Genomic DNA, 72,089 nt, shown 5'->3' with positions numbered 1-72,089 from the left:
TAACTTTGAGCTGTCCTAACGTTGAGCTGTCCTAACTTTGAGCTGTCCTAACTTTGAGCTGTCCTAACTTTGAGCTGTCCAAACTTTGAGCTGTCCTAACTTTGAGCTGTCCAAACTTTGAGCTGTCCTAACTTTGAGCTGTCCTAACTTTGAGCCGTCCTAACTTTGAGCTGTCCTAACGTTAAGCTGTCCAAACTTTGAACTGTCCAAACTTTGAGCTGTCCTAACTTTGAGCTGTCCAAACTTTGAGCTGTCCTAACTTTGAGCTGTCCTAACTTTGAGCTGTCCAAACTTTGAGCTGTCCTAACTTTGAGCTGTCCAAACTTTGAGCTGTCCTAACTTTGAGCTGTCCTAACTTTGAGCTGTCCAAACTTTGAGCTGTCCAAACTTTGAGCTGTCCTAACTTTGAGCTGTCCTAACTTTGAGCTGTCCAAACTTTGAGCTGTCCAAACTTTGAGCTGTCCAAACTTTGAGCTGTCCAAACTTTGAGCTGTCCAAACTTTGAGCTGTCCTAACTTTGAGCTGTCCAAACTTTGAGCTGTCCTAACTTTGAGCTGTCCTAACTTTGAGCTGTCCAAACTTTGAGCTGTCCTAACTTTGAGCTGTCCAAACTTTGAGCTGTCCAAACTTTGAGCTGTCCAAACTTTGAGCTGTCCAAACTTTGAGCTGTCCAAACTTTGAGCTGTCCAAACTTTGAGCTGTCCAAACTTTGAGCTGTCCTAACTTTGAGCTGTCCTAACTTTGAGCTGTCCAAACTTTGAGCTGTCCAAACTTTGAGCTGTCCAAACTTTGAGCTGTCCTAACTTTGAGCTTCCAAACTTTGAGCTGTCCTAACTTTGAGCTGTCCAAACTTTGAGCTGTCCTAACTTTGAGCTGTCCTAACTTTGAGCTGTCCAAACTTTGAGCTGTCCTAACGTTGAGCTGTCCTAACTTTGAGCTGTCCTAACTTTGAGCTGTCCTAACTTTGAGCTGTCCAAACTTTGAGCTGTCCTAACTTTGAGCTGTCCAAACTTTGAGCTGTCCAAAGTTTGAGCTGTCCAAACTTTGAGCTGTCCTAACTTTGAGCTGTCCAAACTTTGAGCTGTCCAAAGTTTGAGCTGTCCTAACTTTGAGCTGTCCAAACTTTGAGCTGTCCTAACGTTGAGCTGTTCCTGTTGGCAGGGAGCGGGCAGGTACAGCTGTGGCAGTTCTTGCTGGAGCTGCTAGCTGAGAGCTGTAACGAGAGCTGTATCAAGTGGCTGGGCAACAAGGGCGAGTTCCGCATGGTTGACCCTGAGGAAGTGGCTAGGAGGTGGGGCATCAGGAAAAACAAGGTAAGACAGACTTTTGACACAAACTGCCTAACATTTTAGGCAGATCTTACTACGACATTTTAGAGCAAAGATGATAAAGATGACCTTGAATGTGTATAAAAATGACCGTGAATGTGTATAAAGATTACCTTGAATGTGTATAAAGATGACCTTGAATGTATAAAGCTGACCGTGAATGTGTATAAAGATGACCGTGAATGTGTATAAAGATGACCTTGAATGTGTATAAAGATGACCTTGAATGTATAAAGATGACCGTGAATGTGTATAAAGATTACCTTGAATGTGTATAAAGATGACCTTGAATGTATAAAGATGACCGTGAATGTGTATAAAGATGACCGTGAATGTGTATAAAGATGACCTTGAATGTGTATAAAGATGACCTTGAATGTGTATAAAGACGACCTTGAATGTGTATAAAGATGACCTTAAATGTGTATAAAGATGACTGAGGTCCTGTCATTTCCAGCCCAACATGAACTACGACAAAGTGAGCCGGGCCATGAGATACTACTACGATAAGGCCATCTTGTCCAAGGTCCATGGCAAGCGCTACACCTATCGTTTCAACTTCCACGTCATTGCCTCCACCCAGCACAAGGGCGTGGCCAACACATCGGACTTTGCCCAACTGCTGACTCAGATCACCAGCCCGCCATCTGCCCACAAGTGCACGTCACACCGCGAATGTCCAACAATACATCACACAACCTCAACCCGAGCCAACATTTACGACCGTCTAGACGGCAACTTCCCCAACTTCTGTCCAGATGTCAGTGACGTCATCAGCAACTTGACCTCTGAAGCTCCGAGTAAGAGACATCCAACACCCGATCTTATGACGGACCAAGAACTGAGTATACAATGTGATTATTTCAGTCAGACAAACGTGAAGGACACACATTTGACCAACACAAACATGACGGACACACATTTGACCAACACAAACATGACGGACATACACCGCATCCGTCACCAACCCATGTCCACACCAGCAGATTTGACACTCAGTCCTGACCCAGATTTCTCCATGACGGTTAATGCAGCGTCAGCCGACTCCAGACGCAGACAATGGGTTGTTGACTCCAGATGCAGGCAGCCAGTTGATGAGCAGAGAAGCCACTTGGGTGCTATCCGCTGCGCCAGTCCCTACCAGAGACACCGGTCCTACTCAGACTTCCTGCAGCGCCGTGTCTCCACAGAGAAGCGCCACAGTCTCCCAGCCAATCTCAGTTCCTCCATTGACCTTCAACTCTACCCAGGTCAAGGCTGCTCTAGCATCAGCATGGATCTTGTCGACAGCAACCATAACATAAAGTGGGGTCAGAGGTCAGCCAGTCAGCAGCTAGCAAGTCAGCAGCTAGCCAGCCAGCCTCTAGCTAGCCAGCAGCTAGCCAGTCAGCCTCTAGCCAGCCAGCAGCTAGCCAGCCAGCCTCTAGCTAGCCAGCAGCTAGCCAGCCACCAAAACAAACACTTGCCCGGCAGGTCATCGCGACCCCACAGCTCAGAAAACGGGTTCCACTTAAACAGCGACCCATCTGACACGGGCCCTGCAGCTAATGGTGCCCATCTGCCAACAGCCTGTTCTACTCCATACAGCCTTGCCTTCTGCTGTTTTACGCCGGTAAATTCTATGGCTGTCTCTGTGAACAACAGATGTACGGTGACGTCATCAAACTTATTCCATAATTCACATATAAGTGATTAATTAATTGATTACTGGTGTTTCAATGAAGAGTAAGTTTTAAAAAAAAAATATCGATCAACCTGTTATAATGTGATATTCTAATGCACAAACACAGAATACAAACATTAATACTAAAAGCATATTACTATGTAATATAATCAACGCAAATCTAAAACTGTGATTTATATCAAACACATCATTTCGTGTCATATCTTGTACCTAATTTATTTTTCATGTTTTTTTGGCTTTCAGTGTGGCACTTAGTAATTATGTAGGCAGTTTATCACTTGCGTTTTAACTGCAGTTTAAAAGTTTAGTCTTTTATTTAAAATATCGTCCATCGCCATACCGATTGTTGGGAAAAAATTCACTGGCAAAAAAAGTCACATAGGTATACATGCATGGAATTTGTTAATCCTTTTATCTCTTCAGAAAGTGTAAATAAAAATGTAAAGTAAACATTTTATATATAAATGCGTAGGTTGCATTTGTATGGTAATATTTATGACACACGTAAAACTATTTACTTTATTTAGTCTGAAGCATTTAGGTTTAAATTCCGTTAAAGAATTCAATTGAATGCAATGCTCCAACCTACTCAGTTTTCATCGTGTTTTAAAATACAAACATTAAATCGGCATGAAATGAGAAGAAGACACAGCTAATAAGATGTGCTGTCCTCTACTTATCTTAATGACAGGTCAGACACCTTTACTGCCCACATGTATCATTCTAGTTACATAACAAAGAAAAGACGATGTGGACGGACGAAGCCGAGATAGGAAAGGCCTACGGCAAAAACGCAATGATGTGCCTAAACTTGTGTAATTTTATTTTCCAACCAGGTATTCAAACATAAATGTAAAAAAAAGTTAAGGATGCTGTGTGAATTATCTTAAAGTATTTTTTACTTATTGTAAAGATAAAAGCCAGATTATTATTAAAAATCATAATGCTTTTACAGTTTATAAATATGTTACTAACTAAAAACAATATCCATTATTATAAACAGCAAAATATTTTCAATTCCATCACGTAAATCAAAATATTTCTTAACACACGTATGTGACTTTATTTCCGATAAAAAAAATTTGCTCTTTGACTTTTCTCTCTGTCAAAAACTGACTTTTTTCCTGTGACTTTTTTCCACTCACCCTTCATAACATATCCATACAATCTCTTACCATTCCTGTACCATCTAGATACCAACACCATAACATATCCATACAATCTCTTACCATTCCTGTACCATCTAGATACCAACACCATAACATATCCATACAATCTCTTACCATTCCTGTACCATCTATATACCAACGCCATAACATATCTACTACCATCCAAGTACAGTTTTTATATGACCCTTACACCATCCCCAATCCATCTCCAGACAATCTTCATACAATCTCCATACCATCTTATAATCTTTAATCTTCATACCATCCACTTACGCTTAATATACCATCCCCATGCCATGTTTAATACTTAACTTAAGTATTATACTTAAGTATAACTGAGTATAGCCGGAGTGATAGGATTCATTGACCTAAATCTTTGTATGCGCCTATTAAATCATCTTGTACATATCAAATCGCCCAGTGTTACCTTCAACTTTAGATATTCTACAAAATGTACATTTGTTGGTTTTGTACTTTTATAGGCCTATTGATTATGTAATTACTATTGTTTAGTATGTACAGTTATTAAATTATCTTTAAATTACCTTTGATTTTTAATAATACAAATTATTTTTATGTTATTCGGTTTTTATATTTTGTTATATTGCTATTTAGTACAAAACAAGTTAATAAAAAGTCTAGTGAGAATTTAAGCGCAATTTACTTAATTTATTTTTTGTGACCGAACGGAAGGATATTTTTGAAAACTTTTTTCGGCAATATTGTTCTAAATTATGGCAGGAATCGATTGGTAAATGTTTCAAGTCGCTAAGTGGTCTGGTTGCCGAGATATGGGCCAAAACTGCATTTTTTCGAGGTTTTTTGGCTTTTCCGGGAAATCCAGGAAAGAATTCCGGGAATTTTTTTGGCCCACAATCATCCTCGGAACTTGCTTAACATATTTGCTTTTGAAACTAGTCCTCGGTATTGCTTCGTTGAGGAGGAGATACGACTTAAAGCTGCGGACACACATCCATCCAGAAATAACGAATTAATAATCGCAATTGTCAGTATGGAAATTGCGCTAAAAATGTGAATGCAGGTTGCGCGGACGTCCATGAAAGCATAGTTGTTGGAATATCATTCTCATTAACACTGATTGATATAGTGCAATGTGGTAGGTAAAAAACGGATATTTTAAATACTGCCTTTCATTTATTTTATACACTGAACGTACTATTTACAAATTATTATTTTTAATCAATAACGGTTCAGAAGCCGCCCCTAAATGTCGTCTGTGTTTACTTCTATCTTTGGGTTTGCGGACAAGTTGGTGTATTATACTCTTTCACTAGATTGAATAAGGCTGGTCCGCCGGTGCCCCGGCAGGTTTCGATTTGGCGCCCTTTGCTATTATGTTAGCGCTATGGTGCATACTCTTGTTTTAAACAGTGCCATACGCTGTGGGTAAAAAGGGTTACTATAGTGCTTCACGAAATTAAAACCAGGGAGTTCTCCGGCGCGCCCGTCCTTCGCGTGATCGCTATGGCACCTACGTTCGTTTTATACAGTGCTATAGGCTACAGATAAGAAGGGTTACTGAAGTTCTTCACTAAATTGAATTCAGGGCGTCCTCCAGCGCACAAGAAGCAAGAGTGCTATATGGCGCCCCTGGCATCCGCGTGAGCACTATGGCGCCTACGTTCTTTTAAGTGAGGGCAATAAGCTATGGATAATTTGGGGTATCATAGTCATTTGCTAAGTGAATCGGACAGTTGCGCCGGCGTCCCGGCAGATGCGATTTGACGCTCCGGGCTAGATTGTGAGCAATCAGCGTTTATGTTTGCATTTAATTATGTGTTTTTGTTATGCGCTATTGTTTGCGCTTAGGTTTGTGTTTACAGTTGCGTTAGCTTTTTTGTTTGCGTTTGCGTTTTCTTTTGTGTTTGGGTTGTGTTTGGTTTTGTGTGTTTTCTGTTGGTATTTAGTTTTGTTCTGTTCCTTTAGTTGGTACATTTAAAAAAGATTCACTCTAAACCTAACGCTATCCACATTCAAAACATAAACCATCACCAGAACTATAAACATAGATATTAACCCTCTCCTCTTCCCTCATCAAATCGCACATTGTCGGGGCGCCAGATGACGCGGTTGATTCGATTACGTGAAAGTTTATGGTAGCCCATCGTATCCGTAATGTATCACATTCTTTGAAACGAACGTAGAAGCCATAGTGCTCCCTGCCCTTAAAAAAACAATTACTGAATTATATTCAGGAGAAGTAAAGAAAATACTACTATTTGGCATTACGGCTTTTCAATATTTTTTCTATGACTAACTGCCGAAATCGGCGTTTCTCTGCATAACTTCTCGATATCTGCATAGGTCGGATCCTCATCTATGTGCTTCAAAGGCCGACACCCAAAAGGATGAAATCGACAAAAGACCGACATTTAAAAAGCCGACGGGACATAAGGCCAAAATTTAAAAACAGCAGACAACCAAAAAGCCGACATACCATAGGGCCGACAAAGATGAAGATCCTAATATAGAAAATTATGGATTCCTATATATGAGCCATAAAGGCATACAGTTAAGTCTAATTTGATGTCACATTGCATTATAATCGTGTCTTGATCCAAGTACTAAGTTTTAAACGAGTCGGTCAGTTAGAAGTGCTCGAAATTTTGCTCGGCAGTTTCGATCTATGACGACAGACAGAGAAGCACTTAAATATAAGTTAAATATAACGTTTTAATAACAAGCTTTTATATAATTACTAGCCGGCCAGGCCCTGCACTGGGGGCATCTCTGAAAAACGTATCTGTAACGGATCAAAACTTGTATGTTTAGTAATCAGCATTTACCCGGCATTGCCCACCCTAACCACAACCAACGAAAACACACAAAAAACGCAAACATAACACTAACACAAAACAAACACAAACGAAAACTCAAAAACAAACGCAAAGACAAACCCAACCACAAACACAAAGAAAACACAAACACTAACGCAAACAAAAAAGAAACAAATCCAAGCACAAACCCAACCACAACCAAACAAAACCAAAACACACCCAAAAAAAAAAAACAAAAAAACAACAACGCAAACATAACACAAATACAAACACAAACGAAAACAAAAAAGCAAACGCAAACACAAACACAACCACAAACACAAAGAAAACACAAAGGCAAAGAAAAAAGCAAACGAAAACAAACCAAAATCCAAACGCAAACACAACCACAAACGCAAAGCCAAATTCAAACACAAAGAAAACACAAACACAAAGATAAACTCAAAGTGTCCACAGTCTAGCCCGGGGCGCCAAATCGCACCATGACGACGTCCGGTGTAACCGCTTGATTCAACTTAGTAAACGACAAAGTACCCAACTTATTCATAGTTTTTTTAACTCACTTACGCGAACGTAGGTACCATAGCGAACACGGGAAGGCCCGGAGCGCCAAATAGCACCCTGTTCGGGTGCCGGAGGACGCCCGCATTTGATTCACTTAAAGACTATAGAAACCTTTCTTATTCATAGTCTATCGCACTGTTTAAAACGAAATTATGCACCATAGCGCTCACAAGATAGCCCAGGGCTAAATCGAACCGTGGAGGGGCGCCGGCGGACGCGCCTGTTTCAATTTAGTGAACAAAATTATAATACTCCAAGCTTATCCGTAAATGGAAAGAATTAAACATCAGAGGCGTAGCGACCCTTCCCGGCCCCGGGGACAAACTTTCAATTTGGCGCCCCCTCGGGAGCAAATTATGATTTCCACCCCCTCAAACTTTCGATTTGCAGCCCCCCCCCCCCCTCAAACTTTCAATTTGCACCCCACCCCTCAAACTTTCGATTTGCACCCCCCTCAAACTATAATTTGTTTTTCCAACCCATTTTGGCGCCCCCTAAGGTCGGCGCCCGGGGACATATGTACCCCCTCGCCGCCCCCTCGCTACGCCTGTTAAACATACAGGATTTGTAGGACCTGGCTTATTAACTGTTATTGATTTTAAAAAATAATTAGTAAACAGTAGCCTACGTTCAGTGTATGGAATAAATAAAAGGCAGTATTAAAAATACCAACGACATTACACTTAATCAATCCCCACTAATTATTTAAAAACTTTTTTCCTAACACCAAAAACAAAGTAATAAAAAGTAAAGTCTTTCTCCCCCCCCCCCCCCCCCGATTTAATGGGTTTTTTTAAGGGAAGTAACTGTGTTTTCCAAATCAAGGGACATTATGAGAACTAAAGGACAAAATGCAAATACATTTCAGACACAATTTTAGAAATTTTATAAACGTTGATACACTTTTTAAAACAAGGTAATTAAAAAGTCTAGTGACAATTTTAGCGCAATTTCTTTATGTTATCTAAAAATAGCTCTGTCGTAGCGTAAATCAAGAGCAGGGTTAGTAAAACCATTGGTTAAAATACATGTATTATTTACAATAGAGTTACATGACTAAAAACCATTGCGCGCCTAGCTACTGAACGTGATGACGCAGCCATTGAACGTGATGACGCGTGTGGTGTGGTTGGATAAAAATGCCTACTAATTTGGTCCAAATTTTAATAAATTAAAAAAAATTTTTGTGACCGAACAAAAGGATATTTTTGAAAACTTTCTTCGGCAATATTGTTCTAAATTATGGCAGGAATCGATTGGTACATGTTTCAAGTCGCTAAGTGGTCTGGTTGCCGAGATATGGGCCAAAAACTGCCTTTTATTTATTTTAAACACTGAACAGCCAACAGTTTAAAAGCCGCTCCTAAATGTCTTCTATATTTACTTCTATCGTTTGGTTTGCGAAAAAGCTGGGGATATTATAATCGTTCACTAAATCGAATCAGGCACGTCCACCGGAGTCCCGATAGGGCTCAATTAAGCGCACTGAGCTATCCTGTGAGCGCTCAGGTGCATACTTTCGTTTTAAACTGTGCGATAGACTGTGAATAAGATTGGGTCTTATAGTTGAATCAGTAGCTTTTATATTTGCATTTTAATTTGTGTTTATGTTCTGCGTTATTGTTTGCATTTATGTTTATGTTTGCGTTTGTGTTTGCGTGGTGTTTGTGTTTTTGTTTGTGTAAGTGTTTACGTTTGTGCTTACTTTTGTAATTGTGTTAGTGTTTACACTTTTGTATGTGTTTAATTTTGTGTTTGTGTTTGCTTTTATGTTTGCGGTTATGTTAGCGTTTTTGTTTGTCTTCGATTATGTGTATGCGTTTGTGTTTGTGTTTAGGTTTGCGTTGGTTTTTGTGTGTGGGTTTGAATTTTAGTTTGTTTGCTTTTGTGTGTATGGTTGTGTTTGTTTTTGTGATTGCGTTTATGCTTGTGTTAGTGTTTGCGTTTGTTTTTGGGTTAGGGATTGTATTTTTGTTTGTGTGTACGTGTGTGTTATTTTTTGTGTTTGCATTTGTGTTTACGTTTATGTTTGCGTTTTTGTTTGGATTTAGGTTTGTGTTTGCGTTTGAGTTTTGGCTGGTTGTGGTTGGATTAATTTAAAAAGTAATATATGTCTTAAACCCGGGCAATGCCAGGTACTTGTTGACTAATAAACATACGTCATGGTCCTTTACAGTTAGGTTTTTCACAGAGGCCAGTGTAGGCCTTGCTGGAACGGCTAGTTCCCTACATAAAGTACTTATTTTCCGTACTTTAAAATGCACGTTGCTTCCGTTGATTTGGTGCCTAATTTCCAGACATGCAATTCTAGTGTATTAGAATATTTTAAAGAATTGAAAAAAATATAAAAGAAGGTTTAAACAAAAGGTTACAAAAACTTGTGAACAATTTCCATTAAGCGGAAGTGGCAATGTATTCTATTTACCCGAGATAACGATAATCTAAGTACTGCTTGTGTTTGGTGAGCAAAAATAAAAATACTTTCAATTTACGGATGAGTTTCAATTATTGGAAATGGTTCTTTACTCTTATAAAATACCGATGAAGTGAGTACCGTTTCAATTAGGTTGATACAATTTTATTTTACTTCCTTGTGAACACCAGGACTTGAGTACTGTTTAGCTAAGGCGGACTAAATTTCATTTATAAAGATTAGAATTTGTACGTAGATTTATATAGAAATTTAAGCGATTTCCGGCAAACGGAAGGGGTACTTTACTCTATTTCCTATTTCTCAAAAACGTACAGAATTTGATATTTTAATATCATATTCCAATAAAGCTGCCTATTCTAAGAACTTTCTACGTGTTTGCTAAAAAACGAGCTGTTTTAAAAGAAAGAAAAGCTTTATTTCTATAGCCTTATTTCACTGAAAGTGTCACTCCAACCCTGCTTGTTATTGCTAACAAGAATATACCAGAAAGCTTAACGGATATAACTCCAGCTTTCTCAGAATCTTATCATTTGTTTTTTGGTTTTTGTTTTACATTTATTAATTTAATGTTGACTGTAATTGTCACCAAATGTAGATACACTAGGCTATAGACATTCCGTGGTGACACCAAACTTAGTGGTGACACCAAACTTAGTGGTGAAAGTAAAGGCGGCTGGGCATAGTACTGACCACACTATCTCTTCATTTGCCGAGGTCACAGAAACAAGTGAACTGTACTTCACTTGCCCCAATAGACCGTCAGGTTTGAAAGAGAAACTTTTTTACTTTTTAAACTTTGTGGTGACACCAAATTTTGTGGTGACAGTAAACTTTGTGGTGACACCAAATTTTGTGGTGACACCAAACCTTGTGGTGACACCAAACCTTGTGGTGACACCAAACTTTGTGGTGACACCAAACATTGTGAAAATCAAATACTTTGTAGTGCACAAAACTAGTTGGTGATACATACCGTTTAACTTTTGCTCCAGAATATGTGGGCGTGGTTCAGCTGTCAATTATCTTACGTCGCTTACACCAGTTGACCTTTGTACTATTTAAAGATTTCAAATAGAAATTGGCTGTACCGAGAATTGAGCAGCCGTGAAAGTAGGGAGCACGTGTTTAACCGACCCTAACCCGACCCTAACCCGACCCTAACCCGACCCTAACCCGACCCTAAACCGACCCTAACCCGACATGAAACGGATCTGATCACTTGGGTGCCTGACGACCTTGGAAAGACCTTGAAATTATCTTATCAAAGATTAACGACAAGAGCTTTCAAGTTGTTTTTACTTAAGTCTTTCATTGAAGTGGAGACAAGAGAATGTTGACTGAGAGGGGAGGGAGGGCGTAAGGGTGGGTGTGGGGACGGTGGTGGGGTGTGTAAGGGTGGGTGTGGGGACGGTGGTGGGGTGTGTAAGGGCGTGGTAACAAACAATTCTCGTGAAAGAGAAATCAGTTTAGTTTTTCATTCGGATAAATATTCTTCAACAACGATACGCAATCGAATCAGTGGCGGAACTAGAAAAAAAGGGCTATCCCGCAAATTTTTTTTAGCCCCCCCCCCCATATATAAATATATATATATATATATATATATATATATATATATATATATATATATATATATATATATATACGGTCAAAGCCCGAAGTGCGGCCAAAGCGCGGATTGGCCGGCCAATCCGCGCATTGGCCGGCTCTCTTGGCCAAAGCCCGAAGAACTTAGCACTAAGATCGTATTTCGTACATTGGCCGGTCAATGCGCGCACTGGCCGGGACGTACTGGCCAAAGTCCGAAGCGCTTAAACTTGACAGCGTATTTTGTACATTGGCCGGCCAATGCGCGCACTGGCCGGGATGTCCTGGCCAATGTTGTATCTAGACTAAATTGTGATCGCATTTTCATTATTCTGAGTGCGTTTTCATTGAGAGTAACGTATTGTTTAGCTCTTGTTTGTATAGCATTCTATATGCAAGGCGACATGGATCAAAAGAGCCGTCAGACCATGAGATAGACATAGCAGATAGCTGTCAAAAGAAAAAACATGTAAATCCATGTTAGTTTCCATATATGGGCTCTCGATAAAATAGTTACTGAGGAAGATCTTGAGAACATTGAACAAGAAATGGAGGTTGCCATAAATGCAACGACATCCTCAGCTAACACATCTACTGCCGTGGCGCAACGTCCAGACCAGTTGCGTGACAATAATGTGGCCAACAGATTCTATATAGTTTGTGAAAAACATTGTAGTGCAGCTCATTCTTTTGGATCCTGTGGCAACGATGTCCATGCTATTTGTGGAATACCCAATGAAGCAGACGAAGGGTACGGAGGGAACATTACAGATTGTGTCACAACAAACAAGACATCATGGAACACAGATCAGCAGCTCATACTGACTTGCAAACTCAAGGTGCTAAGATGCTTAAAATACCAAATACAAAATTTAAAGATGGTGAAGTGGGTGACAATGTACGCATCCGTTTTCCAGATGTTGACAGAGGTCACGGTGATCCCCGAAGCGTGATTGCAGTTGTCATGAGCGTCGAGGGCGGTTTCTACAAATTAGGAACGGAACATGGTGTTCTAAAACAACTGTGTGCTAGAAGTGAGTTTTCAATTCTTCACGAAAAACTGCTCTTATTGTCGTCAGTTGGCACTGAGGAAAAATCACTACGAACCATCGCATCTTCACAATCATTGACTGGGGGCCAAGGCTACACTCGCTGCAATTGCACAACTAAGTGCACAACAAATCGCTGCAAGTGTAAAAATAACAAGCTGCTATGTAATTCTAAATGCCGTAAAAGTTCAACTTGTTGTAACAAATGATGATATTGATAGATTGAGACTATAGTACAATAAAAATATGAATGTTTCTGTCATTTACTTTAATTATTAATCAATAAAGACTTAATTTCATGATCCTTACGGCATAAAAAAAAACCAAAATCTGCTCATTTTATTCTAATTCGGACTTTGGCCGGTCGTCCCTAGCCAGATGATCTTCTAATTAAGACTTTGGCCGGTCCACCATGGCCAGTCCGCGGACTGGCCGGCCAAAGGCCGAAATCAAGAGCTATTTCAGACTTTGGCCGGTCCACCATGGCCAGTCTGCGGATTGGCCGGCCAAAGGCCGAAATCAAGCAAAGTTTCGGACTTTGACCGACCTATGGGAGGCGATATTGGCCAATGCGCGGATTGGCCGGCCAATCCTAGCATTGGCCGACTTCGGGCTTTGACCGTAACATATATATATATATATATATATATATATATATATATATATATATATATATATATATATATATATATATATATATATACAAACACAAAATACGAACATTGCTGGCCTGTTCGGGTTATGAAAAAAAAAGTTTTTTTATTCAATTTAAACAAATTACAACATCATGTCATGTGAATAGGAGCATTAGTGTGTTTTGTGAAAATAAGGCTTTTTTACTTTCTCGTATATACGAAGTATAGAGAAAGTCTTGTAATCGTGCAAAAAAAAAAATCGAGATTTTTACAAATCTCGACGTTTTACACCTCACTGATACGGAAAAACATAATTTTGCAATCTTGTCCGTATGTCTGTCTGTGTGTGTGTGTGTGTGTGTGTGTGTCCGTGTGTAAACACGATAACTTGAGAACCGTTACAGCTAGGTTGATGAAATTTCATATATAAGTATTTTATCAAAATCGTAGATCCGTATCAACTTTTGAGAGATTTCCGATAACCGGAAGTGGTACTTTTTCTACTTTGAATTTTTCAAAAGCCTATAACTTCAGAACTATTTCAGATAGATAAATGAAATTTGATATGTAAGTAAAAAATCTAATTTTCTACCTTCTGTCAAATTTTGAGTAATTTCCGTTGACCGGAAGTACTAATTTACGCTATTTCCGATTTCTCAAAAAACGCATGTAAATTTATAAAGTACTAATAATATTGCGCACTATTATGCACATCTTTATTTAGCGTTCACTTGGTGTGCAATTCTTTTTTCTACGAGATTATATTCTATTTTAAAAAGTTTGAGTATTTAAAATGGATTAAAAATCACTTCTAGAAGTCTATATCCCAAGTTGCCATCCCCGTAGTGTTATATTAGAATATTCGAGAAAGTTTAGGGGAGATCACTCCCGGTTTATTAAAATCTGCATTAAGACCGCAAAACCTCTAATCGTTCAAAAGAATATAAACCATGAAAGCTTTGTATAAGTAATGGTGTCTCGTGTTATGTTTATTTTTATGTTTGTTTGTATTTATATTATTCATTTTAAATACTTTTCCTTTTGATTTAATTTTATTCTTTAGTAAGTACTTTAAAAAAATAATTTAGAGAATTAATTGGTTTTAATATGTTTAGTACAAAGCTATTAAAAGCAGCTTTAGAGCACCCCTTTTTGACTATTTAAAAAAGGGAAATAAGTCATGAAAGTGGTTTGAAAGTCCGCTTATCTTTGATAAGTTTGATTGTAGGAGAAAGAGGTCTCGGCTTTCAGAATGGTTTAAAAACAAAGGAAAAAGAATATACAAGAGTGTGGGATTTTGTCTCTAGAATAAAGCTAATCCAATCGCAGCTACGGTGATCTTTTTTACATAACAACCATCAAGTCAAAAATGCAAGAAATTTTTTTTTTTAACTATAATAAAATATTATGGTCAGCTGCGGGCCCCTAAATGGCGTGCCCCCCCCCCCCCCCCGCATTGCGTGGTCTGGCGGCACTGTAGTTCCGCCCCTGAATCGAATATAATTTAAAAACAGAACGCTCACTTATTCAGCACTAATTTAATCATTTATCCACTATTTAATAAGGGGAGTAACTACTTTACCACCAAACCCCGCAATGCGAGTGGGAGGGTGGGGGGGGGGGGGGGGGGGAAGGGCAGGCCGTATAGGAAGTTCACAATCCGACCCAAAAAAAAGTATTTATTGCACCTCATCGTATCAAATGTTGTTGTCGGCTTGATAATGTTAAAAGGACTACAGAATCACTATCACTCTAGAAACTGTTTACGGGTATCGTGATTTCATACCAGCCACCTTTCTCTGTTGATTCACTGCTCATTATAATAGATTGACGACAGAAGCCTGTGGTTGTATATAACACATTTAATAGGTCTAACTACCACGATGGTAACACACAGAGAGGACTGAAGGAAGTACACAAGGGACATCACTCAAGATAACAATATTATAAATATAACTAATACAGAAGAGTGAGTTCCCTTGACCTCACAATTATTTCAATCTATTACATCCCTTTACCCTTAGAACACAATAACACATCTCTCAATAGAACAATTGATAGTATCCTAAAATCACCAATTATATTGTAACATGAACACTATGGTAGATTACATCCTTACAAACAATGCACAATATGCTACAACATAATCAAAATACAAAACAATAATGTCAAAGTCCTTTTGACCTTTAGAATCATAGGTCTAACTTATTTGGGACTTTGATTGTCCTGCTTGACCTTCTCAGTGGCTTTTGATTTGGTGACTCAAGATTCTGACCATATGGATTCTCCATCTCAGGAGGTCTAGGATTTAAATCATTAACTCCAGAATTTACATTTTCTGACTCTAGACAACTTGATTCACTCATATCAACAGAACTTGGTTGTGAAACAAACTGAGTTGGTGTGAACTGATCAGACTTGGTGGGATTGACAGATTCACACTTATTATCTGCACCAGTTATTTTTAACTTTATAAGACACAGGTCCTGTACCTTGAACAATTTGACCTGGAATCCATTTTTCCTTTCTCCCATAATTTCTTAGATACACATTATCATTAACTGCAAATTCTCTTTCAATGGATGATTTGTCATGATTTACTTTTTGAATTGGCATCTGAAAGTATTATGCTGTTATTCAGATCCTTGACTGACATAGATTTCTTTGATTGATCAATTTCCTCAGGTAATCTGATAGTGCTTTTTGGTAACCAAAAATACTGTTTAAAAGTAATATCCTGGACAATATCACTTTGCAACTGTGATCCAGTATTTGAAATGGGTGTATTAAATGGCAAAAATCTTTTTTCTTTTCTTTTGATGTTACCCTTTTAGTTTCTGTAAGTGCTAATGATGTTAGCAAAGTTGTTTGATGATCACATTCCTTCTTACTAATGTATTCTCTTTAAAACATTTGAAATTGCCATATCACCATAATCATTTATCAAGTTACAAATACTTTGTTTAGGTAGCTCTGACTGATAATGGACTGCATCTTCTCCATCTTTTATATTATCTTCACAAAGGTTTTTATTTCTTATTTTATATGGCTTTAAGTCCTCATTCACTGACTCTTCAGGCCAACCATTCTTACAGTACTCATATACTTTTATTAAGCACTCATCTTTTTGTGTTTCTCTCTTAATATCATTCACATTTATATTGGAGTTATCCATGATAGTGAAGAGAACAAATACATCTTCTGGTACATAGCTCAGGCTTTGGTTTTTTAAAGGTAATCTACTAAGACTATCTGCACTATTCTCAGATCCAGGTTTGTATTTCAATTCATAATTGTATGCAGTTAGTGTGATAGCCCATCTTTGAATTCTTGGTGAGGCATGCTCAGGTAGGGTTTTGTTTTCTCCAAATAAACCTAGCAATGGTTTATGATCTGTAAAGATGGTGAACTTCCTACCAAACAGAAACTTATGAAATTTCTTAACACCAAAAATGATGCCTAAGCCTTCCCTATCTAACTGAGAATAATTTTTCTCAGCCTGGTTCAAAGATCTACTGGCAAAAGCAATGGGTCTGTCACCCTTCTCATCCATGTGGGACAAGACTGCTCCTACACCATCTGGTGAAGCATCACATGTTAATATAAGTCTTTTCCCTGGGTCATAGTGAGTTAGTAAGGTGTCAGCAGACAAAGCCTCTTTTGCTGTATTAAAAGCAGCTTCTTGTTGTTTACCCCAGTGCCAAGTTGCATTTTTCTGTAGCAGCTTGTACAGTGGTGATAGTTTACCAGACAGATTTCCTATGAACTTTGCATAGTAATTTATCAAGCCCAAAAACGCTCTTAGTTGTTGGGTATTTTCAGGTTTGGGTGCTTCTTTAATGGCTTTTGTTTTCTCAGGTTGAGGTCTGATGCCTTGTTTGCTCAATATATAACCAAGAAAACTAATTTCTGTCAGCATGAATTGACATTTATCTTTGTTTATCTTTAAACCTTTTTCACCAACAATTTTCAATACTTTATCAAGTGTTTTAAGATGTTCAGTGTCATTCTTACCAGTTATGTACACATTGTCAAAGTACACACAAACATTTGGAATATCCTTAAAAATACTGTCCATGACCGCTTGGAAAATTCCAGGGCTAGATGATATGCCAAAACATAGTCTTTCATATTGGTAGAGTCCTTTATGTGTGTTTATTGTCGTATAGACTTTTGAATCTGGATGCAGTTCTAGTTGAGTGTAAGCATGACTAAAGTCTAATTCAGTGAATTTGTCTCCTCCTGCCAAATTCAAAGAAATTTCCTCAATGTTAGGTATAGGGTACCTATTTAGCTCTATTTGCTTATTCAGTGTAGTTTTATAATCTCCACAAATTCTTATAGAACCATCCTTCTTTAACACTGGCACAATGGGTGTCGCCCAATCGGAATAGTCTACCTTCTTTATAATGCCATTAGATTCCAATCTACTTAGCTCATTTTCAATTTTATTCCTCATTGCATAAGGTGGAACTCTAGCTTTGCAGTATCTTGGATTTGTATCTTTAATGCTTAACTTCACTGTTCTATCATTTAGTAAACCTGAATTACCAAAAACACATTTATTTTCAGATATAACTTTATCTAGTGAAGTAAGACTAGATTCTTTTACATTCTTCAATGAACAAATACTCTCCCAATTTAACTTAAGATCACTTAACCAGTTCCTACCTAGTAATGGCGGTCCATTTCCTTCAACCACAAGAAGAGGAAGTTTAACACTTTGACCATTATAACTTACATGAACCATACACTCTCCTATTACCGGAACATTGTCACCAGTGTATGTTGTTAGACACTTGTGACACGGCTGTAGAGGCACTGATCCTCCTGTGACAGCGTCAAAATCTTTCTTTGTTATGACTGTTAGAGATGCTCCAGTGTCAAGTTGGAAGCTGATGCTCTTACCGTTGATATTAACTTGTACATTGATGGGAGCATGACTCATTGATTTCACAGAGAACAGGCTGAAATCCGGCTGCGAATCAGTTTGAGAATTTTCACAGGTAGAGTGGTTCATTGGTTGGGTTAGGTAGTCTTGGTGAGAGTTAACATAGTGCTGCTTTTGGTTGCGGTACTGTCTTGACTGGCTAGATTTAGCAACAGACGAAGACTTTGCAAAGCAGGCCTTGGCAATGTGACCTTGCTTACCGCACTTATAACAAGTTGCAGACTTGAACTTGCACCGATGAGATGCATGGGGACCTTTGCATCGATGACATTTTTGATAATTATTACTAGATTTAGATCTAGGATTTGAACGAGCAGGCTGTTTAGCATAAGTTGGAATGCTCTGTTGGGGTTGATGTTTATTGACTAACCTGCTGTTTACTGCATGGATCTCTGAAGGTGCTAAAGATCTCGCCGCATCTGATGACTGCTGGAATGACATTGCAAGTTGTATTGCTTTTTCCAATTTTAGATCTGACTCGAGCAGCAACTTTCTTTGAATATCAGGGCTGTTTACACCTGTCACAAACTTTTCACATAGTCTGTCAGACAGCGTTTCTCCAAATTCACAGAATCTACTTAAATGACGTAAAGCAGCAACATATTCTGATATTGACTCGTTTGGTTGACGAGTCCTACCGTCAAATCTAGCTCTACATAAAAACTTTGATGGGGTAGGCGCATGGTGGTCTGTTAGCAATTTGCTCAGCTCGTTAAAGCTCTTGGTAGTTAGACTAGCTGGTGCGCATAAGTCTTTTAGTAGCCTAAATTGTTGAGGCCCTATGACTGTTAACAAAACAGCTCTCTTTTTGGCTTCTATCGTCACGTTGTTTGCTTCTAGGTAAAAGCTTAACCTCTCTAGGTAATCTTGAATGATTTCATCATTCGCATCAAATTCTTTTATTTGGCCATACAGCGCCATAATTCTAGAAATAATTAGCTAATAAGCTCTAGCAAACCTCTTTTTTGCGTAAGTAGGTGCTCTTTCTAGTAGATGTTTATCCTTCGTCGCCAAATGAAGTGGATTGTAATGACTGACGAGAAGCCGCGTTGGTTGTTAACAGTCTTTATTATGTACAGACGCCATGTTGCAAAGAGAGGAAGAGAGATGGCGAGAGAGAACTATTTATAGATAACAACATGTAAGGGACATCACTCAAGATAACAATATAAATATAATACTAATACAGAGAGTGAGTTCCCTTGACCTCACAATTAACTCAATCTATTACACTCATAGATTTAGTCTACTACAAATCTACAGCACACGACAAGAGTAGGCTGTGTGTTACGTATGTAGTAAGATATTACACAGCACACACCACAAGAGTAGGCTGTGTGTTACGTGTGTAGTAAGATATTACACAGCACACACCACAAGAGTAGGCTGTGTGTTACGTGTGTAGTAAGATATTACACAGCACACACCACAAGAGTAGGCTGTGTGTTACGTGTGTAGTAAGATATTACACAGCACACACCACAAGAGTAGGCTGTGTGTTACGTGTGTAGTAAGATATTACACAGCACACACCACAAGAGTAGGCTGTGTGTTACGTGTGTAGTAAGATATTACACAGCACACACCACAAGAGTAGGCTGTGTGTTACGTGTGTAGTAAGATATTACACAGCACACACCACAAGAGTAGGCTGTGTGTTACGTGTGTAGTAAGATATTACACAGCACACACCACAAGAGTAGGCTGTGTGTTACGTGTGTAGTAAGATATTACACAGCACACACCACAAGAGTAGGCTGTGTGTTACGTGTGTAGTAAGATATTACACAGCACACACCACAAGAGTAGGCTGTGTGTTACGTGTGTAGTAAGATATTACACAGCACACACCACAAGAGTAGGCTGTGTGTTACGTGTGTAGTAAGATATTACACAGCACGATTTACACTCTCACTCTGTGATCGAGTCCAAAACAGATTTATCAGATAGAACGATTTCGGAAATAAGTAATCCCCGGGTGAAGTAGGTCTGCACGTGTTACAAGTTTCCATTGCCTAAAGCTTAACAAGGATGAAAGACATTGAAAGATTACACAACAAACTAGACACATGTGTGTGATGTTCTACAGCTGAGTATAACAACTATAGACTTAATTTTGTTTACAAGGAATAGATGTAAGGACATCAAGTAGTGAGTATTTCAATATCCATTAAACCATTTTAATTTAAATATTAATTAGTAGGCTTACATTTTTTTGTTTGAACATCTTATTTAGGTAAGTAGATAAGTTTGTCATTAGACTCATTAGAGGTTCCCCAGATACTAGTTCAAAAGATTTTTACCTCCTCAAATTAATGAATAAAATTCTACTCAGGGATTCTCCTAATCTTATATTCATACAATATATCATTATAGTTTTATGATTATTTTTATTTTTACATTTGTATATTTTATTAATAAATTCATTTCCCCTATGATTTAGGCCTACAGTGTGTTTTGAAAACCCTGCAAGTTGTTCTCGGTTCAAGGTAACTTTCCCTACACATAATTTTGTTTCACATAACAATATCTGGAGAAAATGTTTGAAGAGCTAGTGACCAAATGAACTCAGTGAAAGAATATGGCAACCTTTAATTCTGCAAAAAGGAGAATGACTGAATCATGCATCCGAATGACTGCAAACCGCTTTTCAAAATCTTGTTCTGGACCCAAAACGTTTGTAGAATTTATTTATAGCTTATACCCAGGGGCGGATTAAGCTGGGGCAGGGCCCCAGGCTTCAAATTTTTGGGGGCCCCTGATATATATATATATATATATATATATATATATATATATATATATATATATATATATATATATATATATATATATATATATATATATATATCCTAATCTTCAAACATACTATTTTTAAAACATTAGGCCCCCAAATTTCCTTTTTAAATCATAGTAAATTTCCCTTTAAAGCTAAATTATCGGATTTTTTTTTACTATAAAAGCAAATGTTTAAATATTCGAGCATACACTTTAGTTCTGACACATGACTCTATGATTGACGCCTTTTGAAAAATGCACAGCACTTGAAAGTAATTTTGTCAGACAGCGTCAGTGAGGTGGTAACAAACATTAAAATAATACAAATGTTAGGCATAGGGTCTACATGCTGAATAAGGTCTCACTCGCAAGCATCCAGACAAGCAACATTATTGACCAGCCTTAGCAATCAATGAAAAACTGCCTGGCCATTTTTGCTTACTGTGATAGATTAAGAATTACACAACGGAGACAGAAGCCATCAACATGTAGATGTCTTTAATGGTAGACCGGAAGAGGAAGAAAGTACAATGCCCAAGGGACATCACTCAAGATAACAATATAAATATAATACTAATACAGAAGAGTGAGTTCCCTTGACCTCACAATTATCTCAATCTATTACATCCCTTTACCCTTAGAACACAATAACACATCTCTCAATAGAACAATTGATAGTATCCTAAAATCACCAATTATATTGTAACATGAACACTATGGTAGATTACATCCTTACAAACAATGCACAATATGCTACAACATAATCAAGATACAAAACAATGATGTCAAAGTCCTTTTGACCTTTAGAATCATAGGTCTAACTTATTTGGGACTTTGATTGTCCTGCTTGACCTTCTCAGTGGCTTTTGATTTGGTGACTCAATATTCTGACCATTTGGATTCTCTATCTCAGGAGGTCTAGGATTTAAATCATTAACTCCAGAATTTACATTTTCTGACTCCAGACAACTTGGTTCACTCATATCAACAGAACTTGGTTGTGGAACAAACTGAGTTGGTGTGAACTGATCAGATTTGGTGGGATTGATAGATTCACACTTATTATCTGCACAAGTTATTTTTAACTTTATAAGGCACAGGTCCTGTACATTGAACAATTTGACCTGGTATCCATTTTTCCTTTCTCCCATAACTTCTTAGATACACATTCTTATTAACACCAAATTCTCTTTCAATGGATGATTTGTCATGATTTAATGGAACTATTTTTGAATTGGCATCTGGAAGTATTATGCTGTTATTCAGATCCTTGACTGACATAGATTTCTTTGATTGATCAATTTCCTCAGGTAATCTGATAGTGCTTTTTGGTAACCAAAAATACTGTTTATGAGTAATATTCTGGACCATATCACTTTGCAACTGTGATCCAGTATTTGAAATGGGTGTATTAAATGGCAAAAATCTTTTTTCTTTTCTTTTGATGTTACCCTTTTAGTTTCTGTAAGTGCTAATGATGTTAGCAAAGTTGTTTGATGATCACATTCCTTCTTACTAATGTATTCTCTTTAAAACATTTGAAATTGCCATATCACCATAATCATTTATTAAGTTACAAATACTTTGTTTAGGTAACTCTGACTGATAATGGACTGCATCTTCTCCATCTTTTATATTATCTTCACAAAGGTTTTTATTTCTTATTTAATATGGCCTTAAGTCATCATTCACAGACTCTTCAGGCCAACCATTCTTACAGTACTCATATACTTTTATTAAGCACTCATCTTTTTGTGTTTCTCTTTTAATATCATTCACATTTATATTGGAGTTATCCATGATAGTGAAGAGAACAAATACATCTTCTGGTACATAGCTCAGGCTTTGGTTTTTTAAAGGTAATCTACTAAGACTATCTGCACTATTCTCAGATCCAGGTTTGTATCTCAATTCATAATTGTATGCAGTTAGTGTGATAGCCCATCTTTGAATTCTTGGTGAGGCATGCTCAGGTAGGGTTTTGTTTTCTCCAAATAAACCTAGCAATGGTTTATGATCTGTAAAGATGGTGAACTTCCTACCAAACAGAAACTTATGAAATTTCTTAACACCAAAAATGATGCCTAAGCCTTCCCTATCTAACTGAGAATAATTTTTCTCAGCCTGGTTCAAAGATCTACTGGCAAAAGCAATGGGTCTGTCACCCTTCTCATCCATGTGGGACAAGACTGCTCCTACACCATCTGGTGAAGCATCACATGTTAATATAAGTCTTTTCCCTGGGTCATAGTGAGTTAGCAAGGTGTCAGCAGACAAAGCCTCTTTTGCTGTATTAAAAGCAGCTTCTTGTTGTTTACCCCAGTGCCAAGTTGCATTTTTCTGTAGCAGCTTGTACAGTGGTGATAGTTTACCAGACAGATTTCCTATGAACTTTGCATAGTAATTTATCAAGCCCAAAAAAGCTCTTAGTTGTTGGGTGTCTTCAGGTTTGGGTGCTTCTTTAATGGCTTTTGTTTTCTCAGGTTGAGGTCTGATACCTTGCTTGCTTAATATATAACCAAGAAAACTAATTTCTGTCAGCATGAATTGACATTTATCTTTGTTTATCTTTAAACCTTTTTCACCAACAATTTTCAAGACTTTATCAAGTGTTTTAAGATGTTCAGTGTCATTCTTACCAGTTATGTACACATTGTCAAAGTACACACAAACATTTGGAATGTCCTTAAAAATACTGTCCATGACAGCTTGGAAAATTCCAGGGCTAGATGATATGCCAAAACATAGTCTTTCATATTGGTAGAGTCCTTTATGTGTGTTTATTGTCGTATAGACTTTTGAATCTGGATGCAGTTCTAGTTGAGTGTAAGCATGACTAAAGTCTAATTCAGTGAATTTGTCTCCTCCTGCCAAATTCAAAGAAATTTCCTCAATGTTAGGAATAGGGTACCTATTTAGCTCTATTTGCTTATTCAGTGTAGTTTTATAATCTCCACAAATTCTTATAGAACCATCCCTCTTTAACACTGGCACAATGGGCGACGCCCAATCGGAATAGTCTACCTTCTTTATAATGCCATTAGATTCCAATCTACTTAGCTCATTTTCAATTTTGTTCCTCATTGCATAAGGTGGAACTCTAGCTTTGCAGTATCTTGGATTTGTGTCTTTAATGCTTAACTTCACTGTTCTATCATTTAGTAAACCTGAATTGCCAAAAACACTTCTATTTTCAGATATTACTTTATCTAGTGAAGTAAGACTAGATTCTTTTCCATTGTTCAATGAACAAATACTCTCCCAATTTAACTTAAGATTACTTAACCAGTTCCTACCTAGTAATGGTGGTCCATTTCCTTCAACCACAAGAAGAGGAAGTTTAACACTTTGACCATTATAACTTACATGAACCATACACTCTCCTATTACCGGAACATTGTCACCAGTGTATGTTGTTAGACACTTGTGACATGGCTGTAGAGGCACTGATCCTCCTGTGACAGCGTCAAAATCTTTCTTTGTTATGACTGTTAGAGATGCTCCAGTGTCAAGTTGGAAGCTGATGCTCTTACCGTTGATATTAACTAGTACATTGATGGGAGCATGACTTATTGATTTTACAGAGAACAGGCTGAAATCCGGCTGCAAATCAATTTGAGCATTTTCACTGGTAGAGTGGTTCATTGGTTGGGTTAGGTAGTCTTGGTGAGAGTTAACATAGTGCTGCCTTTGGTTGCGGTACTGTCTTGACTGGCTAGATTTAGCAACAGACGAAGACTTTGCAAAGCAGGCCTTGGCAATGTGACCTTGCTTACTGCACTTATAACAAGTTGCAGACTTGAACTTGCACCGATGAGATGCATGGGGACCTTTGCATCGATGACATTTTTGATAATTATCACTAGATTTAGATCTAGGCTTTAAACGTGCAGGCTGTTTAGCATAAGTTGAAATGCTCTGATGGGGTTGGTGTTTATTGACTAACCTGCTGTTTACTGCATGGATCCCTGAAGGCGTAAGAGATTTCGCCGCATCTGATGACTGCTGGAATGAAGTTGCAAGTTGTATTGCTTTTTCTAATGTGAGATCTGACTCGAGCAGCAACTTTCTTTGAATATCAGGGCTGTTTACACCTGTCACAAACTTTTCACATAGTCTGTCAGACAGCGTATCGCCAAATTCACAAAATCTACTTAGATGACGTAAAGCAGCAACATATTCTGATATTGACTCGTTTGGTTGACGAGTCCTACTGTCAAATCTAGCTCGACATAGAAACTTTGATGGGGTAGGCGCATGGTGGTCTGTTAGCAATTTGCTCAGCTCGTTAAAGCTCTTGGTAGTTAGACTAGCTGGTGCGCATAAGTCCTTTAGTAGCCTAAATTGTTGAGGCCCTATGACTGTTAACAAAACAGCTCTCTTTTTGGCTTCTATCGTCACGTTGTTTGCTTCAAGGTAAAAGCTTAACCTATCTACTATCTAGGTAATCTTGAATGATTTCATCATTCGAATCAAATTCTTTTATTTGGCCATACCGCGCCATTATTCTAGAAATATTTAGCTAATAAGCTCTAGCAAACCTCTTTTTGCGTAATTAGGTGCTCTTTCTAGTAGATTTTTATCCTCGTCGCCAAAATGTGATAGATTAAGAATTACACAACGGAGACAGAAGCCATCAACATGTAGATGTCTTTAATGGTAGACCGGAAGAGGAAGAAAGTACAATGCCCAAGGGACATCACTCAAGATAACAATATAAATATAATACTAATACAGAAGAGTGAGTTCCCTTGACCTCACAATTATCTCAATCTATTACACTTACCCACTACACTACTAAGAAATGTATGGAAGATACTTTACGTTATTGTCATTAGAAATGAGGTTTTGGATATTAATACTTTTTTTTTAGTTACAGGGTATCTAGATCTAGTTATTTGGATTAAAACTCATTAGGTTAATATCTTAGTTGCCCATTAGGGCCTGGTGAGCATAGGGAATATCAGGTAGAGCACATAGTTAGTTGTTCTCAGCAAATGAGACATTCTGAACATCTCTAGATTTATGCCTAGCTTCCTTTAATAGTTTTAAAATTTGAGATTGATCTAGGTACCCATCTGTGTCTGGTATTCTTGGATATGAACCTGGGATTAAAGCTCAGGACATTAGGGTCAGCAGTCGTGCGTTCAATCCCCTATTGTAAACTTGAAGCAGTGGTAGGGTAGAATTACATTGTTACTAAAGTCCAGAACTAAACAAACATATTTAAGAACGTTTATAAGTAGGGGGTTATCCAAACCTAAGTCTTACTCCTAAGTGAGGGGAGGGGAGTGGAAGATTTTTTTTGTAACGATGTGTTAGGAGCAGTGGCGTAGCGAGGTCGGGTGTCACCCGGTGCGGCACTTAATGGTGTCACCCCCCCTGAGGCATAGAGACCCTTCCCAGGGACAAACTTTCAAATTTTCGATTTGCATCCCCCCCCTCAAACTTTTGATTTGCACCCCCCCCCCTCGAGTTTTCGATTTGCACCTCCCCCCCCTCAAACTTTCGATTTGCACCCCCCCTCGAGTTTTTCTCTATATATTTTGCTATTTTTTGCCTTGGTGTCACCCCCCTAAATGGTGTCACCCGGTGCGGTCCGCACCCCCCGCCCCCCCCCCCCCCCCCTCGCTACGCCCCTGGTTAGGAGGATATAAGATACTGTGACGTCATACATTTAAAGACTTCTAAAAACTCAATTTTAGCAGGTTTTTTACATTGAAAAAATTATTTTCTACATATTGTCATGAAAATTGGTCAGTGAGTCGAATTTTCATCAACATTTTCTAAAATTTCTATCCATTTAGCAACATGGCAATTCGCAATTTCTTTGCTAAGGGAAGCCACTCAATTAATATTTTCAACAAAACTTTCAACTTGGTTATATCCCGTGACAGTAAAAAAAAAAAAAAATCAACGACAACAAAAAATGAACTAAAAACCGTTTTAATAACAAGCTTAGGGGTCGTCTATAAATGACGTCACACTCGTAGGGGGGAGTCCGTAATTTTGTGACGGTGTGTGATGAAGGGGAGGGGGGGGGGGGTTCAGATGGTGCGACGTCACACTTTTGCGTTATAAAAAAGCAATGTTAAAAAACGAATTTTAGACGTTATTTCGCATTTTAGATAACTGTTTTAATAAATTGTAATAACAATTGATTAAAATACTCTATTTTGACAGAGTTCAGACAAGATTTTGGAAAAAAATATAGCTGTTTAAAAAAATTCCAACTGCAATTTTGAGGGGGATTGTGTGATGTCATTTTAGGGGGGGGGGGGGGTCTGGCTTTTTGTGACGACGTGTGACAGAGGGGAGGGGGGGGGGAGGTAAAAATCGTCAAAAAAAGCGTGTAATAATGCACTAAAAAGAAGAAAATGAATTATTTTCTTTAAATATATAATAATACACTACTATCTAAGTTACTATAAAGAAAAGCATGGTTTGCTATAATAGGTATTGGATACTTTGACTAATATTTAGAAAATTGATCTGTTAGAAGTGCCCCAAATTTCGCTGTCCGCTTGAGGATGAAGACAGCGGAAGTTAAGAGAACAGTATCACCCAGGAACCCAAACCCTAACCCTATCACCCAGGAACTGGAAAATTGACGAAAAAATGAGCCAAAAAAAAACCAACTATTAATCATACACACGGCTACAGGACATTACCCCCCCCCCCCCCCCCACATCAATTACCCCCAGATATCCCCCCAGAGAAATTACCTATCAATTACCTCCTGTCAATTACCCCCCCCCCCCCACCCCCAAGTTAGAATCCTCACTCTAACTCAAATTCTATACTTATACCTCTGGTCGGCTCGTATGTATATATAAAGCAAAGTGGTCGTGTGCCCGATGGAGCACTTTCTTGCGCCGCAGACGCTTCAAATTAAGCATGCTCCTGTCTTGGGGCAATAGAACACAGGGACCGGTGCCGGTTGGCCGCAAAGTCCAAGAAGACAGGGTCAAAACTGACCTCAACTGACCGGCGCCTTATATGAGCTATTTTACGAAAAAACACTTTTGCCGAACGACCCCCTTGATATGTTGTGAAGTCGTAGACCGACCCTGGAGGGTAAAAAAAAAACAACAACACATTCCCGTCGGAAAAACCCCGTAGGGTCGTCAGATTTGTTAAGATGCCGTAATTTCTTATATAAACATGTTTGTGAAAAAGTAAGCAAAGACAACGTTATTTGGTATATGTACAGGTGAGGTAACTTTTTAAAGTACTCATTTTAAAATGATGTGTATATTATTTTTAAAAAAATTAAAAAATCACACATTATAGCATTCGTTTAAATAGACATTTCGTTATAAATTAAGTTATGTTTTATAATGGAATTGTAAAAATTAATTGCAAAAGTGAATTTTATATAATTTATGATTTATACTTTTTGGGTAGCTTCTGCAGTTCTAATAACATGCGAGTAATAAGTTTTCCAATTCTCTATCGATGTTTGCATGACAAAAATTACCCCCCAAAAAAACAAAGTGTATATATATATACATATATATATATATATATATATATATATATATATATATATATATATATATATATATATATATATATATATATATATATATATATATATATACATATATATATATATATATATATATATATATATATATATATATATATATATATATATATATATATATATATATATATATATATAATATAGGCTATGTTTGTGTGTGTGTGCGTGTGTGTGCGTAGGTGTCGGCCTACGTAGTCTTATAATTTAAATATAAGCCACAAACGAGTACATATATGTTATATAAGCTATAATCACTGCAGACTAAATAGTAACTATGTTTACCTATCAGAGTTTCTTCCAAGCATCTCTTCGGGGGGGGGGGGGGGGGGGGGGGGCGAACCCCCCCCCCCCCCCCGAAAATTTTTTACCGCCCCCCCCCCCGAACGAAATGAAATTTATAAAATTTATATAGAAAATATATACTTTTAACAGTGTCCGCCCCCCCGAAGAAAGTTTACCGCCCCCCCCCCCCGAAGATTTCAAGTGCCCCCCCGGAGAAAAAAGTCTGGAAGAAACACTGTTACCTATTGTCTTTTAATTATACAGTTGGATGTAGCATTGTTTTCTTTATAGATCTAGTTAGCACAGGGGTCGGCAACCTGCGGCTCGCGAGCCGCATTCGTCTCTTTTTATATCAAGATGCGGCTCTCCAGCTCCTTGCACAAATACTAATAATCTTAATAAAACAATAAAATATTTGAAATAAAAAAATGTTAGTGGCTCTTTAAAACCAGGGACATTTTGAAAATTGTAACTTTTGGCTCTTCCGCTTCAAAAGGTTGCCGTAAATGTAATAATTGTCGATTTGTACGTAAAAGACTATTTCTCTTTAATTAATCATTAATTGGACTGGCAAAAGCAGCATTTTTTTTTCTTCTGTACGTTGCACCTTTTTGCCTTGGTGTCATCCCCCCCCCTCCCAAATCGTGTCACCCGGTGCGGCTCGCACCCCCCCCCCCCCTTGCTACGCCTATGAGATCTAGATATATAATATCTAACATATTGCTTTTCAATTAACTAAACTATGAAAATGACATGACCTTTAAATTCCAGTTTTATAAGCAGAAAAGTCTGTCATTGAACAAAATGTAGATAATTTGCTGAATTATCGATCTTCGAAAAAGAACTAGATCTAGGTCTAGAGCTAGATCTAGATCTAGATGTCACTACTTTATGTTAAGGAAGCCATTTTTAAAATTGTAAACAAATAGGCCTAGCTGCCCTAGATTATAGATCTAGAGATTTGAGTAGCCTACTAGAGTCTAGATCTAGAATCTAGATTTAGATCTAGAATCTAGATATCTAGAGTCTAACGAAAAAGTTTAGATCTAGATTCTAGACAAGAATTGTTTATCCGCACATTCAATCTAGATCTAGCAGTTGACATAAGACTTGTTGGTCAGATGATATTCTTCCCCAGGTGAGTTCCACTTGCGACGTTTAATAATAAATATTAAATAATAAATAAACTCTTCGGCTCTTCGGTAATCTATCGTTTTAGATTTTAGTTTTTTTTACGTAAAATCGCCCGCGGCTTGATCTAGATCTAGAATCTAGATAGAACTCTATCTAGATCTAGAATTCTAATCTAGATCTAGAGTAGAGTAATGTACGAAAAAATTACCTCATTGTCAAGGTAGGCCTAGATCTAGATCTAGATCTAGATCTAGATCTATTAGTATCTTACCTAGATCTAGATCTAGATTGTGAAGTAGATCTAGACTTTTCTATGTGATATATTTGTGTCAAATATTTAATATTAGGCCTATAGATAAATGAATAATCATCCTAAATCAATGGCTAAATAAATAATAAAATAGAATCTAGGGTTCAAAGTATTAAGCCCCAATCAACACCCCACCCCCACAAAACCCCCAATAACTAATAATAATAACACTGCTAACTACTTCTGAGGTAACAACCACTGCTGTTCTTTGAAAACAGAGAAGCAGAGGATTCATTTTATGTAATTTATGACCCACTTGGTCCAATAGGGAGAGGATGAGACAGGATTTAATCCCACTGCTCTTTCCCTAAAATTTCTCATTTCCATAAAACCTGTTTTGTGAACTTTTTTTCCAAATATACATAACTTGGGAAACTTCACTTTGTAATAAACCAAATGAGTTTTTCAAGCCCATTCTTTGTTCCTGTATTAGAGCATTGGTTGTTGTACATTTTAACACTATTTTTATAACTATGGCTAGAATAGTTTTATTTTGGTGAATTTTTTTTGCACAGTGATTATTGGTGCCAAAACAAAATGGCCGACATTTGTCCCATTTTACCAAAAGTTTTTATCATTATCAGAGTAAAACTTGACTGATCATTACCATAATGGTTTTATTTGTTAGATAATAACTAAATCTACATGAATACATTAATTTTGTCCACTAGCTTGCCTGTTCAGAAAAGTTATAACAGATACTGTTATGTGCAGAGCCGGCGTTTGGGGGTGGCGAACGGGGCGGCCGCCCTAGGCCCCGCGCTTGGAGGGGCCCCGCGCTTCAGTATCGTCACTATTATCTGAATTAGTTTGTAAACTTAAATACTTGTTGCTGAATTCACTTGTGAAAAACGAAAAGGTCGAATTCCGACGTTGTTGATTGTTGTAACTGAGGCCCCGGTTGATGCTCATGAGTTATCACCCACCTGAACTGGGACAGGCCGTAAATTATAGTGTCACACCTCTCCTTGTGTGAAGGGTAGGGTCACCTCGCATTTGACCTGAGGTGACTGGGGATAGGTGGACTAGAATTAGCTCCCGACCTGACCAGGGAGGAAAATTTGGAAACACCGTAATCAGATATCCTATTGTATGCGGGCCGATGAAGTTTTGTAGTGAACAGACGGGATGCCTATAGTAAACAGTTAGTGAACGCTAGTCCTGACTTACTTGTTGTAGGTAGGTGTCGTATATGTAGGCCTACTTGTCTTGGTATAACAAAATTAACATTCACTGGCGGGCATAGGGGCGGGGGGGGGGGGTCCTCATCGGGGCGGGAAGGGGGGGGGGGGTTTCCTCATCGGGGCGGGGGGGGGGGGAATCCAACAGGGTGATATTATTATTTTTTTGGAAGAAAGTAAAAGTGTTGTTATGTTGTGTCATCTTATAGATTCATGCGTTCCCAAACATAATTATTAATTTACCGAATTCATTCAATTTGTTATATACAATAGTTTTCAATGGTGCTGACATAATATAGTCATCGAATTGTCCAAGTCGGACAACTTTTATGTAGGAATGGGCATCGTTGAAGGGCAGAGATATGGTAGTCATTAATAAATGCACATTTTTTTATTGTAGGATATCCTTTACAATAGTTAGGTGCATAGTGATTTTGGTTTAAAAATATTGTATGAAGTCTAAACAAATTTTGAAGTGTATACTGTTTTGATACATCGGGCCGAGTTCGCTTTATTGTAAAGTTGTCCTGATTTCTCACACGTCTAAAATACCGGCATTCACGGCAGCCCGAACATGCCGTCGGTAAACTCATAAATAAGGTGTAGCTGGCTGTCACGTCGTTTTCTCCCTAATTATAGTAACTAACCTTCTCTTGTGAGACCTCGACCATGGTCGGTAATGTAATACTTGTACGCTCTACAAACACAAACCTTCTTCGGTCAGAGATCCAGTAACATAGTAGTAAAGTAGTACTCGAACTTGGAGATTTTTTTCTTAGGGTTTGGCAACCCAAGGCATAGATTTTAATTCGCAGCTATCCTTTAGTTCACCCCCAGAGTTTCTTCCAGACACCTCTTCGGGGGGGCGAAGCCCCCCCCCCCCCCCCGAAAATTTTTTACCCCCCTCCCCAACGAAATGAAATTTATATAATTTATATAGAAAATATATACTTTTAACAGTGTCCGCCCCCCCCGCCCCCCCCCCGAAATTTTTTTACCCCCCCCCCCCCAACGAAATGAAATTTATATACTTTATATAGAAAATATATACTTTTAACAGTGTCCGCCCCCCCCCCCCCCCGAAGAAAGTCTACCGCCCCCCCCCCCCGAAAATTTCAAGTGCCCCCCCGGAGAAAAAAGTCTGGAAGAAACACTGTTCACCCCACCAGCAGCCAGCTACCCCAAAGATGTACACTGCACTGAGCGTCAGTGATTACATTTGAGAATTATTTCTTTTGGATATCCATAAACATAGAATAGGTTTTCACGATTCGTAACCAGAGTCCAAAAGCTATATTTTTCTATTTGTTTTAACTTTTAATTAATTACTCTTGTTTTGTTGATATTAAAATTTGTCTAAAATTCTGCGCTTACTAAGTTACTAACGGTACAGTCTCTTTTTTAAATACACATAAAACGCTTGACTTTTATATTAACTATTGGTCATCAACAAACAATTTAAACAACTTTATTGTCCTAATTTTTTGGCATGTCATTGAATTTCCTGGAGATTTTTTGGTATGGATTACATAACTGTCAAAAGTGATTTAATATCTTAGCAAGAAAAAAAAAAACAACTAAGAACATTGGGTAAAACGCGGGAGAGGTAAACATCTGTTGTTATAGTGAGAAGTTAGGCATTAGCTCATAAACTCCACAACATTTATCTGTTATTATGTTAGCATGTATAATATATATATATATATATATATATATATATATATATATATATATATATATATATATATATATATATATATATATATATATATATATATATATATATAGGCTATTTATATAATGGAAAAAGGCAGGCCCCGCGCGGATGGTTGGCACTAGGCCCCGCGTGTTCCTAACGCCGGCTCTGGTTATGTGGCTTTTGATACCCTATGTGCAAGTTTCTCATTTATTAGACCACTGAATATGACACTGGTTTAGGAGTAGTTAACACAAAATTTATTAATTGTTAAACAGACTTGTGTCTAAATGATAGAAATACAATTCTAACCTGCTAAAAAGTAAAAATTCAGCCATCAATTCCTATTACGAGAAATAACGTCTAAAATTCGTTTTCTAACATTGCTTTTTTATAATGCAAAAGTGTGACGTCACACCATCTGAACCCCCTCCCTCCCCTTATCACACACCGTCACAAAATTACAGACCCCCCCTTCCCCCTACGAGTGTGACATCATTTATGGACAACCCCTCTTTTTAGAATTCTAGAATCCAGAATCTCACAGCATTCTGTCTAGATCTAGTCTAGATTCTAATAGATAATCTTAAATCTTCTCATCTAGAACTAGATCTAGATCCCAGATAGAATGATTATAGATACAGGTGTCCGATAATAGATTCTTCCATAAAATAGGTGTGTTGGGTTGTTAGTAGTAGTCGTATTGTTATCTCGACTAATTTTATGGTTTGAAATTAGGGTTAGGGTATTTAGGGACAGGGTAAGCATTGGCATTAGCCAGCCATGTGTGTATTTAGAAATACCAGTATCCTAACACCCCTTTTTTAAAGAAGATTCCATTATCGGATAATGGTATAAACATTCTCCCCTTAGATCTAGATTTCTAGATCTCTAGATCTAGCTGTTATTTACTTATTAAGTACTTACTCAACTTAGGCCTAATAATAGTAATTAATAAGTTAACAGTTAAATTAGGGTTAGAGTTTAGAGAGTCTTAGCTATACTTAGTGCTGTATTTTTAAAAAGATTTTGCAATCAAAGCGACACCAACAATACGCTGTAAGTCTTGTCATATTCTCACATATGTAGATCCAACAATACACTGTAAGTCTTGTCATATTCTCACATATGTAGATCCAACAATACACTGTAAGTTTTGTCATATTCTCACATATGTAGATCCAACAATACACTGTAAGTTTTGTCATATTCTGGGTGATTCTATTGATGGGTATGGAGGGGGACTATAGGGTACATTAATTAGGCCTAAATAAAATATAATTAATTAAAACAACCATGTGACCCCCCCCCCCCCCCCCCAGTCAGTCGAGATGGGATTTATATAGTAAACATACACTTTTACTAGTCTTAGGTTAGATTAGTAGTTCTCTGTTCAATGTTGATCTAGCTAGTAGTCTTAGGTTAGATTAGTAGTTCTCAGTTCAATGTTTATCTAGCTAGTAGTCTTAGGTTAGATTAGTAGTTCTCAGTTCAATTTTGATCTAGCTAGTAGTAGTAGTCTTAGGTTAGATTAGTAGTTCTCAGTTCAATGTTGATCTAGCTAGTAGTCTTAGGTTAGATTAGTAGTTCTCAGTTCAATGTTGATCTAGCTAGTAGTCTTATGTTAGATTAGTAGTTCTCAGTTCAATGTTTATCTAGCTAGTAGTCTTAGGTTAGATCAGTAGTTCTCAGTTCAATGTTGATCTAGCTAGTAGTCTTAGGTTAGATTAGTAGTTCTCAGTTCAATGTTGATCTAGCTAGTAGTCTTAGGTTAGATTAGTAGCTCTCAGTTCAATGTTGATCTAGCTAGTAGTCTTAGGTTAGATTAGTAGTTCTCAGTTCAATGTTGATCTAGCTAGTAGTCTTAGGTTAGATTAGTAGTTCTCAGTTCAATGTTGATCTAGCTAGTAGTCTTATGTTAGATTAGTAGTTCTCTGTTCAATGTTTATCTAGCTAGTAGTCTTAGGTTAGATTAGTAGTTCTCTGTTCAATGTTGATCTAGCTAGTAGTCTTAGGTTAGATTAGTAGTTCTCAGTTCAATGTTGATCTAGCAAGTAGTCTTAGGTTAGATTTGTAGTTCTCAGTTCAATGTTGATCTAGCTAGTAGTAGTAGTCTTAGGTTAGATTAGTAGCTCTCAGTTCAATGTTGATCTAGCTAGTAGTCTTAGGTTAGATTAGTAGTTCTCAGTTCAATGTTGATCTAGCTAGTAGTCTTAGGTTAGATTAGTAGTTCTCAGTTCAATGCTGATCTAGCTAGTAGTCTTAGGTTAGATTAGTAGTTCTCAGTTCAATGTTGATCTAGCTAGTAGTAGTAGTCTTAGGTTAGATTAGTAGCTCTCAGTTCAATGTTGATCTAGCTAGTAGTCTTAGGTTAGATTAGTAGTTCTCAGTTCAATGTTGATCTAGCTAGTGGTAGTAGTCTTAGGTTAGATTAGTAGTTCTCAGTTCAATGTTCATCTAGCTAGTAGTCTTAGGTTAGATTAGTAGTTCTCAGTTCAATGTTGATCTAGCTAGTAGTCTTAGGTTAGATTAGTAGTTCTCTGTTCAATGTTGATCTAGCTAGTAGTCTTAGGTTAGATTAGTAGTTCTCAGTTCAATGTTTATCTAGCTAGTAGTCTTAGGTTAGATTAGTAGTTCTCAGTTCAATTTTGATCTAGCTAGTAGTAGTAGTCTTAGGTTAGATTAGTAGTTCTCAGTTCAATGTTGATCTAGCTAGTAGTCTTAGGTTAGATTAGTAGTTCTCAGTTCAATGTTGATCTAGCTAGTAGTCTTATGTTAGATTAGTAGTTCTCAGTTCAATGTTTATCTAGCTAGTAGTCTTAGGTTAGATCAGTAGTTCTCAGTTCAATGTTGATCTAGCTAGTAGTCTTAGGTTAGATTAGTAGTTCTCAGTTCAATGTTGATCTAGCTAGTAGTCTTAGGTTAGATTAGTAGCTCTCAGTTCAATGTTGATCTAGCTAGTAGTCTTAGGTTAGATTAGTAGTTCTCAGTTCAATGTTGATCTAGCTAGTAGTCTTAGGTTAGATTAGTAGTTCTCAGTTCAATGTTGATCTAGCTAGTAGTCTTATGTTAGATTAGTAGTTCTCTGTTCAATGTTTATCTAGCTAGTAGTCTTAGGTTAGATTAGTAGTTCTCTGTTCAATGTTGATCTAGCTAGTAGTCTTAGGTTAGATTAGTAGTTCTCAGTTCAATGTTCATCTAGCAAGTAGTCTTAGGTTAGATTTGTAGTTCTCAGTTCAATGTTGATCTAGCTAGTAGTAGTAGTCTTAGGTTAGATTAGTAGCTCTCAGTTCAATGTTGATCTAGCTAGTAGTCTTAGGTTAGATTAGTAGTTCTCAGTTCAATGTTGATCTAGCTAGTAGTCTTAGGTTAGATTAGTAGTTCTCAGTTCAATGCTGATCTAGCTAGTAGTCTTAGGTTAGATTAGTAGTTCTCAGTTCAATGTTGATCTAGCTAGTAGTAGTAGTCTTAGGTTAGATTAGTAGCTCTCAGTTCAATGTTGATCTAGCTAGTAGTCTTAGGTTAGATTAGTAGTTCTCAGTTCAATGTTGATCTAGCTAGTGGTAGTAGTCTTAGGTTAGATTAGTAGTTCTCAGTTCAATGTTGATCTAGCTAGTAGTCTTAGGTTAGATTAGTAGTTCTCAGTTCAATGTTGATCTAGCTAGTAGTCTTAGGTTAGATTAGTAGTTCTCAGTTCAATGCTGATCTAGCTAGTAGTCTTAGGTTAGATTAGTAGTTCTCAGTTCAATGTTGATCTAGCTAGTAGTAGTAGTCTTAGGTTAGATTAGTAGTTCTCAGTTCAATGTTGATCTAGCTAGTAGTCTTAGGTTAGATTAGTAGTTCTCAGTTCAATGTTGATCTAGCTAGTAGTCTTAGGTTAGATTAGTAGTTCTCAGTTCAATGTTGATCTAGCTAGTAGTCTTAGGTTAGATTAGTAGTTCTCAGTTCAATGTTGATCTAACTAGTAGTCTTAGGTTAGATTAGTAGTTCTCAGTTCAATGTTGATCTAGCTAGTAGTAGTAGTCTTAGGTTAGATTAGTAGTTCTCTGTTCAATGTTGATCTAACTAGTAGTCTTAGGTTAGATTAGTAGTTCTCAGTTCAGTGTTGATCTAGCTAGTAGTCTTAGGTTAGATTAGTAGTTCTCAGTTCAATGTTGATCTAGCTAGTAGTCTTAGGTTAGATTAGTAGTTCTCAATTCAATGTTGATCTAGCTGTAAGTCACATATTGAATGAGAGTTGAATGTTGAACCAGCTGTAAGTCACATATTGAATGAGAGTTGAATGTTGAACCAGCTGTAAGTCACATAAAAAATGAGAGTTGAATGTTGAACCAGCTGTAAGTCACATATTGAATGAGAGTTGAATGTTGAATGGTAAATCCCCAAGCTTAAGGCTTAGACTAGATATATTTTGTCATTAACAAGGCTGGGTTGCTGTGACTTTCATACACTAGATAACAGCTTGTTTGGTAAGATTTTTTTTGGTGATAGATTTCTATCTTATCAGCTTTCAAGATGACTAGGTGTTAGCCTACCATTGATGCCTTTCCAAAAATCAGCTGTTGCTATTTATATTTACAACTACTGTATACCATAAAAAAAACATGTGTGTGGTGTCATTATGACAGTAAGTAGCCCACTAGTTCACACATGTCTGTAGTAGCCTGCCCATGACAACCTGACTGCCCATGACAACCTGACTGCCCATGACAACCTGACTGCCCATGACAACCTGACTGCCCATGACAACCTGACTGCCCATGACAACCTGACTGCCCATGACAACCTGACTGCCCATGACAACCTGACTGCCCATGACAACCTGACTGCCCATGACAACCTAAGACAATGCAAGAGATGATTGGTTGTGTGTCTTGAGGTAGAAATCTTGTATGTGTTTGATGTCTAGCCTCATATTTCCCCTGTGTTGTGGGTGGGGACTATAGATTTGCCATTCAACCTTTTGTTGTGTCTCCTCAAGCTTACCAAGCGAGATCAATAGTCTCCTTGTTCTCTCTCCTGACATTCACACATCCATACATACATACATACATGCATACATACGTACATACATACATACATACATTCCTACACACCACTGGGAAAACATAGTGGGCTGACCTTTGTTGGAAAATGTGTCAACATCATTTTAGTGAATACATTTCATTTGTAGACCAGTGAATAGAAACAGAACCGCAAGCAGTTATCCCTAACTATTCATTGTAGCAGGATTGTGGTGCAATTATGATACAGGACAGTAGCAGAGGTGTAGTGAACTCTCCCTGTGCTTGGGATGAACTTTCAATGGCGCCCATATATATATAGATATATATATATATATATATGTATGTATATATATATATATATGTATGTATATATATATATATATATATATATATATATATATATATATATATATATATATATATATATATATATATATATATATATATATATATATACATACCTGTCTGTGTGCGACAGTCTAAAAATTTAATAATTACGAGAGTGTATAAAGTTCATTTCTTAAAAACTTTACTCAACACCACTTAAATTCCCCTAATAAGATGAGCTACCCTTTTAAAAAGATAAGTAATGTCAGAACGGTACTTAAGTTATCGTGTTCACAGACACACACATACACACACACACACACAGACATACAGACAAGATTGCAAAATTATGTTTTCTGCATGATTACAATACTTTCTCTATACTTCCTATATGAAAAAAGTAATAAACCGGGAGTGATCTCCCCTAAACTTTCTCCAATATTCTTATATAAAACAACAGGGGATGGCAACTCAGGATATAAACATGATTTTCAATCCATTTTTAATTGCTCACACTTTAAAATAGAGTTTAATCTTGTAGAAAAAAGAATTGCACACCAAGTAAACACTATACAAAATGTGTGTAATAGTGCCAAATATTATTAGTAATTTATAAATTCACATGCATTTTTTGAGAAATCTGAAATAGTGTAAATTACTACTTCCGGTCAACGGAAATTATTCAAAATTTGACAGAAGGCAGAGAATTAGATCTTTTACTTACATGTGAAATTTCATTTATCTATCTGAAATAGTCCTCAAGTTATAGGCTTTTGAAAAATTGAAAGTAGAATAAGTGGCACTTATGGTTACCAAAATCGCTGAAAAATTGATACGGATTTATAAATTTGTTGTAATGCTTATATATGAAATTTCATCAACCTAGCTGTAATGGTACTCAAGTTATCCTGTTTACAGACACACATACATACACACACATACTGACAACATTGCAAAACTATGTTTTTTCAACTAATTTTTCCCAGCGCAAGTCAAGTCCATCAAATTTGATCAGTAAGAGGAGATGTCTCATGGGACAGTAATATCACAGCCTAGGCCGGATGAGAAGGGGAGAGACATACAGATGAGCCCCTACCCAGTGGTTGTACAGCCTGGCATGGGTCTCATGCAGGGTCAGCCTGGTAGGTAGATGCTAAAGGTGTGTGTAGGATGGGTCTCATGCAGGGTCAGCCTGGTAGGTAGATGCTAAAGGTGTGTGTAGGATGGGTCTCATGCAGGGTCAGCCTGGTAGGTAGATGCTAAAGGTGTGTGTAGGATGGGTCTCATGCAGGGTCAGCCTGGTAGGTAGATGCTAAAGGTGTGTGTAGGATGGGTCTCATGCAGGGTCAGCCTGGTAGGTACATGCTAAAGGTGTGTGTAGGATGGGTCTCATGCAGGGTCAGCCTGGTAGGTACATGCTAAAGGTGTGTGTAGGATGGGTCTCATGCAGGGTCAGCCTGGTAGGTACATGCTAAAGGTGTGTGTAGGATGGGTCTCATGCAGGGTCAGCCTGGTAGGTACATGCTAAAGGTGTGTGTAGGATGGGTCTCATGCAGGGTCAGCCTGGTAGGTACATGCTAAAGGTGTGTGTAGGATGGGTCTCATGCAGGGTCAGCCTGGTAGGTACATGCTAAAGGTGTGTGTAGGATGGGTCTCATGCAGGGTCAGCCTGGTAGGTACATGCTAAAGGTGTGTGTAGGATGGGTCTCATGCAGGGTCAGCCTGGTAGGTACATGCTAAAGGTGTGTGTAGGATGGGTCTCATGCAGGGTCAGCCTGGTAGGTACATGCTAAAGGTGTGTGTAGGATGGGTCTCATGCAGGGTCAGCCTGGTAGGTACATGCTAAAGGTGTGTGTAGGATGGGTCTCATGCAGGGTCAGCCTGGTAGGTAGATGCTAAAGGTGTGTGTAGGATGGGTCTCATGCAGGGTCAGCCTGGTAGGTACATGCTAAAGGTGTGTGTAGGATGGGTCTCATGCAGGGTCAGCCTGGTAGGTACATGCTAAAGGTGTGTGTAGGATGGGTCTCATGCAGGGTCAGCCTGGTAGGTACATGCTAAAGGTGTGTGTAGGATGGGTCTCATGCAGGGTCAGCCTGGTAGGTAGATGCTAAAGGTGTGTGTAGGATGGGTCTCATGCAGGGTCAGCCTGGTAGGTACATGCTAAAGGTGTGTGTAGGATGGGTCTCATGCAGGGTCAGCCTGGTAGGTACATGCTAAAGGTGTGTGTAGGATGGGTCTCATGCAGGGTCAGCCTGGTAGGTACATGCTAAAGGTGTGTGTAGGATGGGTCTCATGCAGGGTCAGCCTGGTAGGTACATGCTAAAGGTGTGTGTAGGATGGGTCTCATGCAGGGTCAGCCTGGTAGGTACATGCTAAAGGTGTGTGTAGGATGGGTCTCATGCAGGGTCAGCCTGGTAGGTACATGCTAAAGGTGTGTGTAGGATGGGTCTCATGCAGGGTCAGCCTGGTAGGTAGATGCTAAAGGTGTGTGTAGGATGGGTCTCATGCAGGGTCAGCCTGGTAGGTAGATGCTAAAGGTGTGTGTAGGATGGGTCTCATGCAGGGTCAGCCTGGTAGGTACATGCTAAAGGTGTGTGTAGGATGGGTCTCATGCAGGGTCAGCCTGGTAGGTACATGCTAAAGGTGTGTGTAGGCAACGGGAGGGGGGAGGGGATGTGTGTGGGTAGGTACATGGGGGTTAATGTGTGTGTAGGTACCTGGGGGTTAATGTGTGTGTAGGCACCTGGGGGTTAATGTGTGTGTAGGCACCTGGGGGTTAATTGTGTGTGTAGGCACCTGGGGGTTAATGTATGTAGTCACCTGGGGGTTAATTGTGTGTGTAGGCACCTGGGGGTTAATGTATGTAGGCACCTGGGGGTTAATGTATGTAGGCACCTGGGGGTTAATTGTGTGTGTAGGTACCTGGGGGTTAATGTATGTAGGCACCTGGGGGTTAATCTGTGTGTAGGCACCTGGGGGTTAATGTATGTAGGCACCTGGGGGTTAATCTGTGTGTAGGCACCTGGGGGTTAATGTATGTAGGCACCTGGGGGTTAATGTATTTAGGCACCTGGGGGTTAATTGTGTGTAGGTACCTGGGGGTTAATTGTGTGTGTAGGCACCTGGGGTTAATGTGTGTGTATGAACCTTAATGTTGTCGATATGCACCTGTCTCACCCTAGCTTAACGTGGCAAATACAATGGCTTCAAATCTATTGGATCCTAGCTTAACGTGGCAAATACAATGGCTTCAAATCTATTGGATCCTTGCTTAACGTGGCAAATACAATGGCTTCAAATCTATTGGATCCTAGCTTAACGTGGCAAATACAATGGCTTCAAATCTATTGGATCCTAGCTTAACGTGGCAAATACAATGGCTTCAAATCTATTGGATCCTAGCTTAACGTGGCAAATACAATGGCTTCAAATCTATTGGATCCTAGCTTAACGTGGCAAATACAATGGCTTCAAATCTATTGGATCCTAGCTTAACGTGGCAAATACAATGGCTTCAAATCTATTGGATCCTTGCTTAACGTGGCAAATACAATGGCTTCAAATCTATTGGATCCTTGCTTAACGTGGCAAATACAATGGCTTCAAATCTATTGGATCCTAGCTTAACGTGGCAAATACAATGGCTTCAAATCTATTGGATCCTAGCTTAACGTGGCAAATACAATGGCTTCAAATCTATTGGATCCTAGCTTAACGTGGCAAATACAATGGCTTCAAATCTATTGGATCCTAGCTTAACGTGGCAAATACAATGGCTTCAAATCTATTGGATCCTAGCTTAACGTGGCAAATACAATGGCTTCAAATCTATTGGATCCTTGCTTAACGTGGCAAATACAATGGCTTCAAATCTATTGGATCCTAGCTTAACGTGGCAAATACAATGGCTTCAAATCTATTGGATCCTAGCTTAACGTGGCAAATACAATGGCTTCAAATCTATTGGATCCTAGCTTAACGTGGCAAATACAATGGCTTCAAATCTATTGGATCCTAGCTTAACGTGGCAAATACAATGGCTTCAAATCTATTGGATCCTAGCTTAACGTGGCAAATACAATGGCTTCAAATCTATTGGATCCTTGCTTAACGTGGCAAATACAATGGCTTCAAATCTATTGGATCCTTGCTTAACGTGGCAAATACAATGGCTTCAAATCTATTGGATCCTAGCTTAACGTGGCAAATACAATGGCTTCAAATCTATTGGATCCTTGCTTAACGTGGCAAATACAATGGCTTCAAATCTATTGGATCCTAGCTTAACGTGGCAAATACAATGGCCCACAGCACATGGCCACAGCACATGGCCCACAATATACGGCCAACAGCACACGACCCACAGAACATGGCACATGGCCCACAACATACGGCCCACAGCACACGGCCCACAGCACATGGCCCACAGCACACGGTTGTACACTGCACCCCGTAGGCCATGTGCTGTAGGTCAATTACCTGTGTACTACTTGACTAACAATCTTTCTGGTCAATTAAATGTTTTGTTTTCAACTTTGGTTTGACTTGCAGGACTGGTGCAGTGCCCCCCACCAAATGTGGTGGTGCCAATGGGACTTCCTGCTGGGCTCGCCTACCTGGCTAGCTTGGATGAGATAAAGGTGCATCAGATCCTAGAGCTAGCAGAAGGTATGTCTCATCTGATACTCTCTCTGTCTCAACTCTCAGATCTTAGAGCTAGCAGAAGGTATGTCTCATCTGAAACTCTCTCTGTCTCAACTCTCAGATCCTAGAGCTAGCAGAACTTATCTCATCTGAAACTCTCTCCGTCTCAACTCTCAGATCCTAGAGCTAGCAGAAGGTATGTCTCACCTGAAACTCTCTCTGTCTCAACTCTCAGATCCTAGAGCTAGCAGAAGGTATGTCTCATCTGAAACTCTCTCTGTCTCAACTCTCAGTTTCTGTTTCCTCACTTGAGAGATGTATTCTTTGTTTCCTCACTTGAGAGATGTATTCTTTGTTTTCTCACTTGAGAGATGTATTCTTTGTTTTCTCACTTGAGAGATGTATTCTTTGTTTTCTCACTTGAGAGATGTATTCTTTGTTTCCTCACTTGAGAGATGTATTCTTTGTTTCCTCACTTGAGAGATGTATTCTTTGTTTTCTCACTTGAGAGATGTATTCTTTGTTTTCTCACTTGAGAGATGTATTCTTTGTTTTCTCACTTGAGAGATGTATTCTTTGTTTTCTCACTTGAGAGATGTATTCTTTGTTTCCTCACTTGAGAGATGTATTCTTTGTTTTCTCACTTGAGAGATGTATTCTTTGTTTTCTCACTTGAGAGATGTATTCTTTGTTTTCTCACTTGAGAGATGTATTCTTTGTTTTCTCACTTGAGAGATGTATTCTTTGTTTTCTCACTTGAGAGATGTATTCTTTGTTTTCTCACTTGAGAGATGTATTCTTTGTTTTCTCACTTGAGAGATGTATTCTTTGTTTTCTCACTTGAGAGATGTATTCTTTGTTTTCTCACTTGAGAGATGTATTCTTTGTTTTCTCACTTGAGAGATGTATTCTTTGTTTTCTCACTTGAGAGATGTATTCTTTGTTTTCTCACTTGAGAGATGTATTCTTTGTTTCCTCACTTGAGAGATGTATTCTTTGTTTTCTCACTTGAGAGATGTATTCTTTGTTTTCTCACTTGAGAGATGTATTCTTTGTTTTCTCACTTGAGAGATGTATTCTTTGTTTTCTCACTTGAGAGATGTATTCTTTGTTTTCTCACTTGAGAGATGTATTCTTTGTTTTCTCACTTGAGAGATGTATTCTTTGTTTTCTCACTTGAGAGATGTATTCTTTGTTTTCTCACTTGAGAGATGTATTCTTTGTTTTCTCACTTGAGAGATGTATTCTTTGTTTTCTCACTTGAGAGATGTATTCTTTGTTTCCTCACTTGAGAGATGTATTCTTTGTTTTCTCACTTGAGAGATGTATTCTTTGTTTTCTCACTTGAGAGATGTATTCTTTGTTTTCTCACTTGAGAGATGTATTCTTTGTTTTCTCACTTGAGAGATGTATTCTTTGTTTTCTCACTTGAGAGATGTATTCTTTGTTTTCTCACTTGAGAGATGTATTCTTTGTTTTCTCACTTGAGAGATGTATTCTTTGTTTTCTCACTTGAGAGATGTATTCTTTGTTTTCTCACTTGAGAGATGTATTCTTTGTTTTCTCACTTGAGAGATGTATTCTTTGTTTTCTCACTTGAGAGATGTATTCTTTGTTTTCTCACTTGAGAGATGTATTCTTTGTTTTCTCACTTGAGAGATGTATTCTTTGTTTTCTCACTTGAGAGATGTATTCTTTGTTTTCTTCAACAGTTTTGATTGGCTGGGAGAGAAACAACAAATATGATATCTGCAATGGTGCAGACCAAAAATTTATGTTTGCTAAAGAAGGTAAGATGGTCATATATTGGTCAGTGTTTGAAGTCTGTAAGTGACTGGTTAGTGTTTGACTACTGTCATAGACAGGTCAGTGTTTGGCTACTGTCATAGACAGGTCAATGTTTTTCTTAGACTGGTCAGTATTTGGCTAATCTTCTGTGTCTGATGTTTGACGTCAGTTTGAACTTGTTGACAGACACTGACTGCTGCACCCGACAGTTTTGTGGTGTCATGAGACCATTTGTCATGAATGTCACTGACAACAACCAGCAGACTTTGATGACACTTCACCGCCCATTCAGATGCCAGGGTTCCATCTTCTGGTGCTGCTGTTTGCAAGAGATGGAGATACAGTCCCCTCCGGGGGTCATCCAGGGCAAGGTCAAGGAAATGTGAGTACAGGTCAGGGTTAGGATAAGGAAGGGATCACAAAAAATGACAAGACCTAAGACAAGGATAGATTGAATGACAAGACCTAAGACAGGGATAGATTGAATGAGAAGACCTAAGACAGGGATAGATTGAATGACAAGACCTAAGACAGGGATAGATTGAATGACAAGACCTAAGACAGGGATAGATTGAATGACAAGACCTAAGACAGGGATAGATTGAATGACAAGACCTAAGACAGGGATAGATTGAATGAGATGACCTAAGACAGGGATAGATTGAATGAGAAGACCTAAGACAGGGATAGATTGAATGACAAGACCTAAGACAGGGATAGATTGAATGAGAAGACCTAAGACTGGGATAGATTGAATGACAAGACCTAAGACAGGGATAGATTGAATGAGAAGACCTAAGACAGATTGAGAAGACCTAAGACTGGGATAGATTGAATGAGATGACCTAAGACAGGGATAGATTGAATGAGATGACCTAAGACAGAGATAGATTGAATGAGATGACCTAAGACAGGGATAGATTGAATGAGAAGACCTAAGACAGAATGAGAAGACCTAAGACAGGGATAGATTGAATGAGAAGACCTAAGACAGGGATAGATTGAATGACAAGACCTAAGACAGGGATAGATTGAATGACAAGACCTAAGACAGGGATAGATTGAATGACAAGACCTAAGACAGGGATAGATTGAATGACAAGACCTAAGATAGATTGAGAAGACCTAAGACCGGGGTAGATTGAAGACAATGATCGACTTCTAAATTTCCAGTTTATCTCACATTTTTTTTTTCAGCTGATAAAAGGGAAGGTAAAAATTGTTATATTTTGTTTTTTTTTTAACTTTTGTTCTTTCAAAATTTGTTAACATTCTTGTTAAAGATAACATTTTTTTAAAGTCCTTTGCATTTACAGTTGTTGCCCTTAGCTTACTATTTACAGTTGTACCCCTGACCTAACTATGTACATTGGTACCCCTGAGCTAAGCATATACATTGGTACCCACAGAAATTGCTACAATTTTACTGAGAGTTTTCCAAGATATAAATCTATAGTCATAAAAAGATTTTTGGCTTGACTAACTTGGAGACATTGACACAGTCAAAGTCAATTTGTCAGCAAGAAACTAGTTGGAAACAACTTAAGCCAATAGGATCAGCCAAAGCCAATTAGTGCAAGCATTGTAAGAGGTCACCTTTATCAAGATAATAATTACAACCAATATCTCTCTCAAATATTATTATTCAACTGCTTACATGAGATTTGTCTGTAGACAGTGAACTCAAGATATAACCATTGTTAACTTTGGAATGAACTCAAGATATATATATATATATATATATATATATATATATATATATATATATATATATATATATATATATATATATATATATATATATATAACTATATATATATAACTAAAGATATTACCATTGTTAACTTGTCAGCTGTTTGTCCACTGTGTACATTCAGATAATTTATTTTGTTGTGGACTTGAACCAAGTTCCTCAAACAAGGGGAGATCACTGCATTATTTACCTACATCAAACAAGGGGAGATCACTGCATTATTTACCTACATTAAACAAGGGGAGATCACTGCATTATTTACCTACATCAAACAAGGGGAGATCACTGCATTATTTACCTACATCAAACAAGGGGAGATCACTGCATTATTTACCTACATCAAACAAGTGGAGATCACTGCATTATTTATTTACATTAAACAAGGGGAGATCACTGCATTATTTATTTACATTAAACAAAGGGAGATCACTGCATTATTTATTTACATTAAACAAGGGGAGATCACTGCATTATTTATTTACATTAAACAAGGGGAGATCACTGCATTATTTACCTACATCAAACAAGGGGAGATCACTGCATTATTTACCTTCATCAAACAAGAGGAGATCACTGCATTATTTACCTTCATCAAACAAGGGGAGATCACTGTATTGTTCACCTACATCAAACAAGGGGAGATCACTGTATTGTACACCTACATCAAACAAGGGGAGATCACTGTATTGTACACCTACATCAAACAAGGGGAGATCACTGTATTGTACACCTACATCAAATAAGGGGAGATCACTGCATTATTTACCTACATCAAGCAAGGGGAGATCACTGTATTGTACACCTACATCATGCAAGGGGAGATCACTGTATTATTTACCTACACACTCCTGTCAGATACCCAACATACTTGATTCGCTAGTTAATTCTTGTTGAACTCTGTTGATAGTGCCTGATTTATGTGACAAGACATTTCTAATCCTACACTGTCTATGTTTGGAGTTGTCACATTTATATCTCATTTGCTTTCTGAGCTCACGAATTGTGCAAATAAAAAATCAGGCATGTTCAAAGGCAACAACTTTTTTTTTCCAGGACCATGTTAAAGCTAAAACTAGAGTTGAGGGTTACAGGAGATGGAATGTAGGTCAAACAATAAAGTTGAGGGTTACAGGAGATGGAATGTAGGTCAAACAATAAAGTTTAGGGTTACAGGAGATGGAATGTAGGTCAAACAATAAAGTTTAGGGTTACAGGAGATGGAATGTAGGTCAAACAATAAAGTTTAGGGTTACAGGAGATGGAATGTAGGTCAAACAATAAAGTTTAGGGTTACAGGAGATGGAATGTAGGTCAAACAATAAAGTTTAGGGTTACAGGAGATGGAATGTAGGTCAAACAATAAAGTTTAGGGTTACAGGAGATGGAATGTAGGTCAAACAATAAAGTTTAGGGTTACAGGAGTGGAATGTAGGTCAAACAATAAAGTTTAGGGTTAGAGGAGATGGAATGTAGGTCAAACTATAACGTTTAGGGTTACAGGAGATGGAATGTAGGTAAAACAATAAAGTTTAGGGTTACAGGAGATGGAATGTAGGTCAAACTATAAAGTTTGGGGTAACAGGAGATGGAATGTAGGTCAAACAATAACGTTTAGGGTTACAGGAGATGGAATGTAGGTCAAACAATAACGTTTAGGGTTACAGGAGATGGAATGTAGGTCAAACAATAACGTTTAGGGTTACAGGAGATGGAATGTAGGTCAAACAATAAAGTTGAGGGTTACAGGAGATGGAATGTAGGTCAAACAATAAAGTTTAGGGTTACAGGAGATGGAATGTAGGTCAAACAATAAAGTTTAGGGTTACAGGAGATGGAATGTAGGTAAAACAATAAAGTTTAGGGTTACAGGAGATGGAATGTAGGTCAAACTATAAAGTTTAGGGTTACAGGAGATGGAATGTAGGTCAAACAATAAAGTTTAGGGTTACAGGAGATGGAATGTAGGTCAAACAATAACGTTTAGGGTTACATGAGATGGAATGTAGGTCAAACAATAACGTTTAGGGTTACAGGAGATGGAATGTAGGTCAAACAATAAAGTTTAGGGTTACAGGAGTGGAATGTAGGTCAAACAATAAAGTTGAGGGTTACAGGAGATGGAATGTAGGTAAAACAATAAAGTTTAGGGTTACAGGAGATGGAATGTAGGTCAAACTATAAAGTTTAGGGTTACAGGAGATGGAATGTAGGTCAAACAATAAAGTTTAGGGTTACAGGAGATGGAATGTAGGTGTGTTGGAGCCAGGGACACACTAAGGTGTGTTGGGGCCATCTGGTTAACACCTTGTGAGTGAGGTTGTATCATGTGTGTGTACTATCTGGTTAACACCTTGTGAGTGAGGTTGTATCATGTGTGTGTACTATCTGTATAACACCTTGTGAGTGAGGTTGTATCATGTGTGTGTACTATCTGGTTAACACCTTTTATCATCCACCACCTGGCTATCAATCAGTGGCCCACTGTTTTCACTGTTTGACCTAACTGTGATCCAGTACCATTATCTTGTTATCAGATAGTTATTGATAGCTTTCAGGTCAACGGGTACTGTGTATGCAAATATTTAGTTTGTTATCTTTGTGAGGGCAGATGAGTGGAGGTTGTTTTAAAAGATTTATATTTTATTTAGTTTGATGTATAGTGGTTATATAGTCTGTTGTATAGTGGTTATATAGTCTGTTGTATAGTGGTTATATAGTCTGTTGTATAGTGGTTATATAGTCTATTGTATAGTGGTTATATAGTCTGTTGTACAGTGGTTATATAGTCTGTTGTATAGTGGTTATATAGTCTGTTGTATAGTGGTTATATAGTCTGATATATAGTGGTTATATAGTCTGTTGTATAGTGGTTATATAGTCTGTTGTATAGTGGTTATATAGTCTGTTGCATAGTGGTTATATAGTCTGTTGTATAGTGGTTATATAGTCTATTGTATAGTGGTTATATAGTCTGTTGTATAGTGGTTATATAGTCTGTTGTATAGTGGTTATATAGTCTATTGTATAGTGGTTATATAGTCTGTTGTACAGTGGTTATATAGTCTGTTGTATAGTGGTTATATAGTCTGATATATAGTGGTTATATAGTCTGTTGTATAGTGGTTATATAGTCTGTTGTATAGTGGTTATATAGTCTGATGTATAGTGGTTATATAGTCTGTTGTATAGTGGTTATATAGTCTGTTTTTTAGTGGTTATATAGTCTGTTGTATAGTGGTTATATAGTCTGTTGTATAGTGGTTATATAGTCTGATATATAGTGGTTATATAGTCTGTTGTATAGTGGTTATATAGTCTGTTGTATAGTGGTTATATAGTCTGATGTATAGTGGTTATATAGTCTGATGTATAGTGGTTATATAGTCTGATGTATAGTGGTTATATAGTCTGATGTATAGTGGTTATATAGTCTGATGTATAGTGGTTATATAGTCTGTTGTATAGTGGTTATATAGTCTGTTGTATAGTGGTTATATAGTCTGATGTATAGTGGTTATATAGTCTGTTGTATAGTGGTTATATAGTCTGTTGTATAGTGGTTATATAGTCTATTGTATAGTGGTTATATAGTCTGTTGTATAGTGGTTATATAGTCTGATGTATAGTGGTTATATAGTCTATTGTATAGTGGTTATATAGTCTGATGTATAGTGGTTATATAGTCTGTTGTATAGTGGTTATATAGTCTGTTGTATAGTGGTTATATAGTCTGTTGTATAGTGGTTATATAGTCTGTTGTATAGTGGTTATATAGTCTGTTGTATAGTGGTTATATAGTCTGATGTATAGTGGTTATATAGTCTGTTGTATAGTGGTTATATAGTCTGTTGTATAGTGGTTATATAGTCTGATGTATAGTGGTTATATAGTCTGATGTATAGTGGTTATATAGTCTGATGTATAGTGGTTATATAGTCTGATGTATAGTGGTTATATAGTCTGATGTATAGTGGTTATATAGTCTGATGTATAGTGGTTATATAGTCTGATGTATAGTGGTTATATAGTCTGATGTATAGTGGTTATATAGTCTGTTGTATAGTGGTTATATAGTCTGTTGTATAGTGGTTATATAGTCTGATGTATAGTGGTTATATAGTCTGAGGAGCCAGATGTCTTCTCTTAAGACAATTACCTGAATACCTTATGCCCGAAGGCCATTTTCCCGAATGGACATTAGCCCAAATGCGACAAATACCTGAATGGACACCTTCCCCAAGGCCATTTGCCTTTTCGGGAAAATGTTCTTTAGGCAAACAGCATTCTTGCAAGTGGCTTTTGTCAAGGACCCTATAGGCTAATGAGTGGTGTTTATATTGGCTGATATGTGGTGCTTATATTGGCTGATGTGTGGTGGTTATATTGGCTAATATGTGGTGGTTATATTGCCTACATGGTGGTTATATTGGCTGATATGTGGTGGTTATATTGGCTGATATGTGGTGGTTATATTGGCTGATATGTGGTGGTTATATTGGCTGATGTGTGGTGGTTATATAGGCTGATGTGTGGTGGTTATATTGGCTGATATGAGGTGGTTATATTGGCTGATATGTGGTGGTTATATTGGCTGATATGTGGTGGTTATATAGGCTGATGTGTGGTGGTTATATTGGCTGATATGTGGTGGTTATATTGGCTGATGTGTGGTGGTTATATTGGCTGATGTGTGGTGGTTATATTGGCTGATATGTGGTGGTTATATTGGCTGATGTGTGGTGGTTATATTGGCTGATGTGTGGTGGTTATATTGGGTGATGTGTGGTGGTTATATTGGGTGATGTGTGGTGGTTATATTGGCTGATGTGTGGTGGTTATATTGGCTGATGTGTTGTGGTTATATTGGCTGATGTGTGGTGGTTATATTGGCTGATGTGTGGTGGTTATATTGGCTGATGTGTGGTAGTTATATTGGCTATGTGTGGTGGTTATATTGGCTGATATGTGGTGGTTGTATTGGCTGATGTGTGGTGGTTATATTGGCTGATGTGTGGTGGTTATATTGGCTGATGTGTGGTGGTTATATTGGCTGATGTGTGGTGGTTATATTGGCTGATGTGTGGTAGTTATATTGGCTATGTGTGGTGGTTATATTGGCTGATATGTGGTGGTTATATTGGCTGATGTGTGGTGGTTATATTGGCTGATGTGTGGTGGTTATGTGGGGAGACATATGGAGGTTGTGAGGAAATATTTGGTAGGGGAACAAAACATTTGAACATTATTTAATCATTTGGTGCTAATGAACATGCCAGAAATTATACTTGCTACTGACCTAATAACATGCTAGAAATGGGACCTGACTCTCAAGTTGTTTTGGCAGACCAGCAATGAAGATAAGTAATGAAACTGCTGGACAGATTCAATCTTGCTTTTTAATTGAATGGCATTGTATTTGTCTTTCCCCCCCCCCCCTACCTAGATGGACATGCTGCGTACCCAAGTATAAAGTGTATGATGCACAAAACCACTGTGTCTTTACCATTGTAGGGGACTGCTGCTACTGCAAGTGTTGTACTGATGTTTTATTCAAGGTGAGCAACACACTATTAGTCTAATTATAACATGACCAACACACATTGTAGGGGACTGCTGCTACTGCAAGTGTTGTACTGATGTTTTATTCAAGGTGAGCAAGACCAACACATTATTAGTCTAATTATAACATGACCAACACATTATTAGTCTAATAATAACATGACCAACACATTATTAGTCTAATAATAACATGACCAACACATTATTAGTCTAATTATAACAAGACCAACACATTATTAGTCTAATAATAACAAGACCAACACATTATTAGTCTAATAATAACATGATGATTAGTTGTGGTGTCTTATTTACTAAGAGATTGTTTTGGAAACACATTTTTAGTTGCAATTCTATGTCTTGCCTACTCACCTTTATGAAGTAACATTGATTTGATCATACACTGCATTTAGAGGGTCAGTTGACACATAGACAGGTGGAACTACTACACTGCTAGATCCTGAGTAGGGTGGGGGGTTGTTTAGGACCCCAATTCTGACATCAAATAATTTGTGTGCTTCTTGATAGACTAGTGGTGTTTGATAGACTTAAGGTCTTTGTTAGACTAGTGGTCCTTTATAGACTAGTCATCTTTGCTAGACTTGACTAGTGGTTTTTGATAGGCTAGTCATTTTTATAAAAGAAAAAGCAGATCTACTACAACAGTGATTGTTTACAGTAACTAACACAGTGTTGCATAGAAAAAAATCACACGAACTGTAGTGTAAAAGATAGGCAAACGCTCAAACCATTTCCATGACTTCCTGCTCTTCTGCAAATAGTCTAAAGGGGTGCCCAATATGGGCTTTTTTTTCTAGTTTCACAACTATAGGTAGGGGAGTCCCAGTGACACTATTAGATCATTTATTTTTTTAAAGATTGCCGTGTTAAATTTTCATTTCTTCACACTATTACATACACATTTGTATGTTCCATTTGGTGGGTATTTACTTATGAGATTTCTAGTTAAAACTTGCTGTCGGTACCCATTACACGTAATTATAGGCCTATATATTTTAATGTTGTACTTGTTTGAGAGAGAGAATTTGCAGCATTAGCCACTTGAAGCCATTGCAAATGTTGATTGTTCCACCTGACAGGTATTTGAAGGAGACAGCGAGAACATGGAGGAAGGGCAGATCATCAAACATTGGGGCGGATGTCGTGAGCTTTTTGGTGGAGCTAACGATTTCAGCATCAAATGTAAGTTAGCCCCATTCAATCACCCATGTAAAACTGACATTAGCCCCATTCAATCACATGTAAAACTGACATTAGCCTCATCCAATCACCCATGTAAAACTGACATTAGCCCCATTCAATCACATGTAAAACTGACATCCCCATCCAATCACCCATGTAAAACTGACATTAGCCTCATCCAATCACCCATGTAAAACTGACATTAGCCTCATCCAATCACCCATGTAAAACTGACATTAGCCCCATCCAATCACCCATGTAAAACTGACATTAGCCCCATCCAATCACATGTAAAACTGACATTAGCCCCATCCAATCACCCATGTAAAACTGACATTAGCCTCATCCAATCACCCATGTAAAACTGACATTAGCCTCATCCAATCACCCATGTAAAACTGACATTAGCCCCATTCAATCACATGTAAAACTGACATTAGCCCCATTCAATCACATGTAAAACTGACATTAGCCCCATCCAATCACCCATGTAAAACTGACATTAGCCCCATTCAATCACATGTAAAACTGACATTAGCCTCATCCAATCACCCATGTAAAACTGACATTAGCCCCATCCAATCACATGTAAAACTGACATTAGCCCCATCCAATCACCCATGTAAAACTGACATTAGCCCCATCCAATCACATGTAAAACTGACATTAGCCCCATTCAATCACATGTAAAACTGACATTAGCCTCATCCAATCACCCATGTAAAACTGACATTAGCCCCATTCAATCACATGTAAAACTGACATTAGCCTCATCCAATCACCCATGTAAAACTGACATTAGCCCCATTCAATCACATGTAAAACTGACATCCCCATCCAATCACCCATGTAAAACTGACATTAGCCCCATTCAATCACATGTAAAACTGACATTAGCCCCATCCAATCACCCATGTAAAACTGACATTAGCCCCATCCAATCACCCATGTAAAACTGACATTAGCCCCATTCAATCACCCATGTAAAACTGACATCCCCATCCAATCATCCATGTAAAACTGACATTAGCCCCATTCAATCACATGTAAAACTGACATTAGCCTCATCCAATCACCCATGTAAAACTGACACTAGCCCCATTCAATCACATGTAAACTGACATTAGCCCCATTCAATCACATGTAAAACTGACATTAGCCCCATTCAATCACATGTAAAACTGACATTAGTCCCATCCAATCACCCATGTAAAACTGACATTAGCCCCATTCAATCACATGTAAAACTGACATTAGCCTCATCCAATCACATGTAAAACTGACATTAGCCCCATTCAATCACCCATGTAAAACTGACATTAGCCCCATCCAATCACCCATGTAAAACTGACATTAGCCCCATCCAATCACCCATGTAAAACTGACATTAGCCTCATCCAATCACCCATGTAAAACTGACATTAGCCTCATCCAATCACCCATGTAAAACTGACATTAGCCCCATTCAATCACCCATGTAAAACTGACATTAGCCTCATCCAATCACCCATGTAAAACTGACATTAGCCCCATTCAATCACATGTAAAACTGACATTAGCCTCATCCAATCACCCATGTAAAACTGACATTAGCCCCATCCAATCACCCATGTAAAACTGACATTAGCCCCATCCAATCACCCATGTAAAACTGACATTAGCCCCATCCAATCACCCATGTAAAACTGACATTAGCCTCATCCAATCACCCATGTAAAACTGACATTAGCCCCATCCAATCACCCATGTAAAACTGACATTAGCCCCATTCAATCACCCATGTAAAACTGACATTAGCCTCATCCAATCACCCATGTAAAACTGACATTAGCCCCATCCAATCACCCATGTAAAACTGACATTAGCCCCATCCAATCACCCATGTAAAACTGACATTAGCCCCATCCAATCACCCATGTAAAACTGACATTAGCCCCATTCAATCACCCATGTAAAACTGACATTAGCCCCATCCAATCACCCATGTAAAACTGACATTAGCCCCATTCAATCACATGTAAAACTGACATTAGCCCCATTCAATCACATGTAAAACTGACATTAGCCCCATCCAATCACCCATGTAAAACTGACATTAGCCTCATCCAATCACCCATGTAAAACTGACATTAGCCCCATTCAATCACATGTAAAACTGACATTAGCCCCATTCAATCACATGTAAAACTGACATTAGCCCCATCCAATCACCCATGTAAAACTGACATTAGCCTCATCCAATCACCCATGTAAAACTGACATTAGCCCCATTCAATCACCCATGTAAAACTGACATTAGCCCCATTCAATCACCCATGTAAAACTGACATTAGCCCCATCCAATCACCCATGTAAAACTCACATTAGCCCCATTCAATCACATGTAAAACTGACATTAGCCCCATTCAATCACATGTAAAACTGACATTAGCCCCATCCAATCACCCATGTAAAACTGACATTAGCCTCATCCAATCACCCATGTAAAACTGACATTAGCCCCATTCAATCACATGTAAAACTGACATTAGCCCCATTCAATCACATGTAAAACTGACATTAGCCCCATCCAATCACCCATGTAAAACTGACATTAGCCTCATCCAATCACCCATGTAAAACTGACATTAGCCCCATTCAATCACATGTAAAACTGACATTAGCCTCATCCAATCACCCATGTAAAACTGACATTAGCCCCATTCAATCACCCATGTAAAACTGACATTAGCCTCATTCAATCACCCATGTAAAACTGACATTAGCCCCATTCAATCACATGTAAAACTGACATTAGCCCCATCCAATCACCCATGTAAAACTGACATTAGCCTCATCCAATCACCCATGTAAAACTGACATTAGCCTCATCCAATCACCCATGTAAAACTGACATTAGCCCCATTCAATCACATGTAAAACTGACATTAGCCTCATCCAATCACCCATGTAAAACTGACATTAGCCCCATTCAATCACATGTAAAACTGACATTAGCCTCATCCAATCACCCATGTAAAACTGACATTAGCCCCATTCAATCACATGTAAAACTGACATTAGCCCCATTCAATCACATGTAAAACTGACATTAGCCCCATTCAATCACATGTAAAACTGACATTAGCCTCATCCAATCACCCATGTAAAACTGACATTAGCCCCATTCAATCACCCATGTAAAACTGACATTAGCCTCATTCAATCACCCATGTAAAACTGACATTAGCCCCATTCAATCACATGTAAAACTGACATTAGCCCCATCCAATCACCCATGTAAAACTGACATTAGCCTCATCCAATCACCCATGTAAAACTGACATTAGCCTCATCCAATCACCCATGTAAAACTGACATTAGCCCCATTCAATCACATGTAAAACTGACATTAGCCTCATCCAATCACCCATGTAAAACTGACATTAGCCCCATTCAATCACATGTAAAACTGACATTAGCCTCATCCAATCACCCATGTAAAACTGACATTAGCCCCATTCAATCACATGTAAAACTGACATTAGCCCCATTCAATCACATGTAAAACTGACATTAGCCTCATCCAATCACCCATGTAAAACTGACATTAGCCTCATCCAATCACCCATGTAAAACTGACATTAGCCCCATTCAATCACATGTAAAACTGACATTAGCCCCATCCAATCACCCATGTAAAACTGACATTAGCCTCATCCAATCACCCATGTAAAACTGACATTAGCCTCATCCAATCACCCATGTAAAACTGACATTAGCCTCATCCAATCACCCATGTAAAACTGACATTAGCCTCATCCAATCACCCATGTAAAACTGACATTAGCCTCATCCAATCACCCATGTAAAACTGACATTAGCCTCATCCAATCACATGTAAAACTGACATTAGCCCCATTCAATCACATGTAAAACTGACATTAGCCCCATCCAATCACCCATGTAAAACTGACATTAGCCTCATCCAATCACATGTAAAACTGACATTAGCCCCATTCAATCACCCATGTAAAACTGACATTAGCCCCATTCAATCACCCATGTAAAACTGACATTAGCCCCATTCAATCACATGTAAAACTGACATTAGCCTCATCCAATCACCCATGTATAACTGACATTAGCCTCATCCAATCACCCATGTAAAACTGACATTAGCCCCATCCAATCACATGTAAAACTGACATTAGCCCCATCCAATCACCCATGTAAAACTGACATTAGCCTCATCCAATCACATGTAAAACTGACATTAGCCCCATCCAATCACCCATGTAAAACTGACATCCCCATCCAATCACCCATGTAAAACTGACATTAGCCCCATCCAATCACCCATGTAAAACTGACATTAGCCTCATTCAATCACATGTAAAACTGACATTAGCCTCATCCAATCACCCATGTAAAACTGACTTTAGCCCCATTCAATCACCCATGTAAAACTGACATTAGCCTCATCCAATCACCCATGTAAAACTGACATTAGCCTCATCCAATCACCCATGTAAAACTGACATTAGCCCCATTCAATCACCCATGTAAAACTGACATTAGCCTCATCCAATCACATGTAAAACTGACATTAGCCCCATCCAATCACCCATGTAAAACTGACATCCCCATCCAATCACCCATGTAAAACTGACATTAGCCCCATTCAATCACCCATGTAAAACTGACATTAGCCTCATCCAATCACCCATGTAAAACTGACATTAGCCCCATCCAATCACCCATGTAAAACTGACATTAGCCTCATTCAATCACATGTAAAACTGACATTAGCCTCATCCAATCACATGTAAAACTGACATTAGCCCCATTCAATCACATGTAAAACTGACATTAGCCCCATCCAATCACCCATGTAAAACTGACATTAGCCCCATTCAATCACATGTAAAACTGACATTAGCCTCATCCAATCACATGTAAAACTGACATTAGCCCCATTCAATCACCCATGTAAAACTGACATTAGCCCCATTAAATCACATGTAAAACTGACATTAGCCTCATCCAATCACCCATGTATAACTGACATTAGCCTCATCCAATCACCCATGTAAAACTGACATTAGCCCCATCCAATCACATGTAAAACTGACATTAGCCCCATCCAATCACCCATGTAAAACTGACATTAGCCTCATCCAATCACATGTAAAACTGACATTAGCCCCATCCAATCACCCATGTAAAACTGACATCCCCATCCAATCACCCATGTAAAACTGACATTAGCCTCATCCAATCACCCTATGTAAAACTGACATTAGCCCCATCCAATCACCCATGTAAAACTGACATTAGCCTCATTCAATCACATGTAAAACTGACATTAGCCTCATCCAATCACCCATGTAAAACTGACATTAGCCCCATTCAATCACCCATGTAAAACTGACATTAGCCTCATCCAATCACCCATGTAAAACTGACATTAGCCTCATCCAATCACCCATGTAAAACTGACATTAGCCCCATTCAATCACATGTAAAACTGACATTAGCCCCATTCAATCACATGTAAAACTGACATTAGCCCCATTCAATCACCCATGTAAAACTGACATTAGCCCCATTCAATCACCCATGTAAAACTGACATTAGCCCCATTCAATCACATGTAAAACTGACATTAGCCTCATCCAATCACCCATGTATAACTGACATTAGCCTCATCCAATCACCCATGTAAAACTGACATTAGCCCCATCCAATCACATGTAAAACTGACATTAGCCCCATCCAATCACCCATGTAAAACTGACATTAGCCTCATCCAATCACATGTAAAACTGACATTAGCCCCATCCAATCACCCATGTAAAACTGACATCCCCATCCAATCACCCATGTAAAACTGACATTAGCCTCATCCAATCACCCTATGTAAAACTGACATTAGCCCCATCCAATCACCCATGTAAAACTGACATTAGCCTCATTCAATCACATGTAAAACTGACATTAGCCTCATCCAATCACCCATGTAAAACTGACATTAGCCCCATTCAATCACCCATGTAAAACTGACATTAGCCTCATCCAATCACATGTAAAACTGACATTAGCCCCATCCAATCACCCATGTAAAACTGACATCCCCATCCAATCACCCATGTAAAACTGACATTAGCCCCATTCAATCACCCATGTAAAACTGACATTAGCCTCATCCAATCACCCATGTAAAACTGACATTAGCCCCATCCAATCACCCATGTAAAACTGACATTAGCCTCATTCAATCACATGTAAAACTGACATTAGCCTCATCCAATCACATGTAAAACTGACATTAGCCCCATTCAATCACATGTAAAACTGACATTAGCCCCATCCAATCACCCATGTAAAACTGACATTAGCCCCATTCAATCACATGTAAAACTGACATTAGCCTCATCCAATCACATGTAAAACTGACATTAGCCCCATTCAATCACCCATGTAAAACTGACATTAGCCCCATTCAATCACATGTAAAACTGACATTAGCCTCATCCAATCACCCATGTATAACTGACATTAGCCTCATCCAATCACCCATGTAAAACTGACATTAGCCCCATCCAATCACATGTAAAACTGACATTAGCCCCATCCAATCACCCATGTAAAACTGACATTAGCCTCATCCAATCACATGTAAAACTGACATTAGCCCCATCCAATCACCCATGTAAAACTGACATCCCCATCCAATCACCCATGTAAAACTGACATTAGCCTCATCCAATCACCCTATGTAAAACTGACATTAGCCCCATCCAATCACCCATGTAAAACTGACATTAGCCTCATTCAATCACATGTTAAACTGACATTAGCCTCATCCAATCACCCATGTAAAACTGACATTAGCCCCATTCAATCACCCATGTAAAACTGACATTAGCCTCATCCAATCACCCATGTAAAACTGACATTAGCCTCATCCAATCACCCATGTAAAACTGACATTAGCCCCATTCAATCACATGTAAAACTGACATTAGCCCCATTCAATCACATGTAAAACTGACATTAGCCCCATTCAATCACCCATGTAAAACTGACATTAGCCCCATTCAATCACCCATGTAAAACTGACATTAGCCCCATTCAATCACATGTAAAACTGACATTAGCCTCATCCAATCACCCATGTATAACTGACATTAGCCTCATCCAATCACCCATGTAAAACTGACATTAGCCCCATCCAATCACATGTAAAACTGACATTAGCCCCATCCAATCACCCATGTAAAACTGACATTAGCCTCATCCAATCACATGTAAAACTGACATTAGCCCCATCCAATCACCCATGTAAAACTGACATCCCCATCCAATCACCCATGTAAAACTGACATTAGCCTCATCCAATCACCCTATGTAAAACTGACATTAGCCCCATCCAATCACCCATGTAAAACTGACATTAGCCTCATTCAATCACATGTAAAACTGACATTAGCCTCATCCAATCACCCATGTAAAACTGACATTAGCCCCATTCAATCACCCATGTAAAACTGACATTAGCCTCATCCAATCACCCATGTAAAACTGACATTAGCCTCATCCAATCACCCATGTAAAACTGACATTAGCCCCATTCAATCACATGTAAAACTGACATTAGCCCCATTCAATCACATGTAAAACTGACATTAGCCCCATTCAATCACATGTAAAACTGACATTAGCCCCATTCAATCACATGTAAAACTGACATTAGCCTCATCCAATCACCCATGTAAAACTGACATTAGCCTCATCCAATCACCCATGTAAAACTGACATTAGCCCCATCCAATCACCCATGTAAAACTGACATTAGCCTCATCCAATCACATGTAAAACTGACATTAGCCCCATCCAATCACCCATGTAAAACTGACATCCCCATCCAATCACCCATGTAAAACTGACATTAGCCTCATCCAATCACCCTATGTAAAACTGACATTAGCCCCATCCAATCACCCATGTAAAACTGACATTAGCCTCATTCAATCACATGTAAAACTGACATTAGCCTCATCCAATCACCCATGTAAAACTGACATTAGCCCCATTCAATCACCCATGTAAAACTGACATTAGCCTCATCCAATCACCCATGTAAAACTGACATTAGCCTCATCCAATCACCCATGTAAAACTGACATTAGCCCCATTCAATCACCCATGTAAAACTGACATTAGCCTCATCCAATCACATGTAAAACTGACATTAGCCCCATTCAATCACCCATGTAAAACTGACATCCCCATCCAATCACCCATGTAAAACTGACATTAGCCCCATTCAATCACATGTAAAACTGACATTAGCCCCATCCAATCACCCATGTAAAACTGACATTAGCCCCATCCAATCACCCATGTAAAACTGACATTAGCCTCATTCAATCACATGTAAAACTGACATTAGCCTCATCCAATCACCCATGTAAAACTGACATTAGCCCCATTCAATCACCCATGTAAAACTGACATCCCCATCCAATCATCCATGTAAAACTGACATTAGCCCCATCCAATCACCCATGTAAAACTGACATTAGCCCCATTCAATCACCCATGTAAAACTGACATTAGCCCCATTCAATCACATGTAAAACTGACATTAGCCCCATCCAATCACATGTAAAACTGACATTAGCCTCATCCAATCACCCATGTAAAACTGACATTAGCCTCATCTAATCACCCATGTAAAACTGACATTAGCCTCATCCAATCACATGTAAAACTGACATTAGCCTCATCCAATCACCCATGTAAAACTGACATTAGCCTCATCCAATCACATGTAAAACTGACATTAGCCTCATCCAATCACCCATGTAAAACTGACATTAGCCTCATCCAATCACCCATGTAAAACTGACATTAGCCTCATCCAATCACCCATGTAAAACTGACATTAGCCTCATCCAATCACCCATGTAAAACTGACATTAGCCTCATCCAATCACCCATGTAAAACTGACATTAGCCTCATCCAATCACCCATGTAAAACTGACATTAGCCCCATCCAATCACCCATGTAAAACTGACATTAGCCCCATCCAATCACCCATGTAAAACTGACATTAGCCTCATCCAATCACCCATGTAAAACTGACATTAGCCCCATCCAATCACCCATGTAAAACTGACATTAGCCCCATCCAATCACCCATGTAAAACTGACATTAGCCCCATCCAATCACCCATGTAAAACTGACATTAGTGTTCCCTAAATGTTTTTGTTCCCTAAATGTTTTTGTTCCCTAGATGTTTTTGTTCCCTAGATGTTCCCTAAATGTTTTTGTTCCCTAAATGTTTTTGTTCCCTAGATGTTTGTGTTCCCTAAACATTTTCCTCTCTGTTTAGTCCCAGCCAACATGGATCTAATGAAGAAAGTCTTGCTCTTTGGTGCCACCTTCCTCATTGACTTCAACTATTTTGAATACCGTGGGAATCAATAGAGAGGCCAGACTGTCCACCCCATCACTAAAAGGATGGCTGGGTTAATGTCCACCCATGATGGTGTGCATGTTTTTAGGATCTGTGGTTTTTTTATAACATTTTTTAAAAGCCTTAACAAATGTGTGTAAAATAGAAGAGCCATATGGAACATAAATGATGACAATGATATTATTTTTACATCACTTCAGTAGAATTCAATAAATAGAGTGTTTGATATTTGAGCCTTCAAATTTTTCAATCATGATTTTTTTGAGCTATCAACTTTTTGAGCCATGATTTTTTTTGAGCCGTCAACTTTTTCCACCATGATTTTTGAGCTATCAACTTTTTGAGCCGTGAATGAGACTAAAGCTGTTGTGGTTGTATTATACAAACAATATTTTTTACATTTATTTTCATGCACATAAACTACTTTATAAACTGTCCTTTCTCTTTACAAGAAGCATTTGTGTACATTTTTACTTAACAGTTAAAAATACAAGGTTTTTGCTACTATATATATATATATCTAAGCTGAACAAAGGTCTAAATTGTCCAGCCCAAATACTGACTACTGTTTGCTCCTTGAGTCTTGAAATGACCAGCAGTTTTCACCACCTTCCACTTGAAGTGTGACGTAGGGCGCAAATGCTTATATATTAATAGATGTGGACAGCTTTTGAAAGTTAGCATTTGTTAATATGTGGACAACTTTTGAAATTAGCATTTTTTAATATATGGACAACTTTTGAAAGTTAGCATTTTTTAATATATGGACAACTTTTGAAAGTTAGCATTTTTTAATATATGGACAACTATTGAAAGTCAGCATTTTTTAATATGTGGACAACTGTTGAAAGTCAGCATTTGTTAATATGTGGACAACTGTTGAAAGTCAGCATTTGTTAATATGTGGACAACTGTTGAAAGTCAGCATTTGTTAATATGTGGACAACTGTTGAAAGTCAGCATTTGTTAATATGTGGACAACTGTTGAAAGTCAGCATTTGTTAATATGTGGACAACTGTTGAAAGTCAGCATTTGTTAATATGTGGACAACTGTTGAAAGTCAGCATTTGTTAATATGTGGACAACTGTTGAAAGTCAGCATTTGTTAATATGTGGACAACTGTTGAAAGTCAGCATTTGTTAATATGTGGACAACTGTTGAAAGTCAGCATTTGTTAATATGTGGACAACTGTTGAAAGTCAGCATTTGTTAATATGTGGACAACTGTTGAAAGTCAGCATTTGTTAATATGTGGACAACTGTTGAAAGTCAGCATTTGTTAATATGTGTACAACTGTTGAAAGTCAGCATTTGTTAATATGTGGACAACTTTTGAAAGTCAGCATTTGTTAATATGTGTACAACTGTTGAAAGTCAGCATTTGTTAATATGTGGACAACTTTTGAAAGTTAGCATTAGGTCAACTAGCATTTAGTGAACAAAAGTATAGTCTTAGTAGTATATTCAGTTTATCTGTTACTTTTATTGTGATTCTATTGGTGATTTTACCGTTACTTTTGGTGAGGTAAGATTTTGTCTTATACTTTTGGTGAGGTAAAAAAAAATTGTCTAAAAAGTTTTGATGTGATCTAAGTGTGAATGAATTGTATTTGTATAAAAAATGTACATAAACTGTGTAGTGGTGTAACTATTTTTTTAGTTGTTACTTTATGTTCAAAGAATTTAAATGTACAATAAAAAGTGGTGCCACCTGTTTCCTTGTGAAAATTTTTATTTTTGGTAGTGTTTATTTTCAATATTGGGGGGGGGGGGGGGGGGGGTTATCCATCTGTGTGATCCACAGTTGGATGGAGGACATCCATTTGTGTGGATCACACAGATGGGGGGGGGGGTATCTAATATGTTGTTTGTAAGTAAGTGAACTGGGGGGGGGGGGGGTACAGCTCAAGTTAACTGTGGGGGGGGGGGGGGGTACAGCTCAAGTTAACTGGGGGGTTGTGGGTACAGCTCAAGTTAACTGGGGGGTTGTGGGTACAGCTCAAGTTAACTGTCTTGGCGCTCTCAGCATGTTGACCTGCTCATAGGCAATCCCTTACAGGCTGCCTACGATGCGCGGCAACGGGTACGGAACGCTGGTGTTCCGCAACAAACTTTGGACTTCCCGTTCCGGGAAACTCCCCTCCTCCAGTGGGTGGAAAGCCAGAGGGTCGAACTGCCGGGGGGGGGGGAGTTTCAATAAGTTTTGCCTAGGGCGCTAAATAACGTGGCGCCGGCACGGTTAACAACGCACCACAAAGCTTTTCTAAATTGATGTTAACACGTTTTAGAGGCTTGATAGTTCAGTAAAAAATAATTGTATTTTTACAAGCTTTTATTAAACTCACTTCCTCGTCAGTCTATCTGTCTGTCTAGATCAGGGGTCGGCAACATGCGGCTCTTTTGATATCAAGATGCGACTCTCCAGCTCCTTGAACAAACACTAATAATCTTTATAAAAAATAAAATATTTGAAATTTTAAAAAATGTTAGTGGCTCTTTAAAACCAGGTAAATTTTGAAAATTGTAACTTTTGGCTCTTCCGCTTCAAAAGGTTGCCGACCCCTGGTCTAGATCGAAAAGCGTGGGTCTCTTCCTAAATATTAGTAAAGGTAGGTATCCAATAGATAATAAAGTGATCCACGCTTTTCTTTATAGATATTTAAATAGTAGTCTATAATTTGTTTTATCCTTTTTAGTGTATTATTACATAAAACCTTGTTATTAAAACGTTTTTTATGAATTTTTTTTTTACAAGCTTTTATTTAACTCACTTCCTCTGTCGTCAGACTGTCTGTCTAGATCGAAACGCCAGAGCGAAATGCAGGCACCTCTACCTGACAGATACGGTTAGCCGTTGGTACGTGGGTCAAGACATGAAGACAATGTATCATGACATTCAATTTGTCTCAATTGGTCGCCTGATTAATTTTTTTTATTAATTAATTAAAAATTTGATTAAATTAGTAGGCAGTCCTATCCAATTACTCCACACGCGTCATCACGTTCAACAGCGCGTCATAACATTCAATAGGCCCGCAATGGTTTTTAGTCATGTAACTCTATCCATCCATCAATCCATCTACCCATCTATCTTTCTATCTATCTTTCTATCTATCTATCTATCTATCTATATATATATATATATATATATATATATATATATATATATATATATATATATATATATATATATATATACACTACTAAAACTCAAGTTTGTTTACATGTTTGAATATTTATTTGTTTTTTTTTTTTTTTGTCTGATTGACTATTGTAAATGGATCTACGCTATATGCAGAACTGTAAAATAGTATGTAGGAAGAGAACAATTTTTGTTTTCAGACAGACTGTTAATCATAAGTTTATTTAAAGACGTTAATTAATTTTTTTATTTATTCATAGGTAGATTAACCACATTAATTTTAAAGATTTAGAACAATTGCTTTCTTTGACTGAATAGTGACGTCACAAGTTTTGTTTACTTTTTAGTACAATAACATGGCGGCTTCGATCATAGACTTTGTGGCCCATTCAAAAGTTTAACGCGTTCTAAATCTAATTTTCTGTCGGCCATAAGTTTAACAATACGTCCGTTTGCTGTTTTTATTACGTTCCAACATTTATATAAATTTTCAACTGTCTTTTTCATTTAGTTTTACAATAAATTTCTGTAGCTCTACAACCTGTCCAAGAAAGTTATTTATAGATTTAAAAATATCAGCTGGCCAAGGAATTAATTTATAGATCTATATCTAGAATCTAGGTCAAACCAAAGATTAATTAGATACATACAAAAAAAAATAATTAGATAAAAATACAAGCCATTTTACAATCATAATACATTTTTAGCTCTTAAATACTTGATATAAATCTTTGGGATTTATCTATCTAGATCTATCTAGCTAGAATAGGTCTAATGATTAGATCTAGATTCTATGTAAGCCCTGCTTGGGGGGGATACCTAAAATCTACCCTTCTAGGCTTATCTAACTACTGTCCGGTCAGTGCAAGTCCGGCTAAACCCAGACTGGTTAATAACCTAACCTTAGTCTAAATTAAAAACAAAAAAACTTTTAACAATTTAATAAAATTTATTTTTCAAAAATAAGGAACCAATGGAAAAATTACAGAAAAAGAATAGATAAAAACTGACACAAAACAGACAAAACAAAACCAAACAAAACAGTTTATATACAGCAAAACATTACGTTCGACCATTTGCTGGTGTTGCACCGACTTATGTCTAGGATGGTCCAGGCCCTGACACACAGAAACCTCCCTTCATCCATTCTCGACATCCAAAAGTCCACACCAAACAAAACACTACGTAAAACCACTATGTACAATACGTTACGTACAATACATTACGTAGAACACAATACGTACACAACAAACTTTTTACAAACAAAACAATTCATATATAACAAAACACCCAGCCAAGTTGCCCAAGCAACCTCACTGGAAGGGGGGGGGGGGGGAGAGAAAAAGAAAAGGGAAACATAAGAAAAATGCATGGTAATGGCAGATATATACATAAATATATACACAAGTTCAAAATGCTACCTACTAATACTATCTAGCTAAAGCCTCGAGTAAAACTAATCCTTACTATACAATTCTAAAAGCAATTCTCAAAAACAACTAACCACTGTCTAAAGAAGAACTAGCAACTTAAAAATAACGTGTAAACAAATTCATTGTAGAACCAATCTTTCCTACACAAGGAGCAGCCCGAAGCCATTGGTCTACATAAACAATATCCATATTGATAACATTAAAGTTAACACACTCCGCTAAGGCCCCAATGAAGGCAGACACAAAGCAAGCGATACTCAACATGACGTTGCACGAAACAGCACACACATTAATTTTAAACAACCTAAAACTTGAGGCAACTAAAATATACTAATCTAATTACTGTCTAAAACAACTGACTATTGACTAAGCCAATCCTAGTCAATAACACATCATAAAACAATCAGGTAAAAGCACACACGCATTCACACCAGTTTAGGAAACACTCCTAAACACACTGACCTAAACCACGTGGTCCGAAACACACGCCAAGGGTTTAGAAAATACAAATTTAAAATCTCTCAAAATAACACACCACGTGCATACCAGACATGCCGATGCTCACTATCTCGTTTTAAACGAAAATGAAAGAAAACGAGAAACATCGGCAGTCTCATTCATACAAATCACTTAAAGATAAAGTATAAAAAAACAAATACCTCCACGCGTGAGGTGCGCCACGCGCCCACACAGAAACCTGACCCGACCTACATCTCGCCGCGGGTCAAAAAGGAAGAAAATCCTCCGAGCGGTCAATTTATACTGACCGCTTCTGACGGAAGGGGGACCCCGTGGCTGTTCCCCATTGGACTACCATGCACTCCCAGATTCGCAACAAATAAAATAATACAAAATAATCCATTCACCCGCTCACATCTAGATCTAGCAAGAGTAAGAGTTACGCAAAAACTAGACTTAAGACTTATGCAAACAAGTCGTTGAATCTAGATAATTCTATCTAGATCTAGATAATTTCAATCCTTCATTATTTTATATAAATCTTTGTTTGGCTAATTTAAGATAAAATTTAATTTGAAAGTTACTACTACTAGACTTAGATCTAGATCTATGCGCGTAAATCAAGTTGCATAAGGAGACTCAAAGTATTAAACTATAGTATAAAAAACATCTGAGACGTCACGAGTTAAATAGCTAAGTTAGTGTAATCGGCTTGCATGCGGGTGGCACAGGTTCTAGACCAATCCGTCAATGATATTTTTTTTCTTTCAATTTTTCTTTTATTTTTTAGATGTGAATGATAACGTTGCCTCTCTGAACTTGGCGGGATCCAGGACAGGTGAAGTAGAGTTAATCTGTTTCTTTGTCCTAAGCATATGAAGGGATAGTGTTGTCAGAGACATGCTCGGCTGGAACGATAAAAACATGTTGTCTTAGACTTGGCGGGACACTGGGCAGGTGAAGTAGAGTTGAGTAGGTCACCTGTGACGTTAGTATATGAAGGGCTAGTCCGAAATAGGTGTTTTCGGTGTTTTTAAAAGATAAAAAACAACTTTTTGAATGTGGGGTCAGGTTTTTTGTGACGATAATTGACAGACGTGATGTTTTTTATGGATGACCCCCGAAACCCACAGTTAACCAACGGATGACGGGTAGTCTAGTATACTACTAAAACTCAAGTTTGTTTACATGTTTGAATATTTAATTTTTTTTTTGTTTGTCTGATTGACTATTGTAAATGGTTCTACTCTATGTGGAGAGCTGTAAAATAGTATTTAAGTAGAGAACAATTTTTGTTCTCAGACAGACTGTTAATCACAAATTTATTTAAAGACGTTAATTAATTTATTGATTTATTCTTAGGTAGATTAACCACATTAATTTTAAAAGATTAGAAAAACGACTTGACTTGACGGAATAGTGACGTCACATGATGTGTTTATTTTTTACATCAATAATGGCGGCCTATTGAAGAAGATTGTGTTCCCATTCCAATGTTTAACGCTTTCTAAAGCTAATTTTCTGTCAGCTATATTTTTAACAATACGTCTGTTTGCTGTATTTATTACGTTCCAACACTTATATAAATTTTCAACTGTCTTTTTATTTAGCTTTACGATAAATTTCTCTAGATCTACAGATCAGCTGTCGAAGGGAGAACAAGCGTCAAGCTGAAGTTATGAATCTAGATTCTAGATCTAGATCTAGGTCACTAGACTTTACGTAAATTCTAGATCTAGGCTTTAAATTCTACATCTAGAATCTATTTCAGGCCTTAATTATTTTATATAAATCTTTGTTTAGCTTCAATGATCATCTAATTCGAGAATACATGGGATATATCTATCTAGGTTCTAGATCTAGATATAGTAGGATTACTCGCTAACTTGGAGGCGTGGTCGGCTGCTAACAACAATATGGCGTCCGGACCGGACGCATGACTTCCGACCTTTTTAGGCCACAATTACCAAGAGCAAAATGGCGGGTTTTCACGTTATTTAAACATGCTATAGGTGGCCAGGGCTAGATATGCCAGAAAAGCATTTTAAAATTTGCTTTGAAGAATGAAGGCTAAATTTTAAATCGGTGTCATTAAAATTAATAGAACTTTTAAAAGGTCACCTGTGATGTGATGTTATTTATGGATGACCCCTAAAACCCACAGTTATCTAACTAGATAACGGATAGTCTAGTATCCTACTAAAACTCAAGTTTGTTTATCCAACGGATGACGGGTAGTCTAGTTGTAAATAAAACATGTAAAGTACTAATTAAAAATTCATAAAAAACGTTTTAATAACAAGCTTTTATGTAATAATGCACTAAAAAGTAGAAAATAAATTATACACTACTATTTAAATGTAAGGGGCTGGGGAATAATTTAATTATTTTATTACAAAAAGGTGAATGTTACTTTTTGTGTTCCTTTGAGGGTTGTTGTGGTTTTTAGTTAAGTAGTCCGCTATTATGGCGCTGATATGATTTTGATTTTTAAAACGGTTTATAGTCTGGTTATTGTGTCTTGTTTATATTTTGATGTTATTATTTATGCAAATTTTGTTTTGGAATGTGGCTCCACTTTGCTTTACATCCTGAATGTAAGTTATTGCTGTATTAGGGACTATTTCCTTGTGCGTAGTATTGGTTTTTAATTCGTGAATGTGGTGTGTGGACAGGGAGGGAGATTCTGCGGGAATGTCGAGGCCTGTGTGTTGAAGTGTTTCTGGGTCACATTTATGTGGTGTATGTATGTTTTGTTTTGTCGTGTTTTGTCCCGTTGAGTTTTGTTTAGTCGTGTTTTGTGTATTCTGTAGTTTATCATCTTTCTTATTTTGATTGGTTCCATGTAATAAATTTAAATTTTTGTTTTCATCATTTAGACTAAGGTTAGGTTATTAACCAGTCTGGGTTTAGCCGGACTTGCACTGACCGGACAGTAGTTAGATAAGCCTAGGGAAGGGTAGATAGATTTTAGTGATCCCCCCCCCCCCCACCCTAGCAGGGCTTATATAAATTACTATAAAGAAAAGTGTGGGTTACTTCATAAATATTAGTAAAGGTATCCAATAGATACTAAAGTGGCCCACGCTTTTCTTTATTGTAATTTAAATAGTAGTGTATAATTTATTTTCTACTTTTTAGTGCATTATTACATAAAAGCTTGTTATTAAAACGTTTTTTTATGAAACTTTTATGAATTTTTTTCAAGCTTTTATTTAACTCACTTCCTCGTCAGTCTGTCTGTCTGTCTAGATCGAAACGCCGGATCGAAATTGCGGGCACTTCTAACTGACAGATACGGTTCGTAATTGGTACGTGGGTTAAGACATGAAGACAATGCATTGTGACATTCAATTTGATTTAATTGGTTGACTGATAAATTTTTAATGAATTAATTAAAAATTTGACCAAATTAGTAGGCAGTTCTATCCTACTACTCCACACGTGTCATCACGTTCAATAGCGCATCATTAGTTTCAATGGGTGCGCAATGGTTTTTTAGTCATGTAACTCTATAGTAAATAAAAACATGTAGACACAACTACCCACAGCTTGGAGACACAACTACCCGAGTCCCAGTCACAACTACCCAGAGTCCCAGAGGTCACATGACACGAGAACCACGGGAAACATTACTCACAGAAGAGCATAACAATAATTTCAACAGTTGCGGTCCACAGAGGCCGAAACCAAATAAGGTTGAATTATCAATTGTAGAAAAATAAGTCACAGGAAAAAAAGTATTTGCATGGAATTTATTAATACTGTTATGGATTATGTTATTGAACTTACAATTAATTAAATGTGATGTATTATAATGTAAGCCCTGACGGGGGGGGGGGGGGGGGGGTAACCATACCTATTCCCTAGGCTTATTTAAAATGATAATTCCACTTAATTAAGTGATTAATTAATGTGTTGAATAGTCTTTTAAGAGCAAATTTGACAAATCCCGATAAGGGTGCAGGATGGGGGGGGGGGGAGTAATATATTAGGTTCCTTTAGGTTATCATTTTTGGTGGAGGCGCAGGGTGAGGCGGAGTCGCAAAGGATATATAGGAAAATACTACGCCAACTGGCGGAGCAGGATGGGGAGGCGCAGGGTGAAGGTACAACGGCATATAGTAAAATACTACACCAATTGGCGCAGGCGCAGGGTGAAGGAGGTGGTGCCGGCG

The 72,089-nt window shown here is 37.9% G+C and overlaps 2 protein-coding genes across 4 annotated transcripts in view; both read left to right on the top strand.

The window, feature by feature from the left end:
- LOC131949383 (uncharacterized) overlaps nucleotides 1-4,797 on the top strand; it is an 11,309-nt gene extending 6,512 nt beyond the window's left edge. For both annotated transcript variants that reach the window (XM_059311249.1, XM_059311250.1), the window contains exons 4-5: nucleotides 1,162-1,313; nucleotides 1,786-4,797. In XM_059311249.1, the coding sequence (XP_059167232.1) occupies nucleotides 1,162-1,313; nucleotides 1,786-3,024 (1,391 nt within the window). In that variant the 3' untranslated portion in view covers nucleotides 3,025-4,797. The remainder of the gene's footprint in view (nucleotides 1-1,161; nucleotides 1,314-1,785) is intronic.
- Nucleotides 4,798-29,690: 24,893 nt separating this feature from the next.
- LOC131949388 (phospholipid scramblase 1) lies at nucleotides 29,691-64,593 on the top strand. 2 transcript variants are annotated; one of them, XM_059311258.1, is made up of 8 exons: nucleotides 29,691-29,946; nucleotides 39,449-39,604; nucleotides 43,014-43,130; nucleotides 44,819-44,896; nucleotides 45,081-45,276; nucleotides 52,091-52,202; nucleotides 53,304-53,406; nucleotides 62,792-64,593. In XM_059311258.1, exons 2-8 carry the CDS (start codon nucleotides 39,487-39,489, stop codon nucleotides 62,884-62,886), a joined length of 819 nt encoding a protein of 272 aa, XP_059167241.1. In that variant the 5' UTR covers nucleotides 29,691-29,946; nucleotides 39,449-39,486; the 3' UTR covers nucleotides 62,887-64,593. The 2 variants fall into 2 exon arrangements, with proteins under 2 accessions (XP_059167241.1, XP_059167242.1); XM_059311259.1 differs by lacking the exons at nucleotides 29,691-29,946; nucleotides 39,449-39,604 and adding an exon at nucleotides 41,070-41,088.
- Nucleotides 64,594-72,089: the final 7,496 nt, after the last annotated feature.

This window comes from Physella acuta, unplaced genomic scaffold (assembly GCF_028476545.2).
Source record: "Physella acuta isolate Inbredline_101_S28 unplaced genomic scaffold, ASM2847654v3 ptg000693l, whole genome shotgun sequence".
In the NCBI taxonomy this organism is placed as follows: Eukaryota; Metazoa; Mollusca; class Gastropoda; family Physidae; genus Physella; species Physella acuta.
This window is presented reverse-complemented; position numbering and strand designations above follow the sequence as displayed.

Excerpts from the sequence above, each read along its gene's own strand:
- LOC131949388 (XM_059311258.1), top strand. The coding sequence starts at position 39,487 with ATGTCTCATGGGACAGTAATATCACAGCCTAGGCCGGATGAGAAGGGG. Across the intron at positions 45,277-52,090 it reads CAGGGCAAGGTCAAGGAAAT|ATGGACATGCTGCGTACCCA; the intron begins GTGAGTACAGGT and ends CCCCCTACCTAG. Across the intron at positions 53,407-62,791 it reads TAACGATTTCAGCATCAAAT|TCCCAGCCAACATGGATCTA; the intron begins GTAAGTTAGCCC and ends CTCTCTGTTTAG.